Source organism: Mizuhopecten yessoensis, unplaced genomic scaffold (genome assembly GCF_002113885.1).
Source record: "Mizuhopecten yessoensis strain PY_sf001 unplaced genomic scaffold, ASM211388v2 scaffold4839, whole genome shotgun sequence".
In the NCBI taxonomy this organism is placed as follows: Eukaryota; Metazoa; Mollusca; class Bivalvia; order Pectinida; family Pectinidae; genus Mizuhopecten; species Mizuhopecten yessoensis.
Genome location: NW_018405747.1, coordinates 986,982 through 1,059,070, shown reverse-complemented (window position 1 = coordinate 1,059,070; position 72,089 = coordinate 986,982). Strand labels below are relative to the sequence as shown.

The following is a 72,089-nucleotide window of genomic DNA, read 5'->3' as shown; positions in this document are numbered from 1 at the left end:
TAATATTTGGCCAGTAGGTACCAGGGATAGAGTACTATAAAGTTGCTTTCAAGGTCACAGGGCTCAAATATGTTGAAAACTTCAAACAACAATATCAGGGCCAAAGATCTAGAGGAAAAATAGCTTTTAAATCCTTCTTCTTCTTTAGGAATGACAGGATTATGTCCATATTTGGTCTAAAGCATCCTTGGGCGAAGGGGACCTAATTTTGTATCAACGATAGGTCTAACCCCCCTGGGTACAGAGGCCCGGGCGGGGCCCGATAGGGGAAACATAGCAAATTCTTCAAAATCCTCCTTTTATTTTAGGAATGACAAGATTTTGTCCAATTGCATATAAATATAACCCCTGACTAACCATGTATTACATGTACACTTCCAGTAACATCACCCTATTCTAACTTAAATTTTGCTTACATTTCCAGGTGAGTGATACAGGCCCTCTGGGCCTCTTGTTATAAATCATTACAGTGTAATAGCTAGCGGGGGCTGACAAGGGACATGTACTGCTTTAGCAATACTCAGTATGCTTGTTGATATTATTAAAATTATATGTCGGGTCCATACCTTAGATATACCTTGTAACCAACCATATATACTCTATATTTCAGGTTTCACCAGGCCAGTCATCCTACAAAGAAAGCTGCAATGATTGGTATATTTGGTGCGGCAGGAGTTGCCATGTTGTCAAATGAGAAGAAAGACATAAAGGCAGAAATTCTTGAATTAATTGAAAGAGGAAAATCATTTAATATCATAGGAGATAATAGAAGTAATCGTATTTTTGAATCAGCAAAGGATGAGGCTAAAAAAGCTTTGAGAAGGGGTAAAATATCAGAGGAAGAGAGAGATATACTGGTTGTAATAGCAAGCAAGTTGCTTGGAGAGCATTTCCTAGCAAATGGATATATAGATAAAGCTGAAGAATGTTTCATGGAAGCACTTGAATCTTACAAAAAGCTAGGATTTGACAAATATGATGACCCATCCTTGGAGTTGATACTGAGATTGACAAACTGCTTTGCTCTGAATGGCAGGGAAGTTGAGGCAAAGGAGAGCTTTGACATGATCATCGACACACAGCTTCGGAAAATAAAGGACAGCGAAACCACGTGTCCACTAAGTACATACCAGATCCTGTGGGCCACCCTCCAACTATATGGACGATTCCTTATCTTAAACAAGGACTACGACGAAGCAGAACGTTTGTTCTATATTGCAGATGATGTCATGCAGAAAGCAAGTGGGGAGATGTTCAGTGGGAGACAAGATATTTTGACAGACTTGGCTGGTGTCAAGATTGTCAAACAAGACCTGGCTGGTGCCGAAGCAACATTTGAAAAGGCCATCAAAATTGGAGAGAAAGGAAATTCGCCAGAGTTATGTTTGACTTATTGTTACATGGCAGACCTTGCAACAAGAATGGGCAATTTAGACAAAGCAGAAAAGATGTGTACAAATGGACTCCGATTAGCCGAAAAACTTAAAGACTCGACCTGTCTTAACAAAGCAAATCTGTATATAGGAAAGCTTCAAGAAGCAAGAACAAATAAAACAAAAAGTATGACCCAAGAAGATAAAAGTGATTAAGATTTTCACAGAATACGTGGTATATATTTATACTGTATGTTTATGTGTATGTATTTAAGTGAAAAGACTTGCAAGATGTCTGTGTGGTGGTGGTGAATGAGTTAAAATAAAACAGGAGTTCAAAACATGCACTCCGGAGAGCTTTTCACCTGAATGTATTTAGGTTCTTTAGAAAGATATATTTAGGCCAGAAAGTTTGTAGATAACAATCCACTAGCACTATCGCATCTGCAACGGGAATAATTGTTCTTAATGTATTGTGATTATAGCATCCTAGACATGGACATTACAAAAGTCAACACTTGATAATTTATGAAACGAGTAAGTGGAAATATTGTTATATTTAAACTTTGCAAAAGGAAAAGCGAGGATAAGATGTTACATTGACTTTTCATTTCTAGAGTTTATCATTGAAAGTACAAATTTTAATGCTGGGGCTGTTACACTTGGTTCATAGTTACAAATTATCAATTCAAACCCTACATTAGATATTTTCTATGAGGAACCTTCACAGGTGCTTTTTGTTTTGGACATAACTTGGACAAGTTGAAATATTGGGATCAAAAGTCAAGGTCACAATTACAAAAAAAAGAATTTTGCGTTCGCACTTCCTGTTATCAATCTAGTGTCCAAATTTTCAAACATATGTTAATGAAACTTTACGGGTATGATTGCCATTGACAAGTTAATGTGAGCTTCATGGTGCAAAGGTCAAGGCCGCTGTTATTAAAAATAGGGTTTTACAGAAAACGGATATTGATCAATCTATACTAGTGGCCATATTTTTTTAAACAGATTTTCAGGTAGCTTCATGCAAGTATGCCTTCGACAGACCTTAAAATAAGTTAGAATATTAAGTTATATCAAGGTCAAAGATACTAAAATAGAATTTACTGAAAATAGCTTGTTATCACTACATCGGCCAAGCGAGGGACAATATTGGGATTATTGAGCCCTGCTCACTTTCTTCGGTTGTTATTTTATATATGTATGTGTGTTGTTTTATGTTGCCGTATATGACTATATACAATTCTGTGATGTTGTTATATGGATAGAAAGATTTAAATTGCATGGATGTTGTAGATGAGGATAGGTAAAATGCTGAATTTATGGTTCCAAAACAGATCTATTAAATGCAGGTTGTTTATATTTTTGTGTGTTAATTTGAAACCTGTCTATATGTACACCGATCAAGAGACATGGGCCACTGATCGGTTGAGCTAAGACATACTTCTCTACTTCCATTAGACTAATTTTGATCATATGGTTGACCTGATCAAGTTTTGGTACTTTTTGGGCCAATTCAAATTAAGAAATGGCCAACCTAGTCTTTGATTTACAAGGTCTTTCTTTTATTTTTTCTCAAATTCAACCAGTCAATTCTTAAGAAACTTGTATGTTATGAGCTCACCAGACACAAAGGCCAAGACATTATATGCCGCAATACATTTTCCTTTCCCCGCCAACATTTCCGTTAGCTTACCCAATACTAGAGTAGTTCAGAATGGCTTACAGTGATAAACAGATTTTACCTATTTGGTACAAGCACCTCTGATCCAAATTGCTACCATTCTACAATCCAATGGGAGAAAAAGAAGCAAATCTGTAAACCTAAAGTAATGAAGCATTCATTGTTCCCTTCAGATTGTGTTTATGAAATGAAGGTTTTGATATCACCCTGCAGACAGGAATAGGCCCAATAGGAAATATGCCATTTCTTACCATAGAACAGTCCTACGATTTTGTTGTAACAGGAATCTGCAATCAGTATTTTCAGACTTATCATGATTTACTGCATTTACAAAATATGATTTTGTGCTTAGATTATATTTATTATTTTGTCTACCTAATCAAATGTACATATTGTGATTTATTCCTGTGGATGTTGTTATGTTGACAAATAAAACGGAATACTTTTCAATACAGCTTAGTTATGTTGCCGGATCAACTAATGATGAGCTTTGTCATCTTAAGGTAAATTGTCCACATTCAAAATTTATTATAAATTATAGTCTTTGTATTTAGAGACCACCTTCCGAAAGTCTATTGAGAAGCCTCTTAATGTTGTGATACAGGTTTAGTTAACATAATAATTGTAATCAATTAAGTGGTACCTTTACATAGGTAACCTCTTAATACAGTGATGCATGATTAGTTAACATGATAATTGTAGTCAATTAAGTGGTACCTTTACATAGGTAACCTCTTAATGTAGTGATATAGGATTAGTCAACATGATCATTGTAATCAATTAAGTGGTACCTTTACATAGGTAACCTCTTAATGCAGTGATGCAGGATTAGTTAACATGATAATTGTAATCAATTACATGGTACCTTTACATAGGTACCCTCTTAATGCAGTGATACAGGATTAATTAACATGATACTTGTAATCAATTAAATGGTACCTTTACATAGGTATAAACCTCTTAATGCAGTGATACAGGATTAGTTAACATGATAATTGTAATCAATTAGGTGGTACCTTTACATAGGTAACCTCTTAATGCAGTGATACAGGATTAGTTGACATGATAATTGTAATCAATTAGGTGGTACCTTTACATAGCTAACCTCTTAATGTAGTGATACAGGATTTGTCAACATGATTATTGTTATCAATTAAATGGTACCTTTACATAGGTATAAGCCTCTTAATGCAGTGATACAGGATTAGTCAACATGATTATTGTAATCAATTAAGTGGTCCCTTTACATAGGTAACCTCTTAATACAGTGATACAGGATTAGTCAACATGATTATTGTAATCAATTAAGTGGTCCCTTTACATAGGTAACCTCTTAATACAGTGATACAGGATTAGTCAACATGATCATTGTAATCAATTAAGTGGTACGTTTACATAGGTAACCTCTTAATGTAGGGATACAGGATTAGTCAACATGATAATTGTAATCAATTAAGTGGTACCTTAACATAGGTAACCTCTTAATGTAGGGATACAGGATTAGTCAACATGATCATTGTAATCAATTAAGTGGTACGTTTACATAGGTAACCTCTTAATGTAGTGATACAGGATTAGTTAACATGATTATTGTAATCAATTAAGTGGTCCCTTTACATAGGTAACCTCTTAATACAGTGATACAGGATTAGTCAACATGATCATTGTAATCAATTAAGTGGTACGTTTACATAGGTAACCTCTTAATGTAGTGATACAGGATTAGTCAACATGATTATTGTTATCAATTAAGTGGTACCTTTACATAGGTTACCTCTTAATGTAGTGATACAGGATTAGTCAACATGATTATTGTTATCAATTAAATGGTACCTTTACATAGGTAACCTCTTATTGCAGTGATACAGGATTAGTCAACATGATCATTGTAATCAATTAGGTGGTACCTTTACATAGGTAACCTCTTAATGCAGTGATACAGGATTAATTAACATGATAAAATTAATTCCTGGGTCCGCCCCTGTACAGGATTAGTTAACATACTAATTGTAATATTGTACCTTTACAGAGGTGACCGCCAAATAGAAGTGGTCTTGGGCAGGTTTGACTGTACTTATCTCCAAAGAACAGCTGACAATGTAAATATCCACTTCTTAGTGAAAATATGAGATCAATAAGTCAAGTAAAGGGTAATGGAAAATGCTGGAAACCCCTCATTAGGTCATTCAATTTGATTCATAAAAATCTGGATGATATGTGATCTACTTATGTATATGCATATACATTTCAGAATATTTTACTTTTTCATATGGATTTGGCTTTTTGCTTATGGCTTTGAATGATTATGATCAAGTTTGGCACGATTTGACCTTTTAGTAAACTTAACTTTATCATTGGTAGGGCTAAGATCTAGATGACACCACAATAAAAATGTTTTTTACATTTGGTTTGTAGTTTTTTCTTTCATCTACCTATCATCTTTTTCATCTGATATCCTAAATTACACAACAGCTGGTTGGATTTTAACCAAATGTGGAGTAAAGCATCACACTGCCAAACTGGATTAATGTTTTATAAACAAAGGGTATCTTATTATAAACAAAAGGTATCTTATTTTCAAGGTTCAATAATTTTAGTGAATGCTAACAAAAAATAATGCAAATGTCTTCGATAAAATTCATCAGTTTGGAAATATAAAATATCAAAGTTTTACTTTCTACACAATGAATGTATTAAGTGTGACAGAATTAAATGCGACAGAATGTAAGGTATATGTTCTCCATCAAAGGCCTATTACTAGGCACTGTTGACAGAAAGTAAGGTATGTGTTCTCCATGAAAAGCCTATTACTAGGCACTGTTGACAGAATGTAAGATATATGTTTTCCATTAAAGGCTTATTGCTAGGCACTGTTGACAGAATGTGAAGGTAGGTGTTCTCCATGAAAGGTCTGTATTTCTTTTATCTGTCACATATTGCATTGTAATCTCAACTAAACCAAATAACCTTGTTTTGATGAAGTAGGCCTCACAGACTGTGATTTATAACATATGGTTATTTGACAGTTAAATATGTAAAATTTAGTGCTTTATACCAAATAAAAATTATACCATAGCTACCCTAGTTTACATCACTCCCACACATGACTGAATGAGCTTTGCCATGGAACAACCACAAATTTATTATTGTGGTCTGTGCATATTGAGATGAAGGCTATACAGTTTATTCTAATGGATGACCTTGATCCATAGTATAGAAATCTACATACAAATTAAATAACTCTATTGCATATAAATCTATCCATACCAATTGTATTAATTTTTAATTCGTTTAGACTTGAATGACCGAGTCCCATGATGAAGTATGGACACTTTTTAACCATTTTAATTTTAAGGACATCATTGCTGAAAATTATTGTTCCACAGAAACCATTTACAACAAAGCAAAAATCCTTAACCCCCTTTGGGGCAAAATATGAAAATTACAACCAAATGAGTACGATTTGTCCATCCTGTGCAAAGCTAGGTGATTTATTATCTTTCTGGTCTAGTTGTATGACAACAATAAGAGATAATATTCCCTGTAATACAATATGGGTGACAGCAAGGACAGAAGCCCCAGTATTCAGCAATATATAGAGTGATCCCTTTCCAGCGAAAGGGTAATGACCCCAGATCCTATTAAGGGGTTAGTGTCTGAGGATTCATGCTAGAAAATAGTGGTCCTTACAAAGGAAAATTGACTGCATAGGTCCCAGCATTGAGGATTTGTACTAGCAAGGGGATACTGACCCTAATTCCCACCATGGGTTAATGTGGCCAAGGTCCCAGCTGTAGGATAGTGACATCAATGTCCTAGCAAGGGATAAGTGACCACATGGAGTGCATGGTCATCGACCAAAGGTTCTTATAAGGAAAGTGGCCATATACAAAGGGCATAGTGGTTCCAAGTCTTAATAAGGAGAAATGTGACCCGATCAAGGGGTTATTTGTTACAAACAAGAGGAAAGAGACATGAACATCAAGCTTAATGTCTTGTTCTGGTTATAAACTCATAATAAATCTTATTTTGCCAAAGATTTGGAAACATTTTGAAGAGACTTGAACCTGAATACTGCTTTCAATGTTTACATTTGACATTTTGATCGTTTGAAATGATTTAAGTGAGTAACAAGAAAGTTGGTTTGAGCACAGAATTCATGCTTGAGCATGAGAACGGTTTCATGAATCCGGGCCCTGATGTTCCTGCGTAGGAGAAAGTGGTCTCTACAAGGAGCTAGTGACCATTTGGTACTAACTTGAGTCCAAAGTCCCTGCATTGAAATAGTGGACAAAGTTACCCTCCTGATATATTGTACTCACTCAAAGGAGATATCGGCCTCCAGATTCCAACAAGGGGATGGTGATCTTGGCCCGTAGTTCATGAAACTGTTCTCATGCTAAAAACATTGGGTTCTGTTCTCAAAACAACTTTCTTATAACTTGCTTAAAATATGTTGCAAGATCATGAAGTCGAACCTAGATATTGAAAAAGGTATGCAACTACAAATGTCTCAAACATTCTTTTAAATCAATAACAACATGTAAATTTTACTAATTTATCACAGGGAACAAGAAATTGTATTTGTCACAGATCTCAGTTTGTGTATGAAGATGGATTCGTTACAGCCCCATGTTTATCCCAAACATGCATGTTATTTATTCAAATTGAGGCTACTTGAGGTTTACTCAAGTAGCCATATTGCTTGTCACTGTGTTGGAGTTGTCTAGGTACCAGATGTAGCAATGGGCACTGGGATAATATTGTCTACAGGGACCAGAGGGAGGCTGGATATGGTCCAAGATTCAAGTGGTGTCTTCATTGTCCATATAGAGTGACAAACATGCCACTGGGATAGTGTTTTTGTGTACAGTGATTAGAGGAAACATCAGAGAGAACCTCGGCTCGATTGGCTAGTTTGGTTACTTTGTCGGCAACTCTTGGCCTCTATGCTGATGTCGCTTGCAGTGACGAGAGGGAACCCTTTGTGATGCACAAAACTCGCAATCCGAGTGCTGATTCTTTGGAAGATGAACGTGCCACTCACATGAGACGCACCTTTGAAATTGTCAATAGAAACAGTTTGCCAAAACATGAATTTCACTACCCCATAACAGCTGTTTCGTCCTTTTAGGACTCGTCGATATTACTAGGGGCCAAAAGGATAAAAAAAAAAAAACCACTCTAAATTGTCTAAACACATATTCCCACAGTTCTCGTTAACTCGGAAATCTGCGTTCCTGTCCCTAGAGAGTTTACCGGAAACGGATAGCTCCAATTCTAATCAAATTGATCTCTAATCTGGACAAATTATCTTGACGTCAACTTCATCGCGGATATTGAATGCAGATTTTCAGACTCGGTTCAAGTTTCGGAAGACGACGGTAAAGCCAGATACAAGGATCAGTTAACGGTGTATCAAGATAAGCGTCATTCACGAAGTCATGTTCTGTTTATCTACAAATTGGTAAATCCTTACATTTTTACTGGCTACCAAAATGTTCGGAATACATAGGTATCTTATTTTAAAAGAAACTAATGACCATACATAGGCTACATCGAAATAATGGGCTTGTTCTTTGTTGTATACCGGTCACTTGACATGAAGCTGCATTGGTCATTAACAATGGTGTACAGAATGCGCCTAAGTAGGACGGTCAATAACCCATACACTAAATGAGAGACACGTCGATATTGTATTAGAGTTGACAGTTAATCAATGTTGTGTGCGTCACACTGTCCACCTTGCTATAATATGTACATACATAGACCAGAATATCGCCATTCAATTTATCCTCAATTAACATACACGATGCAACAGACGCTTCCTGAAGATACGATATTCTTCTGAAATCAACAGAAGTTTGCGGTGCTGATCTTGGATACTTAGCTATAACACAATTCCATCACGGAGACATTTGGCAATGGCCAACACTAATTTGATTAACTATGTCGGTGTGATGATCGTTCACGTGCTGGTAGTGTCACTCAACATTAAATAGGCCATGATCTTGGCTGGCATTGTTGCTGTGTACGTGCTTTTTGTCAGTGTATATTCTACCACGTGTCAATCATTCCACACATGAAACAATCGTCTATTGTTGTTTAAGTGGACATACATTGTGCCTTGATGTGGCACATTGTTTGCTGTGTTGGGCTTTGTGCTTCTACAAACTATGGAACGCCAAATTAACATATATTTAATTAAGTGGACCTGTCTCCAAATAATTGAAGATAGGTACAATTCAATTGAAGATAGGTTCAATTCGTCATATTTGAAACTATCTATAATTGAATTGTACCTATCTTCAATTATTTGGAGATAGGTGCAATTATCTTAATATATATTTTAATTTTGGCGTTCCATTAAGCACAAATGTTTTCATATGTGTTCTTCCCTTATTCGTATCTCTAGTCACTATTCCCAGCACAGGTACTAGCCTCGTCTGTCAATATAGGTGTATCGACAGACGAGGCTAGTACCTGTGTTCCAAGTCTCGCATTACTGAAAGATAAAATGGAGGTTTATTTGAACGGCAACAATGATATATATTGTGTCATATATAAGGATTGACCTTCATTTTGACGGCGTATACGGTAGTATAAATGCAATTGTCAACAAATAAAGTCCATGGTGCGCGTTAGCGCTCCATACAGAATGTTCCTGACTGAAACCGTCATTGGGATTTTTAAATGTGCCTCACGGAGGAAGTTTGTTTCCCATTGTTGTATAAACCAAGCAATGGCTGTCATCGGACTGTTAATTGTTATCTCGCTGAACTGTGAACGGCGCCATATCTGAATCAAGTATCAATCCGCAGAGCCGATTTTACTGTATATACGCTAATATACATCAAATGTGTCATCAAGGGCCACTATCAGAAATGACATCGTGCCTATTTTTCTCAGCAGTGAACACGTACACGTTGAGATCTTCTCCGGAACGATCTGTTTTACTAACAACGATCTCTTTGGCAGTGTGCACATTGTCAAGTATTCTTAGCAATAATAAAGGCTCTAGACCAGGTCTGCAAGCAAGAAGACCAGACAAAGAAATGGTTGCCAGGTATCAATGAACTCCAGGTTACGTCTTTCCAATATCAAAGTTGTGTTCAGATCTTCCCAATCACGAACTCGTCGACAGGTTTTTTTAAGTAATAATAAGAGCATTGGAAAGGAACTATCTCTACGGCGGCAGCTCCAATAGTTTGGGGTGCAAGCAAAGATTGCCAACAGCATCAGTAACTTATTTAAATAAGTTGACCTTCAGACGAGAGAAGCTTATAGAGGCAGGCATTAAATATGAGAACAGGAGTCAGACGAGACTGTTACCTTTCGCGGTTTCTGTTAGTTTTTGGCGATTGATTGGATTATGAGATCATCCACAGCACAAGCAAGGCATGAAATGCAGTTGACATCTTAGATGCAGCTTGAGAACTCGACTTTGTAGAAGACCTGCCTCCACTATCTCCACATCCGCAGATACATTATAAGATCCCACCCCTGTTGTAATGGCCTTAACAAATCAACAAAGGGTAAGACGAAGATCATTGAGGTAGCGTGGTGGCGCATTCACCGATCAGAACAATGTAGTTGATAAACAAGCTGTACAGAATCGAATATCAAGGCAGGAAAAACAAGAGTTGTCCTTCCGTTGTAGAATAACTGCAGATGAGCTAAAGTTAGGATCTTCAACAGCAACCATGAGTGAGCCCTGTTGTGTGGATTTTAGATGTGGAGAACAACCTATCATGAGATCATTGGGTAGGACACACATTATGCAAGACTTCAGCAGCACCACGAGACCTGAAACCCAAAAGGCAAACGAAAAGAGGGGTGCGGACCTGCATGCAGACACCTGGAGCCTGGTACAAGTGGACAGAAAAGCTTAGGATGGAGACGTAATGAGAATACTTGTCGACGGTCCACACACCAGGAGTGGTATTATACACAGATTTTCTCAGTAACAAAATCGTGGTAAGATTTTCCTTGCGTAACAAACTCAGGGTCAAACAGATTTTTTCTCAACATAGTGAATGAGCAGGTCTTCCTTATTATGAAGTGATGCTTACATGCAAGGATCCAAGGTAGTGTTTGGTCTACAGAACACGAAAACAATGTGCGCGCTTTCAAATAACGCACCCGTTGTCATGTTTTTTTCTAACGAAGGAAACATTGCCTGGAATAACCAACAAAGAAATACTCTACTACTTCATTTATTCAACTTGAACAAGTCGTACCAAGATCTTCCATCTCAAGATATTTCGTCATTAAACGATAAACAAGTGACCATGTCTTCCTAAAATTATTCTCGTGAAGTGCTCTTTATCATGGCGAAGTAGTGGTTGCGAATTATGAACAAAGAAACTATTAAAAGTGTTTTCCCCAAACACTCGCAGCCAGGCCTTCCAACTCACGATCATCCTTGGTCAAGTTTTCTTAACAATGCACTCGTGGTCAAACCTTTGAAGTAATTAACTCTTGTTGGGGTGATTCAAACATTATCCACAGTCAGGTCCTCTCCACTTTACACCATTGGAGATTTCGTTGAATATGGTGTGCCCCTTGAATGACGATATTATAACCGGTCAGTGCGTGACAACCAGATGTCATGAGACGATATCGGCAGTGCTGCAGATAGGGAGATGAAGGGACCGCCTCACACATCTATACAGGATGGAGGAAAATGAAGGGACGGACCAACTCCATGTCTTTACAAGATGCAGGTATGAACCATCTCCATCGAGTAAACAAGACGGGGAAAGTTAAAAGACGAAATACCTTTCGTTTGTACAAACTAACTAAATCGCATACACGGGACGAAGTGTTATATGTACGAACTACTTCCGTCGTCTACACAAGATGCAAGAAAATGAAGGGAATAATATTCTCCGTCGTCTTCACAAGGCAGAGGTAAAAATCATTTTCATTGCCTTCACAGGACAAATGGGAGTGTAGGTTGATGAAGCGATCGACGAACTATCTAGCCTTTTCTAGACGAGACAGGGGGGAATGAAGGGACACATCAACTACATCATCTACACAAGCCGGAGGCATGAACCGATTTTACCACCTTCACAAGATGGATGGCAGCGAAAAGACAAACCAACTCCATCGGCTGCTAAAGACGGAGGGTAGATACAAGATACAAGATACAAGAAACTTTATTTAACGTCGCATACAGGTAAACAAGGAACATTAGCTCTTTAGAGCTATTATAAGGACAAATATATGTAAAATAACAATAACATATTATATAACAAGTAAAGGGAGATAATCACATATATTAATAAAAACAGTAATAATCATAGTATCCATATTCCAGGTTTCTAAGTGATTGGGAGTCCCCTACCTATAAAGACCCCCGGGATGTGACCCTTTTGGAACATTTTTTTTTTTTTTTAAATAGTGTTAATATATGAAAAGCATTAAATGTGATCACAGATATGTAGTATTCATAATAAGTAAATAAAAGACATAGTTAATAGTGAATGAATACTTGTATATCACACAAGAATTACTTAGGACTTAGGATTAAAACACAATGAAGTGGAATATACATACAATGCTAATATAGCAAAGAATGAAAATTGACAGAATATACACTATTATAGTGTGAATTAAAAATGATAGCAAAATCAATTAACAAAATTTATCAAGTTTTGTATAAAAAATTTTTTAGAATATATGGAATTCAAATATAAATAATATGCTGCAAAAATATAGAATAGAAGTAAAACATTAGAAATGAAATAAGACAATAAAATTATCACACAATCCAAAATGTCAGGTGGCAGAGGTAACCAGGGCACAGTATCAAGTATCACTCTTTGCAGATATTGCAAAGGCAGATGGGGCCATTCCAGGAATGGACCAGCCTCCTGAATTCTTTGAAGTTTTCAACTTTTCGGAAGTCATTTGGGAGACTGTTCCACACCCGGGCGGCCTCAAAAGCAAACGATTTAGGTCCATACAGGATACTTCATAGTGTTGACCCTGGGTACCTCTGCAGTATTTTCTTTCCTGTAGTCATATTGAAACATCTTAATATTTACAAGATTATGAATATAAACAGGAGAAATTTTGCTTATAATTTTAAAAACCTCACAACCCATTTCCTTCAGACGCCTTACATGAAGCCTGTCGCTGTTGGTAATACTGAGTAAGTGTTGGAAGGATGAGTTGTGATCATTATGTATAAACCTTAAAGCTCTTTCTTGTATCTTTTCTAGCTTTTTGACACTCTTCATGGAACAAGAGGGTCAGACTAAAGGACAGATATTTAAATTTGAAACAATAAAATAATTTAAAATTACAAGTCTACCTTGTTTGGTTAAAAAACTCCCCATTCGCTTTAAAATGGACAATTGCCTTGGGGCTTTCCTACAAATTTCAAAGATATGAGCTTCAAAGTTTAAAAATGAATCAAAGTTCACACCTAAAAGTTTGACAACACGGTCAGGAACAATATCTACAATACTAGAAGACTGTATAGCATATACCGAACGTTCCCCTATACGAATGGCCTCAGGGTTTGCTTTCATCTGGTTTAATTTAAACCAGTCTATTACATTTTGACATTCATTTTCAATATTATGTTTTAAAACATTTGTGTCTATTCGATTCACAGAGAGAAAGGAAGAACCACCTTTTAAGCTCGTAACGAAACAGATTCACAATAATCCGTATAAAGTCAGTACTTACCTGCAAGTATCCATGTCAGTGCATACTTATGACAGAACAATATGAGGAAATGTCCAAATTAAATAATCACATATTGTTATTTGAAACATATCAGAAACAGACATGGTATTGTCAAATTTGTGTAGGTAGACCGGATCGTTACCATTGGCTAGCGAAGATGCGTACTTGCGTATGGATGGAAGAAAGGTAAGGAAATGTAGAAGGACATGAGAGTTTAAGATAGCGATTAAATTATACGAATTACAAAGTTAACATGTGAAATCCTAGCATCCTTGTCACCTTCCGTACTTGTATACAGAGCTGTTGTTTATGGTCCAGTTAAATACTGCCTGTCCATGAACTGTTTGGAATGTTGTTATTTTCGTTATAGCCAATGTCACACAAGGACGTTCGAGAGGTCTAAATGCGAAAAAGCCGTAAGTGGAAATGTTGGCAAGTAGTTGAAAATGTGGAAGGGATGATATAGAAAAGATTTCCACCATGCGCGTACAGACAATTATATAGCTACGGGGAAGCTTTCCTTTTTTTTCGGACCTTTATCAACATTATTGCACAGCCTGACCGAATTCCCCTCAATACGTTCCTAGACGGGATAACGGACAGTAACATTACCGAAGACGTCTGTATGTATTCATTACTTAACAAGTACGGAAACCCACTACGGATAAAGATTACACCGGATTCTCTCTGACTTTGTATTATTTTCCTGGTAATGGTTTACAAGTAAGAATCCGGAACAACCTTCCTAGCAATGCGGCCAAATCCCCTGTCGTTAACTGCTTTAGAATCCGTCGAAAGATTAAATAGATACATGTATGTTCCAGTCACCAATCAAGTTTTCCCCCGCCTGTTACCAGTAACCGAAAGTGACATATTATTTGTAAATTCAGACCTCTGTAAAATGTCCATGTCTCTGTTACCGAACCTTATGAAAAGCTTTTTATTACTTGTGTTACGTTCCTTTTAGGTAAATTAACAACTACCTGTCTGTTGCGTCAACCTCGGGTACTTGTATGTTTTACGTCACTTTCGGGTAAATTATCTTATCTGTGTTACGTCATTACATGTAAATTGCTTGCATGTGTTACGACTCTATCAGGTAAATTGCTCGTCTGTGTATTATTATATCATCATATTTATTATACTGTTGTTAATTTTAAGCATAGGCAAACGTTAGCCAAGTTCCGTTGCGGTAATTGAAAATTGAAAAATGAGACTGGCCGGTATTCTCGCCCTCATTTAGCCTTAAATAAAAGGAAATGTATTTTAGCATATCAGTCAGAATCGGTGGAAGACGAGCGCCCTGTTTTAATAGATTGTGAGTTTTATTCTGATATAAGGAGAGTTTTTTTGAGTAGTGTCCAAAGTTTTTAGAATTAGACCCTACGAGCAATCTTATTTTTTTATGACAAGTTATGGTCTTCAACCTATTTTAGCTTCTTCCCTATATTTGATGTATCGCAGAATATCTTGTTTTACCTATGTTTAACAGAACTTTTTACTTTATTGTGTCTCATAAGTCAAACTGGCTTGATGTCAGTATATTTTAATACAGTTTTTAAAATGTTCATGACTTCTTATGTATTGTATATACCTGTGATATTGACATGTGACACGTTAATACAATATATTGTATTGTATTGTGTATTGTATGTACCTGTGATATTGACATGAGTCACGTTAATACAATATATTGTATTGTATTGTGTATTGTATGTACATGTGATATTGGCATGTGACACGTTAATACAATATATTGTATTGTATTGTGTATTGTATGTACCTGTGATATTGACATGTGACACGTTAATACAATATATTGTATTGTATTGTGTATTGTATGTACCTGTGATATTGACATGTGACACGTTAATACAATATATTGTATTGTATTGTGTATTGTATGTACCTGTGATATTGACATGTGACACGTTAATACAATATATTGTATTGTATTGTGTATTGTATGTACCTGTGATATTGACATGTGACACGTTAATACAATATATTGTATTGTATTGTGTATTGTATGTACCTGTGATATTGACATGTGACACGTTAATACAATATATTGTATTGTATTGTGTATTGTATGTACCTGTGATATTGACATGTGACACGTTAATACAATATATTGTATTGTATTGTGTATTGTATGTACCTGTGATATTGACATGTGACACGTTAATACAATATATTGTATTGTATTGTGTATTGTATGTACCTGTGATATTGACATGTGACACGTTAATACAATATATTGTATTGTATTGTGTATTGTATGTACCTGTGATATTGACATGTGACACGTTAATACAATATATTGTATTGTGTATTGTATGTACCTGTGATATTGACATGTGACACGTTAATACAATATATTGTATTGTATGTACCTGTGATATTGACATGTGACACGTTAATACAATATATTGTATTGTATTGTGTATTATATGTACCTGTGATATTGACATGTGACACGTTAATACAATATATTGTATTGTGTATTGTATTGTATTGTGTATTGTATTGTATTATACTTCAAGGTATCCCAGCCAGCATTTCCCGTATTTTATACTGAATGCGGTTAGGAGATAGACTGTATGTATTTCACGTTGACATTACGATGTCCTTCATGTGTATCATGGTGCATGTGCCCTACTTAACCATGAACCTAACAACATGCGCATATTACATACCATACATACAGGTTTGCATCATGTCATTATTGCTGCACTTTTGTATCACAATTATGTTGACTACAAAACAGCGTTATTGATATCACACCTTACGTATTCACAAAATCACTTTGTCTAAGACAACCATTTTTTCAGTAATTTTTTCCCGAAAAACGCTTTATTTAGAGTGCCTAAATCTGAAAACCTGTATAAACCAGACACCTGTATAAACCTCACAATGGAGATCTTTATATACCAGGCCTCTGTTAAAACCTCACAATGGAGACCTGTATATACCAGACCTCTGTAAAAACCTGACAATGGAGACCTGTATGGACCAGGCCTCTGTCAAACCCTTACAATAGAGACTGGTATAAACCAGACCCCTGTCAAACCCTCACAATAGAGACCTGTTTATACCAGGACTCTGTAAAAACATCACAATGGAGACCCGTATAAACCAGAACCCTGTCAAACCCTCACAATGGAGACCAGTATAAACCAAGACTCTGTAAAAAAAACCTCACAATAGACACCTGAATAAACCAGGCCTCTGTCAAAACCTCGCAATGGATACCTTTATATACTAGGACTCTTAAAAAAACTCACAATGGAGACCTTTATATACCAGGCTTCTGTCAAAACCTCACAATGGAGACCTGTATAAACCAGGCCTTTATCAAAATCACATTAGAAACCTGTATAAACCAGACTCCTGTAAAAACCTCACATTCGAAACCTGTATGAACTTGACCCCTGTGAAGACCTCACATTGGAAACCTGTATAATCCAGACCCCTGTAAAATTCTCACTCTGTGAACGTATCTCCGTAAATCCAGACATTTGTATTAATCAGACATTGGTATAACCTAACCCTTGAAACCTGTAAAATCCAGACTGCTGTACAAACCGGACATTATTTGTATAAAACTCACTCTATGATCCTATATCATCCAGATATGTGTATACGTAACAGGAGATATTATTTTGTCGGTTGCGTCGCGAGAGATAGAAACTGCTGATAGTGTTGATGTTAGAACTTAGTAGTAGATATATATTCTTTGCTCAACCCTCAACCGGCAGTGGTGACTGGTCCCAGGGTGTGGTAGCGTTGATATATCAGGTTACTGATCGTACGGTAATAATGCGTTAAAATGTCAATTAACACATGAAATAGCCTGCATATGTCAATGTGTGTTATCTGTTCGTTTTGATGCATCACTCAGGACTGTCATTGGACCATTTCGCTAATGAATGATGCCGTGCGGTGTTTCTGTACAATGTTTGTAAACATATACTGCAAATGATTTGGCATATACAATAAATCACCAGCATGAACAAAATAACAACAACGAGTTAATTTGTATCTGTATTGAAGCTGGAGACTGTTCGCTGTCGAGGTTTTATTGTTATGGAAGCTGTCTCAGAACACGGAAGGACCACTGGGACATGATAACCTAAACTAAGGTGTTCTGAGTCATTTTACACGTTTGAGGGGTTAAGATCGACTTTATGTAAAAATTCAACCCCCAATATTAATGATGGTTATGTATTTTATAACACTTTCGTTTAGGTCCAAATAAAGCTGTTAACATTCACCGGTCTCTGTGGTAAGGACTTGACGAATGTAGTGCCGACTGGGTCAATCGCAGGCGCCCTGGTTGAGATCGCCCAGGTCCCGGTTTGGATTCCGGTCTGGCCGAGCATTTTCCCTTTTCTTCTGTTACACTTCTAATGATATCTAAGACCAAGTCGAGGCTCCAATGCTAACCCTGATTAAGTGTAAGCCAAATATACTGTTTCAGATTCTAGATGAGCGTTATCTTATATGACAATTTCTTTGAGTATTAAGTTGCATGATGGTGAACCTTGTTTAAGCTGTGCAAACACATTAAAGTATTGTACGCTCGACAGCGAAATACAACCTGCAACTTTGTACATCTATAGAGCTAAATAAGCTGTTGAAGATTTTCAGTAATATCTTGTTTTACTGCGATAGCTTATACGCGACAAAACTCTATTCAAACTACAAAATGAACATCAGATATAAAAAACAAACAAACACCACTAGTCCATAACAATTTTTTTTCTTAAAAATGAAAGTTAACATCTGAAAACTGTTTTTTTAGTACTATTTAAACCCATCTTTAAAAAGAAGAACCCGATTGAAAAGATAGATAGATTAATACAATTTTAAGACGAACTGCTATCCAGCGTATTGCTAATAGTGCCTATTCTGAAGCTATACGAAAGTGAACAAGGGGAAATAACTGTGATATAATGTCCATGGGTGATTTTATAATATGATGGGAAGTTTCAGAGGGATATTTGTGCCCATCATTAAAGATATTCATTACCCCTGTGTAAGTTTAATATTTTCCCTTTCTGTCTTTTATGCTCGGTCTGGTTAAGCTACTGTCAGCACGGAATTACATTTTTATTAAGTCCGTGCTGTTAATCTTATCGACAGAAAATAATATATCAACTTTTTATCAAATGTTTTTTGCCACTGTCCTGTGTAAATGAAGTTCATGTATCTATTTCACTGTGTTTCAAAAAATTAGTTAGGCCAATGTGTCGCATGTATGTATTTGCACAGTTGTTGATCTATAAGAGACTTTTAAGCCAACCGATCCGGGTTGTTTGTGAGACGGATATTACTTTCGCAAAAGCTTCAGTCGAGGTTGTAACCACGCTTAGCTTAAAACGCTATCCATTGAAAACATTTAAAAGACTGATTGAATGGAGATGTTGCTGCTGTCGGCTGTCGATAGGCCTATGAGGCTGGGAAAACTTGATGCATAACGATGAACAGGTATCCTGGTGTTTACATTTGTTAAACAAGTTGGCAGTCAAACTTTCTGAATCAAAATAAGAGAGCATGTTGTATATTGCTAAAGAAAAAGATGCCAACTGACGGTTGGACATCATTGCTGTTGATGGCGGGTTTCTCTGCTTGCTTACATTCTGACTATAGTCTACCACTCTTCAAACCTCATCCCTTTATGATATACAATCCAATGTATACAATATGGGGGTTTGAGTAGCCAGTTGGTCATAACATTGTCTGTGCTTAGTACTCCTGACTGTAACTACAGGACTCTTGAAATTGCTTAACGATAATGATCGTGATGTTACGGTTACAGAAAATATTGTGCTTCCATCGGGGATCGAACCCGCAATCCCATAATTGCTAGTCGGATGCCCTTACTCTACCACTGAGCTTAAACGAATTTCCCTCTAGTGTTATACAGGTCCAGTACACCCTGCCGTTTGAGCTATATAGCTATAAAGACCTATATTATATAGCTATATTCACCTATAAATTATAGCTGTATTAAGCTATATTTTCTCAGATTTCAATTTTCATTAAATTAAAGGAAAGTCGCATAAAACAATAAGGTTTATAGTAATGTTGACTACAAAAAGCATACATTTAGATGTTTATTTTCATTTTTCATAAATGTTAAATTTTCGAGTTTTTTACATCATTATTTTTTAAAAAGAATGCTTATATTTAATGTCTTTTATTATCTACCTAATGATAAAATCTTCTTTTAAAAGCGACTTTGTTTCGTTTTCCTTAAAAAAGATAATCACATGAAAATAGCTCAAAAGACCTATATCAGATAGGTCAATAGAGCTATTATAGGTCTTTACAGCTATATAGCTCAATCGGCAGAGTGTACTGGACCTGTTATATACATGGTATATATTATATTATAACCATCAATAGAATATCCGTAATCAACCTTTTTTGTGTATTATTGTATTCCGTCTCCGTATCTTGTTTCTATGTTTTGTTATTTGACTTCCTGTTCCGGGAATAAAATGAAAAGTTGAAGAGTGAAGTTGTTTCGATTCATCTCTTAATAATTTTCTCACATCGCAATCCCAGTACACTAGCGCAAGGCTAGAAGGCGACCGTGTCCCTATATTCAATTAAAATGTGCCACACTTCTCCCCCTTTTTTTAAAATGTGTTAGCCCTCAAACACCATAACAACCCAGATTCTAACTACCTATCACCACAGGAACGGTTTCAGACTCCAAAGGACAGAGAGTAATGTGCTTCAACAGGGGTTTGAACCCGCGATCCCAAACTTCCTAGTTGGACGATCTACCACTGAGCTGAAGGGAAACTCCCTCTAGCACGAAGCTACATGTAGAAGGCGACGGTAATCCTATGTACAATTAAAACCTACATTACCATGACTTTTACCCACATTGTAAAGTAATTATTACAAATTAGCCTAAGTTCTAAAAACGTACATACTGTAGTACCATTATCTAGCTGGTTGTAGTATTTATATCTGATGCACAAACACTGCAGAGATGCTTGGACAGTTGGCTACATTGGAGGGGAAAGCCCTCCACCCACAAGGTTCTCTCCATCTCCATCTTATTGTAATGTACGGGCAGTCACCTATTTAACTACTTAGCACGCTCAACATTGCTGAACTAGTGAGCAGGTCCTCGGGTTCTACCACATCACTGAAAAAGCTAGCTAGCTTGCCAGTAAGGTAGTATTTCCCCTCAAATTCATTAGATGTTACACTATTCCGCCCTCCAAGAAGTCTCGTCCCAAGACTTTGCCTGGGGAATCGCATATTTCCTGCCTGTGTATCAATGCACCTTCCCTAACCACCAGAAACTGGTTTTACATGATTACACAGAATCCCACCGCTGCCACCAAATGTAACATATGGGTGGTCACCACCCATCCACCTACTAACCACGCTCAATGTTGCTGAACTGGTTAGCGGGTCCTTGGGCTATACAGCATCACTGGAAAAGCTAGCTTGCCAGTAAGAGAGTGATTTTCCCTCAAATTCATTGGATGTTACACTATCATATCCACAGTTATATACCTGGGCTCTCCAATAGGAAAAAATATTTCGGTATCTCAATAACATCATTTAACAATGTGATGCAATGTCACCAACATAACAAAGAGTCAAGCTTTATCTATGCTTGGCTTTTTCAGATAAAAACCTAAAACAAAGTGAGCTGTGTGCTTCCTTTGTGTACTGGTGAGATTTGAAAAAAAAATTGTTTTTCTTGTTATAGAAGTTTTATCTTGTATGGCTTTAAACATAAAAAAAAAAGCTTCTAAATAACAGTTGTCACATTTTATATTTCAGGAAAATCTCTACATAGTAAGGGTATAAATTGAGTGCAGTATGGAAGAGAGCATCTGTCCCCTGGAGATTGAGGTGCCAGGGTTCCAGTGTGGGTTAATGAGGACACTGTATGGCCTGTGGCGTGGGAGTCAGCTGTGTGATGCTGTCATACATACAGGCAATGGTAGTGTAGAGGCTCACAGAGCAGTGCTGTGTGCCGCTAGTCCATACATACACAACATGGAGGCCAGTGACACTCAGCAGTTCAGAGTCTCCCACTACCACCTACCAGTAGGGCGGCTAGAGGATGTCACGGTTATGCTCAGGTTGTTTTACACAGGAAAGTTTGCCATTTCATCAGAAAACGTCGAGAACATCTTGCAGCTCTGTATGTTTCTACAAGTAGGAAAGGCTGTTGAAGTATGTCAGAGATTCTTCAGTGGATGGCATTCTTATAAAGAACACACAGTGACTAACTTTCAGGAAAGTTTATTTTCACAAGAGAATAAACTTGGTCTAAGAGATGGATCATCAACAGGAAATGTACCAGTAGGTATTGGTATCCCGGACTACACCCGCCTTCCCAACACACATACAAGTCAAACTAATGGAACCGTTAGAGAAAATACAAGTCATGATCCACGAAATATACATCCAGAACAACACTGTATGCTAATGGATAGAAACCAAGGAGCGGCAATAGATATAGCTAATATACAACATGATGTTCAAATGTGTGGACCTCAGGAAAATAATATTTCAATTTTAAGTGATAGTGCTTTTCATGAAGGTCAAAGGTCAGTTGCTAATGTTTCTCACTCAGATCCAGGGTTAACAGATCTTCAGGAAATTCAGAGGCCAGAAACTGGTGCCTCTCTTGATGGTCAAGGATCAGCAAGAATTCCAAAAGATTGTGTTGGGGATGCTGAGCTATTGACTCCCACTTTGTTAACAGGTGATGTTGCCAACTTGCCAGGTTCATCAACTTTAGGTAGACACCAGTGTGTGGGTTCTGTTGTAAGTGAAGAAGTGACGAGGGAAGAAAGAGAAAATATTGGAAATTCTCAGACATCAGATAACTTAAACACAGCACCCACATCACCAACTTGTTTTAGCCCTGAAATATCTGATTCTGACAATGAATGTATTTCAGATGATCTCACATCACATCAAAACGGGTCTATTAGATGTAGAGACTGCAATGAGGAGGTTCAAAATAGAACCTGCTTAGCTCAACACAAAAAATATTGTCATCCAAAATCATCAGAGCTTGTCACACCCAATTCAACAAGTATAAATGAAGAGACAGGAAGTTCCTTAGAATATAATGCAGATAAAGCTAATGACCCTTGTTCTGATTCTAGAAGAAACATAAAAAATATGAAAGTGGAAGAGACAACTGAAAGTAAAACAATAGGTTCATGTTCACTTCGCTCTAATTCAAGGTCTAATCCTCAAGTAGAAATATTGAAAAACAGCAAATCTTCAAGAAAGAGAAAATTAAAATCATCTGCAGAGGAAAAGAACCAGAAAAAAAATGACACAAGCAAAAGTAAGACAAAGAATAAAAAAAATTGTGACTCGCTTCAAGTTGCAACCAGAACTAGGATGAAGAGGAGCAACAAGGACACCAAGCAGCTGGATCAGGCACTCTGGACATGTGCTTTCTGTAAGCTGGTGTTCAGTTCAAAGTTGGACCGTGCCAAACACAGACGACAGGTCCACAAACCCGACAGTTATAACTGTGCAGCCTGTAAGACCACCTTCTCCTTACCACGCCAACTCAAGGCCCACAAGGAGCAAGCCCACCCTGAGAGGATCAGGTGTTTTAAGTGTGAGAATCATCCCACCTTCTCCACAGTCAGTGAACTAGAAAACCATCGTAGGAATCAGCACGTCAGAGATCAGACCATTAGATGTAGAATCTGCAGGGAAATATTTGAAACGAAAGAGGCTAAAAACAATCATGTGAAAACTGTTCATCCTTGTGGAAAGAATTGTCCTGAGTGTAACACAAAGTTTGATAACTGGAAACATCTTGTTGACCACCGTAACCATAAACACGATGTTCCATTTGAGGTTAACAAGTATGAAATCTTTCGGTGTGATATTGAGGTAAGTTTTTATTGTTTAAGCTGTAGATCCTGCTTGAGCTTTAGGTTTTATTTTAGATATAGGTAATACTTTGAAAATCCTCATTGGAAATATAGATTTGATTTTAGATTTACTTCGGTAGTGTTAGAGCTGTAGCTATTTTTTGCGATGCAGATATTGTTTAAACTGAAGGTACAATGATTATCCTCTATGGAAAAGCAATTTCATTGATAATTATTTTATTATGAAGTTGAAACTCTATTCTTTGATGTGGTGAACTCCTCCTTAGTTTTTCTGATACTATAATTATGATATATTGTACAGGGTTGTGACTACCAGACAGTGGACAAGTACCGGTTCCTGTGCCACAAGAGGGACGTCCATTGTGGGGACCGCACTCATACTTGCCATACATGTAACTCGACGTTTAAGAGCCAGCGTGCCCTGAAATCCCACCAGGAGGTTCACCTTGACCGTGACCAGAGGAACGGATCTCAGTGCGACCAGTGTGGCAAGAAGTTTCTCTCTGTTGCCTACCTCAAGGTAAAGCTATGGGGTGACATTTGTCAGAGCAAAAACATCAATCATTATTATACCAGAATTGATTGTTTACTATGTAAGCTTGTGAATTAAAACTATCCAAAACCATTATATGACAGAGGAGCATTACTAAACTTATTGACTTGTATTTGGCGACCGTTAAAATTTGAATGCGTTTGAGTGTTTTATGATGGAGTAAGTGTTATATTTACAGACTCACATTGAAACCATGCACAGTGTAGAGAAGAAGCCGATAAAGAAGCAGTTCCTGTGCCACCTGTGTCCTAACAGCTTCAGGGACAAACACTTCTTCCACAGTCACATGCTGCGAGCACATGAGGTGGCGCCCCCTGCTGACCTCAAACTGTACGTTATTACTGTATCAATTAGTCTGTACCCAATTAGTGGTCAGTCTGTACCAGTTAGCATGTACCCATTAGTATGCATCGGTTAATTAATGATTAGTATTTATCTAGTCCCAGGATATTTTGGACCTGATCAAATTAGTCTGTGTAGATTATGTTCCTTTTTCTAGTCTGTATGCAGTAGTTTTTAGCTGAGTAGTACAACTCAAATAGTCTCTACCAAACTCTAGATTTATCAATGCCCTCTCTTTTTTCAGACACAGATGTACACACTGTGACTTCTTCACAGTTCAGAAATCACATTTAAGGAAACATATGAGGCACCATTCTACAGGTAATGATTGACATATGACTTAAAACATCCTCAATACTCTAGTGGATACGCTCACATTCGCTCTCTGCACTCCTGAAGTATGTCATAGCAAAATTTCAGGCTAAGTTTGCGCCACCTTGTGGATGAGACGAGAAGGCTAGTTGGGTCCTTTCATGTACATAAAAAAGAATCTCGCGGTCGTATAACAGTAAAAATTGACAGGCTTTGAAGTCGGGCGTCTCTCCTTCGTAATCTTCAAAGGACTGGTATCAGTCTAGCGATTGGTCAGGATTTATCACCTGAGACCAATCAAATAGATAACTGTGTGCCTTCAATTTTGCTATGACATATTCCAGGGGTGCAGAGAGCAAAAGTGAGCACAACACCAGTAGTATTGAGGATTGACTTAAAAGGGATATACATTTATGTACTATTGCAGAAATACTTTTTATCACATAATCGGCCAGTTATCCAGTGAATTCGCCTGTGTAATATTTTTACATATGTCACTAGTGTAATATACCCTGGAGCGTTTTTCATTGGCTGTGCCAATCGATTGTGACGTCATATGGACAATGACGTGACGTCATAAATTGTGAATGGCGCAACAAAATGGCTGTCTCCGTTTGATTAAGTCCTCTACATTTTGGCTTTAAAACCTGTCAAAATGTAAGTTTTCTGATTAATGTAAAAAAAGAAAGTATCTTAAATTTTTACAATATGAACTTTTATGAAACTCGTCTCGAAGTTTTTTTGTTTTTTCTAATTCTTAAGTTAAGGACTCTGTAGTGGTCCACAAATTAATTTGTGATCATGCTGTGTGATACAGCTTTTGTATTCTTTCCCTGATCCAGCACAGGTGTCAATGTTATGGAAATGTCGAGTTTCTTGATATTTTGCATAAAATGGTTGTTGGTTCAAAAACGATTTACTTGAAAATATAAAAAATAGTATGTTTCATTTGTAAATTTAACATGATACATATATTGATAATGAAATTCTGTTTGTTTTAGGAGCTAAAGAATATGAATGTAACTCATGTGGAAAGAAGTTTTTGACAGAGGACTGTTTAGGACGACACATGCAAAGACATCGTATGTATATTATCACATTCCAATTCCCTGTTACCTAGGGTACATTCGCGTATCCGGTTGAAACGGTTGAACCTGTAAAGAAAAGGACAGGTACATATCTGAACCAAGACTAACCTCAGGAAAATTTGAGACGTGTAGATTGAGGGGTCCAGACGCACCTGACCGAAACTAATATGCTGCCTATTGCTAGTTTGCATTATTTCTTTCTAAAACAATGTCAAGCCACATGTAGTTTTTAAGATACGTTATGTAATTCAGTGGACGCATGAAAGAAGGGCATAATATTCTTGATACATTATCTTTTATTCTCCGAAACTGTGCATTTTTAGCTTTGCTTATAGAACGGTCCAAGTGCGTTCGTTTATTGTGGAATATTTCTGCGCAACACATACCATTTCAACCGGGATACGCGAATGTAGCCCTAGCATCCCTGACCAAATCCAGCCATAATTTACCTGAGAGAATCCAGGATATTCTGGTTCTGACTTCTTAAAGCGTTATAATCTCATTGTTCACATGGAATGGAGGCTCATGTTTAAAGCTTACTAGACAATAAGTGTGTTGACCAAACACATCGTCAAAAGAAACTTTAAAAGGGCATTATCAAAGATATACTGGATGGTGTTCAATGAGTGTTGCTATGCTTTCTTCTTTTGTTTTCAGAAATGAAGGATGAGTTCTGTCCTATACCAGGATGTGGCTATTCCACCAAGTATAAGAGTAATCTGAAAAACCATGTAGCACGCATACACACACAGAAGGTACATCCACGCAATTTTATATACTTTCATAAAGAAGATACTATTTTCTGTCCATTTTTTATTAAATCCACAAACTTCTGTTTGACGTGGCAGAAATATTTATAAATATAGTTAAGCAGTATCAAAAGGTACACATGAGTGAATTCAACAGTCGACAAGGCCAATCGACAAAAAATTGGAGTAAATCTATTTGATGTCTATAATGTACATTGGTTTGTAACAATAAACACATCAGTTTTAATGCCCTAGTAGTTTTTCTTGATTCAACAACAAATTGTTTAGAACCTAAAATGATTTCCTGTCTGTTTGTGCTAATAATCTTGTATCTGTTTCCATCACAGGATCTGAAACCGTTCCTGTGTCCCTACTGTGACTACAGATGTAAGGAGAAGGGCAACCTCAACAAACACATCACAGGCAAGCACAAAATGGAGGTGGTGACAGTGGCCAAGCTAAGGAAGAACGCCATCAAAACAGGCACAGGCTATCCCAACTTTGTCACCATGTCCCAGTCTAACGCTGCGGCATCCTACTCCGACGAGGAAAACGCTGGAAGCCAAGTAAACCTAGGGACGAACGTGTCATCTTCCTGTGATCAGTATCAAGTTGACTACAGTAGGCAGGTCTACAGTGGGGCCATGTGACAAAGTGTCCAGTCCGGAGAGAAACCTTAGGGACAGGGCAGGGCTGTCTTTGGAACGTGAAAGTACACCGTGTACTTATATGACATTTATTGGGTGGGGGGTAAATTGAAAGCAGAATATGAGTTGTATAAAAGATGTATAACTAATGGATTAATAATGTATGATTTTATTAATTTTTATCGTTTTCTATTATAGTATTTAAAACATGGAGGAGGGCATGTTTACAAAACGTAATACAAATGTACAGTAAAACCTTATTATAATACAACTCATTTCAGTTACGACCTTAGTTAGTGCCAATGCATCTCAAGGACCCTGTTTCCTTTTTTCAAAACAATCAATTTTATGTATTTCTCGAAACTCCCCATGCCCTCTTTATAACGCGAAAATTTTGCTGCACAGATGGTGTCAATGTAATAAGGTTTTACTGTGAATTCATTTTTATATATACAGATGTATCTCAGGAATAATATGTGCCAAGCTTTACCAATCTAGTCAAACTGCTTTCCTTGTGTCAAAATGCTCCCTTTTATCGTCATTTGTATTGATGTTATGAAGTATATCTTAATTGTATTGATATTAAAAGTGATGTTTTACTTCGTGTACAGCTGTGCTTGTATACAGTTAAAATGTGGACGATTGAAATCATACGCAAATTACTTTGTGTACAGCTGTGCTTGTATACAGTTAAAATGTGGACGATTGAAATCATACGCAAATCACCCAACTCCTATAACATATAAGAGGCCGCTGGTCGGCCTTTTTTTCTATTGGATATGAATTTGCCGACTGTGACTGTTACACGGCGCCTGTCAAAGGTAAACCTCTAACACTGTTGCTTTGAAACTCACAGATACTTGCAGGATTCCTTCATTGTACGTTTGTTCAATATGAAATACATCGTAGCCATCATCAAGCTGAGTTTCTTCTGGCTCCAATACCAGACTTCTGATATTTTTACATGTAGGTCTATCAGAACTTAAAATGTCTGATGTTTTGGGTCGAGGAAACTTAGCTAGCTATCTTAAGCCTGTCAAAAAGCTGTTAATATCCTTATAAAAGTGTGTAAAGGTAGGTATTCTGTCAGACCTGATAAACAATTAAAATGTTATTATGGTGCTGATCAGAAATTGGTCATATAATGTTCAAACAGGACTATCCCTGTACCGACGTATGTTGTAATAAAATTGTAAGTGAATTATCACAGTACTGGACTTCAGGTTAGCAAGAAGTATAGGGTCACAGGCAGAGGCGTACAAATCATGTTTGAAATATTATAAAACAATCTTTATTCTCTTGACAGACAAATTTTTGCTTAATTGACATCATGAAAAAGTAAAGAGCTTTGTAGATTTTGCAAATCTGCACATTTTCAATCAAATAAATAGATTCTTTTTTTGCATATAATGTACACAGAAACTTTTGAGTCACATTGGCAAGAGTGCATGCCTTGTGTTATGGTTACACATATTTGGAATATAACTGAACAACATTTACTATGTTTGTGGCCAAATTTATTTGATATTTGTTTTTTGATTTTCCCCCCAAAAATTTACAGCCTTTAGAGAATAACATTTTGTTTGTGCCATTAGTTATCGTGAAGATCTGAATTAAAAAAAAGCCTTTTTACAGCTTGATTTGGACATTAAAGCTGTTTGTAAATGTTTATCTATGCAACTATTCAGCAATGTGATATTTTCTAGCCAGAGTTTCAACAGGTGTTGTGCACGTAACATTTCCAAAGATCAATCAGGCTTTGAATTTATTTATTTCTGGATTAAGTCATGCATTCATCATGTTTTATTTTAGAGTATGCCATTACCGATATATGTTGTACTATGCTGTAGATTCATTGTGACTTGAGAGAAAATGATAATACATCCTAACCAAAATTTGCCTTTACACAAATATGCTTCGAATTAAAAGTATAAAATAATAATAGATAATTGGCTTTGTTGTGCTATAAAGAATGCAAAACTGTCATGTTTTTTTATACCACTGGTAGAGATAGATATGGAAGTCAAGTGATACAATGTTGCTAGTTCAACATTGATTATTAATGTACTGAAAATAAAGGTTGTTGTGCTGATGTAAATAGTGACAATGTATATTTAGTAGCTTATCCCATAACTTACTCTACAGAATGAATATTGTTACTTTACATGATATGGATTTTTGTTGGATGATTTTCAAATAACGGTTGAATTTTAGTAAAAATAATTTAAACACACTTGATAATGTGATAACAGTGAGCTATACAGATCCAGTATTTTTATCACTCCCCTGCTTGGTTGGGCATGTCCAGATGATAGCTTGAATGATCACACAAAGTCCAAATTTTGTATGTTGTTTGCCGAAGTGGATGCAATGAACCCTATTGATTTTGGGTGGGGTGCCCCGGAGGTCAATGTCATTGTTACTAAAACTAGAGTTCTGCTTGGTTGGGTTTGCCTGGATGATAACTTGAGAACGAATGATTATACAAAGTTCAAATTTTATGAACATGATACCCCAGGGGGCTGTCATTACTCCAGGCCTACGGGACCTTAAAAAGTTGTTTCACACATTTACTCCTGTAACCAAGAAAGTGGGTAAGGTCATTTGCTTGGACGGACTTGATAGCGTCTCATTCCAGCAAGCTACCTGCTGAATGTCAAATATCTGTTAAATGAGTAGACTTCTGTGACCTTGAAAGTGAATAAAGTTCATTTATTTGAACTAACTCTTATTGCCCTTCACTCCAGTTTCCTAGTGTGCCTTTTAAACTCTGAAATTAGCAACATGGTAAAATGAAGGAATTGTTTTATAACTCGCAATACCTAGTAAATGTCGATGAGCATGACAAAGGGACATAATCCAAAGGTCTTGCAGTTCTGGTCAGTGTTGTAAAGATCCAGGGGATGTGTTAAGTGTTCAACGATATATCATCACAAGACTGGGAATGCCTTGGAACATTAAAACAAACGCCTCAATTCTCCATAATATTTTAATGGTGTAAACTGACATTCATACAAAACAGACATGTACAACAATGTATAAAATAAAATTGGTAGTCAGGGAAGGCTAATAACTCATCTTAACAGTCTCTTCAACAAGAAGTGAATACTTTAGTAGAATATTCAGATTTGTTATTGTCAATATGAGAGTTTACAATATATCTTCCATCTTTATGCAACATTTTTTTTTCCAAATTTTGTATTATATAAGAAATGTTTTAATTCTTGAATAAAGATGGAATGATAAATTAATCAGTTGTAACCCATTTAACATCAATATTTAAAGATACTAGTGAGTTTATCACAAGATTTACTTACGACAAAAAGAACGTTTATAGTAGGATTCTATATATACATTTATTATAGGGAAGAAATAGGTAAACAACTAGATAAAAGGAGTAAGTTGTAATATACTTAAATATACTTAAACCTTTTGTGAAACACACTATCGTAAATATACTTGTAACCCTTTCATCCCTATGTAACTTTAGTAGACTCTACCATGCATTGATCTGGAAGAGTCCATTATGGTCTACAGTGGTGAAAGGGTTAATAGTGCAAAGCACCACAGGAAAATTGCTTATTTCACAGATATAATATTTCACAAGGTTTTAATTGCAAGAATGATTTGTAGAGTAAACAGTTATGTGTTTTAAACCCATTGATTCGCTACTTTGATGCTTCTGCTAATTATTTTACAGTATGACGGTAAGATATAACAGTTTATACCTATATCACTGTAATACAGTTGTCACCATGGTTAAAGTTTCAGTAAAAGGTTTAAAAATAAACTTATTAAAATAGTTTTAACAAAACTGAATTCAAACTTAATATTCACTCAAGATTTCACCTTTCACATCCCACATATTTCTTTCGCACCATCAATATAAACAGTTATACAAACGTGTAAATTGTGTAGTCAACTACGGTAAAAATATGTATGCTATCTTTCCATTGATGTTACAAATAAAATGGAATATAAGCAAAAGGAAAATATATCTCTAAAAAATCTAACAATGAAACTAAATAAGGTAAAAAGCGGAATGATGAAAACAGCCAGGAGGTATCTAAACATGGTTAAAATGAGATGCTACATTTCACAAATCACAATATTAATTAAAAACTCATCATTTAAATATTTCTTAAGTGCATGATGTGAATGAAAATTCGTTGACACTGTATTTTACTGCTCGGTTGAAATCTTCAAAATGTTTGGAGACATTCTCTTTAGTTAGAACTATTTGTAGTAGATGTTATTTCACTTTAAAAACTGTTATATATACCATGTACCTTGTATTAAGGGTAAATAGGTGGGTAAGACGATTTCTTACCTTGTATTAAGGGTAAATAGGTGGGTAAGACGATTTCATACATTCTTCACTTTAGCCATATATCTGTTATTCTATTTTTACATATAATTATATTTATGTCATTGTTACAGTGTAAACAAGCAAATCAACCAATAAATAAAATAAAATAGAATTTGGTGCTTCTTAGAGAGTTTCAGTGTAGCACTTCAGAATTACACACTCTTTGTTTTCTATTTATAATACACTGTAACACACCGTTATTGTTAAAAGTCATCTTGAAACTCCTTCATAAATATATTGTCCCTTGTTGCAGAGTTAAACACTGGACTTGCCTAACAAAAGTCAGAAACACTTAATCATGCTTGTCTAGTCAAATCCTTTACTTTAAATGTATATAATGATGGCAAAAAATAAACCTAAGTACGAAGAACATAGCATAAGAGTTTAAGTGGTGGGTATTGAAAAGCCTCCTTGTAGAATTCAATAAATTTTCAACAAATATTTTGTGATACTATAAATGGGAAAATGATAAACATTTGTACAGCGACTTGATGAGAAGCCATTTCATGGCGGATCTGTGACTTTGAATAATACATTACTTGTAAATCATACCGTATAAACTAGGTATATTTTTCAATACACAAAAACTTTTCTAATACATCTCAATAATGATCGAACCTTAAGCAGTAATCAATATAACATACAACTAAGTAAAACACACATGTAGAACCACAAGCAGACACAAACATTCTTGCACAATTGCCCTCAGCCAAACTGCTAAATTTGCGTTCATTTATAATAAAATGTTGACATCTACTTTCTGTATTTCCTATCACGATGGATCTGCATTGATGGATACACCTTATCCAATACTATCCTATACCATATACCCTAGCAATAGGAGGAATCATTATATTTCAACTTTGTTTCATGGGAATGAATAAAAAAAATACGAAAAATATTTCTACCTATTTTGATACAGAAGTTATTATATTATAATGCAGAGAAGCATTAATCATACTCAAAACACTTTTTAAAAGTAATGAATAGTTCATGTTCTTTATAATAAGTTTCAATAACATACAGTTATCAAAAATTCCTACAAAATATGACATTTATAAAAAAAAAAAACTTTTCTGAGAAACAGGTAAAAAGGCATAAATACCTTTTAAAATGAACTGTATATAAAATTCAGGAGATTTTTATACTGGTGACTAGATACTCAGGCTCAAATATAATTTACCTTAACAATTGGGATTAGTATAAACAAGCAAATAGAAACTTCCCAATAAAATATAGTATTATAAAATATTGTGGGTGTTATACATGGTAATACACTGGAAAAAGTTTTATAGAAATTGATGAAAATTTGATAAATGCCTAGTGGTCAATTTATGTTATCTTTGACAGAAGCTAATGAGGATAAAACAGAGGAGATTGGCGATGATCGACGTTACTGCGATCTCGGGGGATGGACTATGGAAGGGGGCCTTGGCGCTGCAGGGGACAGCCAAATGACTGTTAGAACTGATCACATTGTAGGGCTGCTCCTCTGGCGGACAGGTGATACCCGACTTCTACAATGTATACCAAATCTTACATGAGTTTCCATTTCAAATGAAATTTATCACGCAGGTCCAGTTGGCCCTAAATGACTTATGTACTATAAAACAAAACAAGACGAACAGGTCTGCAAATTTTCAGTTAAGCGTCCCAGAAGTAATGATGATTAACATAAGTTTAGTAGTTTTCAACTTGATTGATCTTGTGGGGGACCTTACTTACCTGACACATTTCTGTACAGGAGGGACAGATGACCGACCCTGTATGTAGGTAATGGTTTGAAGTGTAGGTGACCGCTACCCTCTGACCTTCCTTGACACATCGGTGAGACTGACCACCAATGTTCAGTACCAGTCCAGCTTGTCTACTGCATTGGAACTGCAACAGCCATTGTATAGCTCTGTACTTCATGACAGATTCAGACATGTACATGTGTATCAGTGTCTCTTTAAATGACTTTTATTAGCCGTGTAACACAGCCTATTAACTCATTTAATATTGATCTAGTTGTTGCATAGTTAGTGGCTATTATCTTATTGTCCATACAGTTGATGTATATGAAATGTGCATTTATTTGTTAAGAGAAATGATTTGTATTTTCCCCAATTTAAGTGGCTAATACTCCATAGATTGGTGCCTATCTTACTCTTAAAGCTTTACCCTAGATTGTATTCAGGAGCCAGAGTTTTCCCTTCATAAACCGACAGAACCTTAGTTTCCCTAAGGTGAAGCATGGACTTCAATATAACACCTTTTGAATCTTCTACCCCACAGACAAAATATACTAAAATATTGACACATTTGTGGGTAGGAATGACTTATATTATAACCCAATAGGGTTTAAAACATTAAATCTTTTCGAACACTGTATAGTGTCCCCGGTTCTCACCTGGTAGCAGCCACTGCCCCAGTGTGGAAGACTCAGCAGGCTGGAGCACTGTTGCAGTTTCCAGAGTCTATCATGGTTGAAACATTTGCTTTCATAGCCATACTTCTCCCCAAAGAAGCTGATGGTTGGATCTGCGCAGGCCAAATATATACATATATGTATAACATATGCTTTAAGTGGAACATTGCACATTGTACAAGATTAATATGTAAAAATGGGAAACAAAAATTCTACATTAACTGTAAACCCGAAAACCACACACAAAACCAATTGTCTATTGAAACATTTTACCCAGAAATAGACTTGCCCTCTTATTGTTTTAAAATTGCATCTATTTTCACTCTGTGTTGAATTTTTCCATTTTGTATGAGGGTGAAATGTGTGGCAATACGACAGGCATGAACCCAACCCCCACGCCAAGCATGTTACAGTGAGTACATGCATTATACTTGTATAAACATTAGCGTGTAATAAATATTGTATAGGGTCTTGTCAGTTTATAGACTTTTGACTGTTCCCTAAACCGTCGTATCATATGGCCTTAAGGTATTATACAATAATTTAACAATGTATACTGAATGAATCTTTATCAACAAAAATAAATAATTGAGTTATAAAAATATGTTAACTGAATATATTAATTGCTTTAGCCGAGTGTGACAAGGGAGAAAACTCCCAATAAGTGGTTAAGTTTACCAAATGTTGGAGAACAGAATTTGGCATTCCTAGGTGTTTTAGTATAGAAATTATGTTTCTGATATTCCTTTTTGTGATAAGCTCTGATAGTACCAGTGTGCACTAAACTCTGGTTGTACTGAAAGGGGGTTATCTCCCCTAGTACTGGGGGACACCAATAAAGATATCTAAATGAACGGCTATCAATATGTTTTGTTCAGTATGTAGTCCCATTTTAAAATATGGGTACATTCGCGTATCCAGTTGAACCGGTTGAACCTGTAAAGAAAACGTCAGGTACAGATCTGGATCGAGGCTGACCTCAGGAAAATTTGGCACGCGTAGATTGAGGGATCCAGACATACCTGCAGAAACTAAAATGTTGACTTTTGCCATTTTGCGTTATTTCTTTCTAAAACAATGTCAAGCCACATGTAGTTTTTACTTATGTAATTCAGTGGACGTGTGAGAGAAGGGCATAATATTCTCGATACATTGTTTTTTATTCTTCGAAACTGTGCATTTTTAGCTCTGCTTATAGAACGGTCCAAGTGCGTTCTTTTATCGTGGAAAATTTCTGCGCCACACGTACCGTTTCAACCAGTATACGCGAATGTAGCCTATGTCTATATTAACTAACCTGGATTGTTTTCCTCCAGCGAACACCTGGAATCTCTCACTGTCACCTCACCACTCCGCCATGCAAACTCCTGAAAAACAAATAAGGTCTCTTAGGTAAAACAAGACATTAACTGTACACTGTACGCCATATAAACCAGATTCTCTGCTTAATATGGATAAGTCTTGAAGTTCAATTATGGCAGTAACTTATCATAATTTAACTGTTGCATATTAGTTCCATAGATATGAAATATCTTTAAGAGATTTCTTTTTTCCTTAAATATTTTGTATAAAAATCTAGTAATCCCACAGAAGGATAGACAGCAGATATTCAAAGTCTTACCTGTTGGTATAGAAATGTATACCTGTAGTTATAGAAGTGTTTACCTGTTGGTATAGAAATGTATACCTGTAGTTATAGAAATGTTTACCTGTTGGTATAGAAATGTATACCTGTAGTTATAGAAGTTTTTACCTGTTGGTATAGAAATGTATACCTGTAGTTATAAAAGTGTTTACCTGTAGGTATAGAAATGTATACCTGTAGTTATAGAAGTTTTTACCTGTTGGTATAGAAATGTATACCTGTAGTTAAAGAAGTTTTTACCTGTAGGTTAAGGTATAGAAATGTATACCTGTAGTTACAGAAGTGTTTACCTGTTGGTATAGAAATGTATACCTGTAGTTAAAGAAGTTTTTACCTGTAGGTATAGAAATGTATACCTGTAGTTATTGAAGTTTTTACCTGTAGGTATAGAAATGTATACCTGTAGTTATAGAAGTTTTTACCTGTAGTTATAGAAATGTTTACCTGTTGGTATAGAAATGTATACCTGTAGTTATAGAAATGTTTACCTGTTTGTATAGAAATGTATACCTGTAGTTATAGAAGTTTTTACCTGTTGGTATAGAAATGTATACCTGTAGTTAAAGAAGTTTTTACCTGTAGGTATATAAATGTATACCTGTAGTTATTGAAGTTTTTACCTGTAGTTATAGAAATGTTTACCTGTTTGTATAGAAATGTATCCCTGTAGTTACAGAAGTGTTTACCTGTAGGTATAGAAATGTATACCTGTAGTTATAGAAATGTTTACCTGTTTGTATAGAAATGTATACCTGTAGTTATAGAAGTGTTTACCTGTTGGTATAGAAATGTATACCTGTAGTTATAGAAGTTTTTACCTGTAGGTATAGAAATGTATACCTGTAGTTACAGAAGTGTTTACCTGTAGGTATAGACATGTATACCTGTACTTATAGAAATGTTTACCTGTAGGTATAGAAATGTATACCTGTAGTTATAGAAGTTTTTACCTGTTGGTATAGAAATGTATACCTGTAGTTACAGAAGTGTTTACCTGTTGGTATAGGAATGTATACCTGTAGTTACAGAAGTTTTTACCTGTAGGTATAGGAATGTATACCTGTAGTTATAGAAGTTTTTACCTGTTGGTATAGGAATGTATACCAGTAGTTACAGAAGTGTTTACCTGTTGGTATAGAAATGTATACCTGTAGTTATAGAAGTTTTTACCTGTAGTTATAGAAGTTTTTACATGTTGGTATATGAATGTATACCAGTAGTTACAGAGGTGTTTACCTGTTGGAATAGAAATGTATACCTGTAGTTACAGAAGTGTTTACCTGTAGGTATAGGAGTGTTTACCTGTAGTTACAGAAGTGTTTACCTGTAGGTAAGGACAGTAGTCAGCCAGTGCCACAGAACCTCCATAATTCCCTACAGCATAGGCTGGTATACCATCCAGAGCATTGAAGTACTACAAGACAAGTGTAACACATTTATTGTGCATCATGGAGCCATATACATGGACCCTTTTGTCCGGAATTTGAAATTAACGGTGCCTCGATAGAATTAGTAAGGTATCAAAATCAGAAACTCTCCCCCATCCTGAACCCATGATTTATGTCACGGAAACATCACTTTTCAAGTGATGATGTATAATCTTTCCATTAAGATTTTTGATTATTAGAAAATGAAACATCCAATAATTAAATGAGGGATACCGATATGATCAGTAAACTGAAATACCTGGTACTGCTGTGGAAGACTGGTGTTATATTCCACCAGGTTACAGAAAGCCACAGAGTCCCTGTTTCTGGTACAGTCTGTCCTCAGTACCCCTCGCCGTACCTCGTCACAAAATGGGTGGATGTCACCACGTCTGTTAAAAGCATTCATAACACATTAAACATTTCATTTAACAGTGAAGCACATAAGCCTGCCCTAATACCTATTATAGTACACACAAACACGACACTTGTCCAATACATCATATCTGTCCTGAACAATTTATAACATCATTAACTTTATTTTACGTGATCACACTTGTGTGTGCAGGAACATGACTGACTGAACAACCAAACAAGATAGAAATACATACTTGGCTCTATTGCGGACAATCCAGTCCAGACAACTCCTCTTGACAAAGTCACAGCCCAGGTTTTTACCCCACTCCAGCTCCTCTGCATTGTTGTAATCCACACTGTACCACCTGTTGTTGGGTAAATATATCAAAACATATCATCAACACATATAGGATCTTACATGAGTTTCCATTTTATATGAGATTTATGAAATGAGTCAAAGAATTTAGCGAGCCTCAGGTGAGCTAAAATGAAAAATTTGTGACGAGTTTCATAATTTTCATATGAAATGAAAACGAGTGTAAGATCATTTTTATCACATTATCAAGATTGTGGCATCTATTTTCGTATAAAACGCAAACTTGAAATGTAAAAAGCTGCCATTTTGACTCCAGTGTGTAAGTCTATGACGTCATGTACTTGTCCTAGGCGTGACATCAGTGGAAACTTTCAACCAATCACAGGGCTGATAGGTCATATTACATAGGTTGATAAGCAAAAAAATATGACATGGGTATATTCACTGGATAACACAGTACATTATGTGATAATGTAATATACTCCTGATTCTCTGTTTACAGAACAGAGGTGACATCCAGAGGACATCTCCTCCTCCTCCTTTTAAGTTATGTTTGTTTAACACACATTAAAGTTGTTGTTGTGGAACCTTCAAACTTTCAACAAGGGCTATTGTAATACAAATAATACATATGAAACTTCTTATTCCTATTAAAAAGTTGAATACATGTTGCAATTATTTGAAGTCAAGTCCACAATACTAGCAGAACACTAGGGTTATACTACTCTCAAACACTAACAGAACACTAGGGTTACACTACTCTCAAACACTAACAGAACACTAGGGTTATACTACTCTCAAACACTAGCAGAACACTAGGGTTATACTACTCTCAAACACTAGCAGAACACCAGGGTTATACTACTCTCAAACACTAGCAGAACACCAGGGTTATACTACTCTCAAACACTAGCAGAACACTAGGGTTATACTACTCTCAAACACTAACAGAACACTAGAGTTATACTACTCTCAAACACTAGCAGAACACTAGGGTTATACTACTCTCAAACACTAACAGAACACTAGGGTTATACTACTCTCAAACACTTTTGAGACCTCATGGCCAATGATACAAAACTCATTTTAACAGGACCGGTGTTTCAATGAGATCTGCTTTGTTAATAAAGAACTGACTGTTTTCAGTCATAACATTGTAGTAATATGTACATACCCAGTGTCCTCCATCAAAGCCAACGTCACACGAGAAATCACAGGATTCTGGGTGTATGTCCCTGTCATAGCCTCATTCTGAAATGGACAATAATATCTTGCAATTAATTTATCAAGTCTATAAAAAAAAACAAGATCACATTGACAAACCTTATTTTTTACAAATGAACAACTGGAGATCATATGACCACCTGAGGATCATGAACAACTGGAGATCACATGACTATCTGAGCATCATGAACAACTGGAGATCACATGACTATCTGAGGATCATGAACAACTGGAGATCACATAACTACCTGAGGATCATGAACAACTGGAGATCACATGACCACCTGAGGATCATGAACAACTGGAGATCACATGACCACCTAAGGATCATGACTTTCTGAAGATCACATGACCACCTGAGGATCATGACTATCTGAAGATCACACGACCTATGAACCGATTGTTACTGGTTAGTCACAGTGAAACAGTAGAATCCCATTTTAATTCTCGCTCAATTATTATCTACATGTAAAGTGTGTATAGTTTTATATTTGTGACAGTCCTGTTTCTGTTGTTAGGTGAATGAACAAATTCTACATATAAGTGAACCTTTCTTATCCAGAAACACTACAGACCAAACTGTCCTGGATCAACCATGTCCTTGTTGCATGATGGACATTTTAAACATGAAAATAACACTGTTTTTACAGTATACCCGAGCTATTTCACACTGTCTAGCCAGAAAGGACATCATACAGACCACATTGACAAACCTTATTTTTTACAAATGAACAACTGGAGATCATATGACCACCTGAGGATCATGAACAACTGGAGATCACATGACTATCTGAGGATCATGAACAACTGGAGATCACATGACTATCTGAGGATCATGAACAACTGGAGATCACATGACTATCTGAGGATCATGAACAACTGGAGATCACATGACTATCTGAGGATCATGAACAACTGGAGATCACATGACTATCTGAGGATCATGAACAACTGGAGATCACATGACTATCTGAGGATCATGAACAACTGGAGATCACATGACTATCTGAGGATCATGAACAACTGGAGATCACATGACTATCTGAGGATCATGAACAACTGGAGATCACATGACTATCTGAGGATCATGAACAACTGGAGATCACATGACTATCTGAGGATCATGAACAACTGGAGATCACATGACTATCTGAGGATCATGAACAACTGGAGATCACATAACTACCTGAGGATCATGAACAACTGGAGATCACATGACCATCTGAGGATCATGAACAACTGGAGATCACATGACCACCTGAGGATCATGACTTTCTGAAGATCACATGACCACCTGAGGATCATGACTATCTGAAGATCACACGACCTATGAACCGATTGTTACTGGTTAGTCACAGTGAAACAGTAGAATCCCATTTTAATTCTCGCTCAATTATTATCTACATGTAAAGTGTGTATAGTTTTATATTTGTGACAGTCCTGTTTCTGTTGTTAGGTGAATGAACAAATTCTACATATAAATGAACCTTTCTTATCCAGAAACACTACAGACCAAACTGTCCTGGATCAACCATGTCCTTCTTGCATGATGGACATTTTAAACATGAAAATAACACTGTTTTTACAGTATACCCGAGCTATTTCACACTGTCTAGCCAGAAAGGACATCATACAGACCATGGTCGATTGGTTAGATACTTACCTCAAAGATTCGTTTTTCCCAGTGAGTGAGAGCTGTACCAACAATCCCTTGGTCTTCCAGCTCAGCTCCCTCCAGGGTGGAACAATTAAAATGACGCCGTACCTCATCCTTAGGACCAACATAAACAGAAGGCAAACGGTAAACATTTCTAAACATAAAGAGTAAAAGAATGATAGACTTGTCCTAATAAAGTCAGCAGACAATACGAGACATGAATAAACAAACCTTACTTTTTCAAATTTCCAGTTATCATAAACACAATTTTTATTTTTTATTTTATTGTGTAATGCTTTTTATGTTAAAGACTAGATAAGTCTAGATTCTCAAACCACTGATATAAACGTGTATTAATTATCTACAGACATTTAAGCTTTCTAAGCTGTATCAGAGGTTGTATTTCAGGTTGTTGGGTGTTAAATATACTAGAAAATGTCTGTAAGACATAAATGCCCCCGCTCATGGACGGGACGGGACGGATATGGGCAACACTTTATGCCCCCCCCCCCCCCCCCCATTTTATGGCGGGGGCATAATAAGCACAAGTGGTGAAAGATAGAATTGGTAAAAGTGAAATATTTTATTTTCAACACTAAGATGTTACATGACATGATCAAAAGACTGTATACAAACCACCACGCGAGGAGTGACAATCATGTTGATGGACTTTGATGTGAAGCCGCTGCGATTTTTCCAGTTTGGTCGTTTTAATGTTTTCACTACTTTATCACTCCACTGGTACAAACTCAGTCTGAAACAGTGGAATATCATTAATCGTTAATCATGGCACTGCATATCATATCCCATTGCTCATTTTATATTATTGTCATGGAAATCAGAAATTTAATTTAAAATCTAGCCCTGTACTCTGTTATCCCCTAATAATCTGGCCAGTTACTACTGACACATAATCTGCTATAATCCCCTATTCTGTCCCCAACACAAGTCAGTTTAATACTTTTGACACAGAATTAATCTGTCTCTGTTCTCCCTAAATCTACCCAGTTACATACTGACACAGAATCCCATACCCCTCTCTCCTCTTCCAACCCAGTCGGTTAATACTTTGTATTAACCCAGTCTTCCGTACTCTGTTCTTTACCAATTTAGCCAGTGAATATTACATACAGATTTTCCTAACATCTTCATACAAAATGATTGAGTTCTAGTGATTGAGCTGTGCCATAATCCAGGCACTTTGGGTCTAGAACAGAAGTGGTCAGGTTGATAAATCCCCATATGTTTAGGAAAAAGAATACTAAAATTTGCTTAATTTTAAAATTTCTGAGGTCCAGTAAAAATGTTAGGATAATAGAATTATTTAGATTGTAGGAGAATATTAGGAGGAGTATTCCAAGCATTAATCACATTCTGGTGTAATTGTATATGAATGTTAGAATGTAAGTCAGTAGTCAATAGAAGGTTTGATAGAGTAACACCTACTGTGAGTTGTACCAAGGCTTGCCAGATATGGGATTTCGAGTGGTCAATGGGTTACCATTTCTGTCGTAGTAAAAGGCGTATAAACCAGCTGTGAAACCCTGAAATCAACAACAGGTTGTAACTGAATACACGATCTGAAGGCGAAGATAAACCTCAAATAATAAAAAAAATGTATATTAGTTACCTCCCCTTATCTGAATACTTGAAGTTGTGTGATTTTCCAGTTACATGCGATCTATCGATTATCAAAATATGTGACTGAATAACAACTGTTCCCGTAAGAATAAAATATTTTCATTCCACAATTGTTCTACTTGAAGGAAAATGTGTAATCAATAAGTATCTTTAAAACAAGAACTGATTACCCAGTATGTGTAAAATAACGAAGGCTATATATAGGCCATTGTGTATCTTTGTGACCACTTTGAAAAGATTTCATGGGATTAAATACGATAATTGACGAAGGCAGATATTAGATGCCTCTATGTCCACATCACATAAATTAATATATTGCTTCTAATGACACTTTCAGCGTTGTTTTTTTTTTATCTGTAGTGAGCTAGAAATATAAATAAAAAAATCAATGATTATCCAAACTGATTTCAAGGCCTATGGTATAACTGTCTCAAGACAGTTTTTTTTCCAGATAATGATACTGAAACTGAATGAATATTTTTGAATGTGTTCAAAACAAAATTCTTTTTCCTCATTTTTGTGTATGGCTTCTCGTTCTGGGCGACATACTTTATATTGGTAAACTTTTTCCAGTCAAAGAGTTGCCCTTCACTGGAAAATCTATATTCATCCATGATTGAGTTTGCCCATTACATGTTATTACTTTATATATATATGGTATGCTATGTACTAGATTCCCTGTCATGAAAATCAGTATACAGTATCTTGATCGAAGATGCCTGCAGTAACTTTGTCATCATGAATATTGTTCATATTTTTTAAGAATAAATATTGTCATCTGTCATTTACTATGCTAGATATTTTTAAGTAATAAGGAAAACCAAGAGAAGGTCACCTATTCCAGGATAACCCAGACTAAAGTCACCAATTGTATATTAAACTCTAGTAAAAGGTTATCAATTAAATATTTTTCAAAAGTTCAAGGTCGCCAATTACAGGATCTTCAATAAGATGCTTGAATTAAGACCAACTCACCAATGCGTGGAGAATTTCATGTTTCAGTGTTGAGAGAAGTTGAAGATGATCTTGTTTTTCAATGGAAATTGATTCTGGACATATACTGAAGTAGCCAGCTACTGGTCTAAAATTATAAAACACATATTGTGGGAATAAAATCTTATATACAAAAGTAACATTCTATTCTTATAACAATCATAATTCATGTTCAATATGAAAACAAATCCCTGTATATTTACCTATCAAGAGCTGCCTCCTGCTGACAGTGTGCGGCGTAGGCTATGGTGCGTGCCTTGCGACATCGTGGTGTAGAGAGAGCAGCGACATAGAGAATGAAGTCAGTGTTGTTGACTCCTGGACCAGCATCCGACGTGCTTCTCCAGATGTTAACCCTACTGTCCCACAGGTAACATCTCTGTAAACAACAATAGTAACAGGTGACTCAACCCTTTGGGCATATACTGATCTGACAAGTAGGAACCAGTACAGACAATGTTTAGTCAGATCTTAAAGCCGCAGTATCATATGACTTTACGATCTGACTAGGCATTGTCTAAATCACAATTAAATATGAATATTATGAGGTTATCAACAGTTTCAGACATTTTTCAGTGGTTGAACTAAATGCTCATATTGGCCCTCCCTCCTGGTGTACACGGTAGTCTAGTGGCAGGACGCCGGGCTCGTGACTGAAGGGTTGCGTGTTCGAGTCACGGCACGGCGTTGTATCTTTGAGCAAGATACTTTACTCCGTTTGTTCAAGTCTACTCAGCTGTAAATGAGTACGTGGTTGGGCAGTGCTAGAATTGTTGAATGCTAGCTGTTAGCGCCGAAATGGCAGCTCCGGCTGTATGCTCCCCAGGGAGTTGAGAGAGATATTGGCTGGTTGCAAAGGCCTTATAACCACGGATAATAATTTGTGAACTGGTTTGAGACGACCTACGAATTCAAACTAGGTTGTGATAAAGCAGTATATAAGAACCTCAAATTATTATTATTATTATTATTATTACTCTATGGAGATAGTGAAACTTCTCACCTCAAGGTGCTCCAGGGGTATAAAGATGTCACCACACTTGGTGAGGGCAGCACAACCATCCACACAAAATCGCCCTCCGTCCACGTCCCTGTATCGTACCTCATCTGACTGACACTGTCTGTACACGTAAAAAAAATACACATTCATACATGAAACCAGACTCCTAAGAATAATCATTCACAATCAAAAAAAAAATTTGTAATATTTATTGAGAAAGTATTTTTTTCCACAACTTGTGATTATATGACGCTTAGTTTTAACAGTACAGTCTTTTTCTATATATATTGGGAACAAAAATGAAAGGAATTAGGATGATGATCCTATATAGTTTACTAGTACATAGTCTTTATTTAAGGATCCCCGTCATACTGCACTATGGTTTTTCATATATACAGTAACCTCCCCTTAATTTTCATTTTGGATAAAAATCTTCAGCACTGTTAGACCAAGACACTTCCACTGACCAAGTAGCTGAATCGGAAAGAACAATGGTATAATAACCTGAAGTCCAGGGTTTCATTCCTGGTTTAGCTCCACTGATTTTTACATTCGGAACAATAATTAATGTTGATCATGTTTTTATTTTTTTTAATATTTATTATTTTTCATAAAAGTCCCATAAGGTATGGTTTTTATTTTCAGAAATAATTTATCAAAGCTATAGAGATGCCGGGAAAAAAACAGTTTCATATGCATAGTTACAGTATTTTAGCAGCGGTTTGGGGATCCTTTGTGAAGTGACAAGTGACATCTATAATGATAGAAGAGATATCTACCGACTGTACAACTGTGACATTACCTATTTCTTCCCATTGTGAAACCAAAATTGTAAGCTACGGTATTTTCTGAAAAACTTTCAAAATTTACTGTGACTACAATAGAAATTGTATGTACAATACTATAACAGTCTGTATCTACTGTACCTGTTGAGCCTGATAGACCCAACGGTGCGTCGTACAGACAAAGTCCGCTCCCAGTAGTCCACCGCTTCCCTTACCAATGTCTTAAAAATAGAATGGCATTGTACCTGTATTTAACTCGGAGTTGATAACACTCATCAACAACATGCCCAAATAACCAGGAATGTCTACAAATTACACAATGGCAAACATTTACATCATTCCAAATATCATTTAATACTTAAACTCTCAGTCATTCCAAATAAACTGTTTTAGTAACAAGGTATACGTATTGCACTGATGCAGTTGGTAAAACAATGTTAATACAGTTTAACACTGATATGAGGAAAAAATGGTTTATTTCACACCTTTGTTTTCTCAGTATAAATCAATATTATCATCATGTCCACTCAGAAAATTTTAATTTCCTTCACATCATATGTAATTTAGAATGAATTTGTTTTATAAACATACAAACTATGATGAATTTGTGTTTGCGAACCAACCTCAACGAGTGAGCGGTGGGAGGCTGGCAGGAAACTGATACTGTTGTCATAGTGAAGGTGGATCCTCAGCGGCTGGTCGGGACTCCGCTTCCGTACGACATGGTGTGACTCCGTATCCAGATTCACATCAAGAACAACCTACAGGGATCATTGACAGGTGTCGGTTAACATCACACGTGTAAAAACTTAAATAAAGGTTACAGCTTACATGTAACCTACGTACAGGGTAGCATTACATGTGTCAGAGAATACAATCGGGTGAAGAAATGGAAGTTACCAGTACATCATGTATGTGGCCTATTGGGAACATGCAGGTGTCATACAAGTGAAAACTTATATCTTGTAACACCTAGACCCAGACAATTCAACCCTTCCTCTCTCAAAGATCTTTTGTCCTTTCTTATCCTGATGTTCTTCTCCCCAGGTCTCTGTCTCCTTACTATCTCCAAATTCATCTGTTTGTTCTCTCCTCCAGGCCTCTGTCCCCTTCCTATCTCCAAACCATCTGTCTGTACTTCTCCCCAGGCCTTTGACCCCTTCCTATCTCCAACCCATCTGTCAGTTCCTCTCCCCAAGCCTTTGTCTCCTTCCTATCTCCAAACCATCTGTCTGTTCCTCTCTCCATTTCTATCTCCAAACCGATCTGCCAATTCCTCTCCCCAAACGTCTGTCCCCTTCCTATCTCCGAACCGTTCTGTCAGTTCCTCTCCCCAAGCCTTTGTCCCCTTGCTATCCCCAAACCGATCTGTCTGTTCTTCTCCTTAAACCTCTGTCCCCTCCCTATCTCCAAACCGATCTGTCTGGTCCTCTCCCCAAACCACTGTCCCCTTCCTATCTCTGAACCGATCTGTCAGTTCTTCTCCCCTAACCTCTGTCCCCTTCCTACCTCCAAACAATCTGTCTGTTCCTATCCCCAAGCCCTTGTCCCCTTCCTATCTCCGAACCGATCTGTCAGTTCCTCTCCTCAAACCTCTATCCCCTTTCTATCTCCAAACCGATCTGTCTGTTCTTCTCCTTAAACCTCTGTCCCCTTCCTATCTCCAAAATGATCTGTCTGTTCCTCTCCCCAGGCCTTTGTCCCCTTCCTATCTCCAAACCGATCCGTCTGTTCCTCTCCCCAAACCTCTGTTCCCTTCCTATCTCCAAAATGATCCATCTGTTCCTCTCCCCAACCCTCTGTCCCCTTCCTATCTCCAAACCGATCTGTCTGGTCCTCTCCCCAAACCTCTATCCCCTTCCTATCTCCAAACAATCTGTCTGTTCCTATCCCCAAGCCTTTGTCCCCTTCCTATCTCCAAACCATCTGTCAGTTCCTCTCCCCAAGCCTTTGTCCCCTTCCTATCTCCAAACCATCTGTCAGTTCATCTCCCCAAGCCTTTGTCTCCTTCCTATCTCCAAACCGATCTGTCAGTTTTTCTCCCCAAACCTCAGTCCCCTTCCTATCTCCAAACCATCTGTCAGTTCCTCTCCCCAAGCCTTTGTCTCCTTCCTATCTCCAAACCGATCTGTCAGTTCTTCTCCCCTAACCTCTGTCCTCTTCCAATCTCCAAACCGATATGTGGGTTCCTCTCCCCAAACCTCTATCCCCTTCCTATCTCCAAACAATCTGTCTGTTCCTATCCCCAAGCCCTTGTCCCCTTCCTATCTCCAAACCGATCTGTCTGGTCCTCTCCCCAAACCTCTATCCCCTTCCTATCTCCAAACAATCTGTCTGTTCCTATCCCCAAGCCTTTGTCCCCTTCCTATCTCCAAACCGATCCGTCTGTTCCTCTCCCCAAATCTCTGTCCCCTTCCTATCTCCAAAATGATCTGTCTGTTCCTCTCCCCAGGCCTTTGTCCCCTTCCCATCTCCAAACCAATCTGTCTGTTCTTCTCCCCAAACCTCTATCCCCTTCCTATCTCCAAACCGATCTGTCAGTTTTTCTCCCCAAACCTCTGTCCCCTTCCTATCTCCAAACCATCTGTCTGTTCCTCTCCCCAAGCCTTTGTCCCCTTGCTATCCCCAAACCATCTGTCTGTTCCTCTCCCCAAGCCTTTGTCCCGTTGCTATCTCCAAACCGATCTGTCAGTTCCTCTCCCCAAACCTCTGTTCCCTTTCCTATCTCCAAACCGATCTGTCAGTTCCTCTCCCCAAACCTCTGTGCCCTTCCATTCTCCAAACCAATCTGTCTGTTCCTCTCCCCAAACCTCTGTCCCCTTCCTATCTCGAAACTGATCTGTCTGTCTGTTCCCCTCCTGGATGCTTGCTTCTCGCTCATTTTATCTCCCCTCAGTATCAAAATCTCTTCCCAAGACTTTTAATCGATTCCTCTCACCATGGTATTTCACATCATTCTCCCTAAAGCATTTTGTCCTCTCCTCTTTCCAAGAATTTTTGTCCTTTTACCTATGGCTTTTATCCCCTCTTTCCCTCTAAGACATTTCATTCCTTTGCCTCCCCCCAAGCCTATAGCTATAGACTTATGTCCCTTCCTCTTCCCTGTCTAAAACCTTTCACCTTTCCTCTCCCCTTGGTGTTACAACCTTCTCCCTAAGGTCCCTTTGTTTCTTTGTCTTCCAAAGGATATTTTATTTCTTATTCTCCACAAGATCTGTCCCTTCTTACTCTCTCCAGGTTCAAGGACTTCAGTCCTATTCAATCCCCAGGACCTTCCTGTTCCGTGACCCAAGGACATTCATCTCTTTTTCTCTGAAAGGACTTTCAACCTTCCATTTTCCCATGACATTTCATCCATTCATTCCCTCTAGGTCTGTTGTCCCTTCCTCTCCCCATGGCATTTCATCCCTTGCTCTCCCAAAGGCTTTTCGCTCATTCCAAGGACCTTAAACATTTTCCTAAAGACTAAATAGAATTTTTATTTCATACATACCAGCTGTTAACCATAGAAAGGTGGAGCACTGGCACTCAAACTTCTTTAGTTACAAGCTTATTAGTATAATGTATTCTCCACATAATGTACTGATTGCTTGAAATCTGATTCTGTGAAGGGTCCTTCAGGACATAGTGGAAGTAGATTACGTGTAATTGTCTAGCAATCTACATATATATAGTCCCATAACACTTAGTACAAAGAACTGATTATACATTGTACATTCAGTAACATACAGCTCCACACTTCATCCTCTCCAGTTCTAAATGACATTTCAAGCACCATTTATACATTACAATGTAGATCTGAGCCTCTCTGGTTTTATATGTCTGTTTATGATTTAATTAGATATAGAGGATATGAATGTTACATAGGTTTCCAATTATTACAAATACTGTCGCTATGACTAGTAGGCCATTTATGTACTGTACACATATGTACTTTAATAATTACATTTTATTCAATTAAGGAAGTCCGGATCCATGTTCCACAACAGACAAAACACTAAAGAATTCTACTGTGCATACATATATATTACGTATATACACGGAATTAGTCTAAGTCTGTGGTATATACAATAACCTTCCCTTAGTTTTGTTTTGGATATAACTGCACCACAGTTAATTTGGCAAGGGTACTATAATATACTACATGTACCAGGCCTAGGTAGTCCTGTAGCTCATGATCAGATGGTTTAGAGCAACGGTATAATAATCTGAGGTCCGGGGTTTGAATCCTAGTCTAGCTGCACCGATTGTTACAGAACACTGCTGTTGATTCGATTTTGTTTATTTCATCTTTACTGTCTTGTCAAAAAAAAAGTCTCCCCATTTAGGCATAGTTTTCTTTTCAGAAATGATTTATCAAAGCTATAGTCATATGCTAAACAAAAACAGTTTCTAATACAGTTACAGCTTTTGGCAGTAGTATAGGATATCCTTAACCCTTTCACCCCTTGTAATTTTAGTAAACTCTACCACACATTTTCTGGGCAAGTCCATTATGGTCTAAAGTGGTGAAAGGGTTAAGTAACAAGACAACATGGACAGAGATATACCCTATACATCACAAAGTTGTACCTATCATGAACTAATGACATGGGGAATCATGTTCTTAGCTTAATTGCTATTTACTGATAACAAAAAATGTACTTTTTTAATAAGATGTTTCACTTTAGAGAATCCTAAAATAAGTTCAGACATGATCATGCATATATATATATATACATATACATGTACATGTACCTTCATATAAATACTACAACCTACACGAAATATCTCGATCAGACTTGCAAGGTATTACTGTAAAAATCAATGAACTGCTACAGTACCTGGCTAAATTTTGAACACTCCAGGTCTAAGTCAGGCAATCTGTAATTGTATATTACTAAACTTAGCTATGCTGTAGCTTGTAAAACTGTACATACCCGAATCGTTTATCACCTTCAACTTAACATTTATTTTTTAACATTTACCTATAACAATTAACATATACAGATTTGGTAAAAAAGATATATATGATATCACTTTCAATTATTTATAAATGCCTGGTAATGGCTAGGATCAATGGCTAAAATGAATTTACCATAGCTATAGCCATCTATAAACATAAAAAAAAATCATCAATAGCATCTAAAAGTTATATCATCAGCTGTTTAATCACTTGATATTAAACTTATAAATACAATGAATTACTTTTATATATAGATGCATGATCTTACATTTTATTTGAAAAATCTATGAAGAACAATGATATTGTTATATCTGTAATGTGCCTATACGTATATATCTCCATTATAAATTATACGGTGTTAGTTTTTTTCAATACCTTTTCCCTGGTACATTTCATATAAATTGTCTAGTACTGTTCATGACATTGATCCACTATCAGGTTTCTAACCCAACTCCCAAACGTACAATCAAACTCTGGTACAAATTCTATTTGGATAAGAAAATCAATAACAATTGACTTATCTAAAGTCTATAAGTGGAGCACCCGCCTACAATGTGCAGTGGTTTTATTTAACGGGCATTTTTTCAAGTCTACATTGAGAATACATACTGCATGATACAATGTTATCTTATGCAATAAAATGGGACTTATACAGTTGACAACGTTAACTTCTTGGGAATTAATACCCAGTATTCCTTAAAAGGCCTAGCTTCTAGTATAACTAAAGAAAGCATTGTCAGATTTAACATAAATATATATGGTTGCTTCTGTCCATTCTTCATAATCATAATCAGGCCAAACAAAAATAAAACTTCTACTGGTAAAAGTTTGTATATATATGGAACCGATAGGTTGGTATATATAAAACAGAAAGCAAATATTTTCATTTCTTACTCTTTACATAGATTTATAAGAAATAGATAACCGATATATATAACATATAACAGAATCGAAGTACTGTATAATTAAGTAGTAAATGATGTGTTACAGAACGTTTGTTTATTTCTCAACTAATTTATTTAGTACAAATGTACAGTAATTTTGAGACCAGGTTAGAATTTAGGTTAGGTACTGATACCATTGTTACATCTAATTATAATCTCATGTGTGGGGAAATAGTAATATCGGCTATTACCTAGGTATGTAAAGATTACTGTCTAAAGAGTTAAGATCTTTAGTCAGATATTAACATAAACGTGTATACCGACTCAGAAAGAAGACAACAAATAACAGAACCTACATATATCTAATGGTAACAATAATATGCAAGCACACCTCCCATCTGCCATACCAAATTCACATTTCCTACATTTACTTATTAAATCTAACACAAACATCAGATATAATATAAATGTTGCATACCTCATCCCGAGAAGCTGGATGATGATCACAGCTGAATCCTGCCAATGGAATCTCAGGGACAAGGTCTTCAAGCGATGAGTGTACCACTAAAGAAAAAACTAAATAAAATTTCAGCATGTCTTTTGGAATTGTAGGTCTTGTCACCATATTGGAAGCACTGGTGTTATCATGTTCAACATCACAGAATAAATCCTCTAATGTTTAGTGTCATCATCCGTTCAAGCTCATGTGAACTAGTCGATCATCTCCTGTTTGTAAAACTTTACACAGGAAGGTTTCAATTTCCTTGTAGTTTTAATTTCCTAAAATTGTCCACTGAATACGTTAACATTCTATACAGCTTATTGCTCTTAATTAAGCTTTGAACAATAAAATGTAATTATACAAGGCCTAAAGACATATAGAACAGTTCACAACAATTTATATTCACTGCAGTACCACTATGCACGCGCGTATAGCCTAGGTATGCTTATCTTTTGTGATTCTTATCATTGTACATGTACACAGTAACATCAACAGCATCCTCACTCAGCTTCAGGCAGAATCACATCAATGTCAACGTTGTTTCAGATGTTTAGCAATAACTCACTGTAGATGAATCACTCTTTGTCCCCGAACCCATGACCACATATATACTACACATGTACAGTACACTGTTATGTTTGGTCATCCCTGCTGCTACAGAGGTGCATACTACTACACAGAGAGTACAGTTGTATACATCATGGTACAGTATTGTACATGTTATATATACAGTAGTACAGGCCTCATAGATGTAACTCTGAAGAAGGTATAATTAATACATTTTTCTTACACCTCTTCAAATATATCTATAATGGCCAAGTGAGTCACTGATACATTGCCAAGAACAAGGCGAAAATGGTATTCTTAGAAAATAAAAAAAATAATAATAATAACAATCCCTACCAGATAATTGAAAGTTATTTATAAACCATGGACACGGTTAACTACTTCTTTGTTGTTTGTATTGATATCAAACGTAAAAAACACACTATTTGGGATTCGTACCAAATCTGACCTAGGACTGATTATGTGGTAAAATTACATAATCAAAACTTCTATTTTTACATAGCTTTTAACATGAAGGGCCTCGGGGATCATTGGACGAATAACAGTTTGATCAATCGTAAGTAACTGGAATGGTACTTTGTATTAAACGTATCGCATACAGTTATGCTTCACAACGAGAAATAAGCTTTGTTCATGACTGCACGATGGGACACTTGCACAAAATTCCTCATTTTCATCCTTCTTCCCCATACCCTCCATCGAACCTCATTTTAACTTTCGTACCATTTATACAGGAGAGTTGCTTTTCAAGGGGAATAAATAATGCTACATTATTTAAACAAATAGTTTTTCTTAGAATTATCCATATTTAAGAATATGACTCCAGACAAAATCTTTTTAACATACGACATGGTTTGAATTTAAAACGACTTTTTTGATTCGTCTGTCATTTTTGTTGGTTTAATATTTTATTTAATCCGGAATTGATTCATACCTTTTTTAGATTCTATATTCAACTTCCTGTGAAGAAATACCGCCAGATTTGATTTCCAAGGATGAGCGACTACATTTAAACTGTTTAAATTAAATGGTGACTGACACAGCATTCTTAAGAACATCAGTCGCATGGTATAATGGACGCAAGGAGGCTAAGATCAATTATTTGTAGCTGCAAGACCAACGACATCAAAACACTTTTGACGCAATGGGGACGTCAGATTCAACTCCAGAATGTCACATCTCTTAACTTTTCTGATCCAAAGAAAAGCATTGCCCAATCTCTGTTATCACTATGTGAAGTAAGAAGTTCTTCTTCTTCTTATGGTACATGGGACTCCATCAATGATGATGTTAATGCCCTCGGGGGTCCTTACACAGAGGCGTGAAAAAAGGGGGTTATTTACAGTGATTATTTGTGCAAGGTATAGATAAAAAGGAATTACAGACGTTTCGCCCCAAAACAGTTCGCCCCATTTTTTTTCACATAGCCTCAATTTTCAGTTCAATTCGCCCCAAGTATGACAACCATATCGCCCCAAAATTTCTGTTCGACCCAAAAATCTATATCACCCCAACCGCTACGGAACATATATTGAACTATAAAAGGCAGTTTATGGGAGGTAACTCTTTCAATTTCAGAGCTATTTCCTTGTCGATATTTATTATTCATAGATTAACATCTAGATATTAAATATAATACTATCTAATTATCTTATACATATATATCATCTAAAATATACGTGTCTTACATAGATATTAAATATAATACTATCTAATTATCTGATACATAAAAATCATCTAAAATATACATGCCTAACACAGATGTGGATTTATTGTTTATTTTAAAGCCATGCACATGCGTCGGTGTATGATGAAAGAATGTAAACAAATTAACACAATGCTACATTTTATGTACCGATAGCTACATCCATCAAAATTTGATGACAAGATGTACACATACATGAAAACATGGATTTTTTGTTTATTTAAAAGCCACACGAGTTGGTGCATGATTTAAAAACTAAAACAAAACAAAAATAGTAATTTAACTAAATTACAAATTAATTGTTAATTAACTTATTTTGTTTTCAACAAATAATTAATTACTATTCTGGCTTTGCAAACTTTTCCGTAGTATACATGAAACAAGAGTTATTCCCCTTAGCACGGTAAAACACAATCACAATTTAACTAAGAATTTTCCAAGAAAATAGGAAAATGAACCTTTTTTTTATTTTTTTGGGATCAAATTAGTTGGTACGTTATGTTTTTTTGGGACATTATGGATTTTTTGGGGCGAAACCGGTTGGGGCGATATGAATCAAATTTGGGGCGTACCAGCTTGGGGCGTTACGATTTTGGGGTGAAACGTCTGACTAAAAGATAAAAGTTGGCCGGTGTTTTAGTGTGCGATGAGGGCTGCATAGCGCATGTGTGCCTTGAAGTCCTCTAGTGTTGTGCAATGTGCATTGTACTGCTGCTATGGGAAGGAGATTCCATCGTGTTATTGTGTGTGGAAAGAATGAATATTTGTAGGTGTCCTTTGTTGCAGATATGTGTTTGTATGCGTAAGGGTGTGCATGTCTGGTTCGAGGGTCTACAGGTGTGGGTTATTCTTTTAACGAACTGATAATTTTATATAAATAATATCTTTAAAATTTGACATCAGGTGACCAGTTTCTGAGCCTTAGAGGCAAATTGCGAAACAAAAGAATCGGAGCAAAAATTAATATTAAACATCATAATTGAACAACAGAATCAGATATTGCACACTACTTACCAGGCTCTAAATATGTGTTTATCTATATTCATCCACATGTTAAAGTGTGCTGGAAGAGTAATAGTGTTCTGTTTGTGTTAGGGGCAGTACTTCTTACAGCAACTTTTCTGGTGCCACTTTTAAATATTACAGCACAGACACTGACTAGTATATATCCACCCATCATGAGACCAACTGATACTCCATCAAGATCATTGGATCTAAAAATTCTGTGTGGAAGGTGTTAATACCTGTGCTGTGCCTAACATGTGGTCTTGTATACAAACTAACTATTTCATGGATATATGAGATGGTTTAGTGATATTAACACAGTATTTATTGATTTTCAGACAAGAAAACATTTCAAGACTGAAGTTGATGAATTGGATCTAATGTGTAAGTCAAGCAATACAACATATATATACAGCCTAAAAAATATATGTAAAGCTGTATTCATGTGTCCATTGTGCACAATTATATATGTACAGAAATTTAAATCGTTTTTCTGTTGTCGTCATTTGCCACCATCTTGATTCGGTAGTCTGCTCCACGTGCAGCACCTCGCGAGAAAGTACAGACAGAACAGTGTTCGGAGCAGTGACCTCACCACTTGATTTAAGATTTCACTGATCTGAGTGAACCGAGTACTAAATCAATTGTAGTCTCTTCAATCCGGGTAGGCCCGACACATGACACGTATATATTTACCAAATGCGGTAATGAACTCTCCAATCGTTTATCATAATATGGAATAAATAATGACGCCAGACTGACAGCCTTACCTTCAATTATGTCGCCCTTAACTTTACCGGTAACCAGGTCCAGGTGGCCCAAATCCTGTGGAGATACTCCGAACATTCTTATCCTGTTGTTTGTCACTGTGTGGCAAAAACCCAATAAAATTTCTAGTAGAATTTTTCTGTTAGTGTAACATATTAATTGATGAGATAAGTTTATGTTGAAACTGTTACTTGAGAGATGAGAAATTTCTTCAGTAATTCAAAGTGTATGGTTCCACAGTCGTGAAACATAATGACTCCAGAACAGTAAATATTTATAATCAGAAATCTTGGAACAGACCATTTTTGACAGTCTATAACTTTGTATTTCCAGGTACACAGATGTATCCAAAGAAGCGACTATGGAGAGTTTTCCATCTTAAAGACAATAAAGGTATACAATAAAGCTGGTTCAAATATAGTGGGGAAAGAAATGATCTTGTATTCAAGAAACCTCTTCATTAATAACACCTCTAAATTTTAAAGAGGACTATATGCTAGGTTTGGATTTGTCTCTGCATCACGTTTTCCAGAGTATACTCCAGATCTGTTACAAGCAATTACCAAATTTTGTATGCGAGTACAGTATCTATGGGGATAATAAGCTGTGTATCACAACTTGGCTGAAATCAGATTTTGTGCCCCACTATATACAGAGTTATAGCCCTTTGCTCAATTTGAATCTGATATTTGTCCGGATGTGGGGCTACCAATTACTGGTTGCTAATTTAATGCTAGCAATATACTTAACCTTTTTTCGGCAAATAAAGACATGACAACACAGGGCTTTCAGTTTACCCTTGACATTTAGCAGTTTCAGAAGCCAAATCCCCTTTGCCCTGAAATCTGAAGGGTCAAAACTCATAACACATGTCAGATAGACGTATCCTTTTCAAACCCAAGCGTCAAAGCTCATTTTGAAGAGTCCAAAACACACTTCAAGTCCTGACCACAAACAAACATTAAAGGTAGATGGCAAAAAAAGAGCCTGCTGAAACAAGATGTGGATCATAATGCCGTATTGTAGTTTCACTGTCCATCTGTCCGCAATGTCCTTTCCAGAGATAATGTTATTAGAATACATAAGTCTAAAATTTCTGAAAGTTTACATGCTATTGCTGTTACTTGTATATATGTAGATGGGCAGTATCTATATGCTTGAGAAGTTCATAAGGTCAAGAAACAAAATCAGTGGTGGCTGAAATAACGAAGCTTGGCTTTATAAAATAATAGTAAGGCAAGTAGTAGCACCACCACTGGAACTGACATGATGACTAATACATGTACTTTTATCTTATGAATTTTAACTCATTCACCCCTAAAATTTCATAATGAACTATTCCAACCTTTGAATTGGAAGAGCTCAAATGTGTCTTCAGGGGTGAATGAGTTAAAATAACTTCAAGGATTTTCATATTTTTTGTATACAGATAACACTGGCAATAGATGGCTGGATCTGTGCAACCCTCAGAAGTTTAAGAAGAAATTCAAAAGCCAGGCTGATTTATATTTTGACAGTGTAAGCTTTTGATTGATTCCATGTTTGTTCAATTCATTATGTTGTTGATATATTATAATTAATATTAAAAAAATGTTTAACAGTTCAATAAAATGTTTTGATACCCAAGATTAAGGATGGATTGGTTATGCATTTCAAAGTTTATTACATGAGAAGAAATCATTTTGAAATATTGTTTGTTACACAGAATAGTATCCCATTACCATCACAGTAACAGAATATCCTTTAATACACAGTACACAGTAGACTAGTACACAGAACAGTAAAAATTGCTTGAACTCCACAGAATAGTTTCAATTTTAAAAGCAGTATGCTGCCAGCCCTTATGTATTTAAGTTTGCATTTCTGGACATGCATATTTATGCAGGGATAATCCTGGAGGGAGCCATGGGGCCATTGACCCCTCAAAACTGAAATTGACCCCTCCATGTTCCAATTTTCTTTTAATTCTACATAGAGTGGCTCCTCTTTATTATGATATTGTCTAAAAATTGTTGAAAATGGCCCACTGCTCCAAATTCCAGGATTTTCTCTGTTTATGCATATCGATCACCATTCCAATATACAAAGGTCTAGAGTATTTTCACTCTTTTTTTCCGCTGGTAACTTTAAAAGTCCATGTAAAAAAACTAGGCATTTTTTGTCTATATTCTGTTGACCTTGGAACAGACTTCCTTGTAAAGATAAAACCGTAGTTACAAAAACTATTGATTATTGGTCCCGGAGTGTATATCTGGAGTCATCCAAGGGATCGCTGTACCAGTTGTAGGTGTATGGTGTTTAGCGGGTGACATCTTTATGAGTGGGGGTCAATGTTGTTGAAGTGGACATTTTTCGTGTGTGAAAATGTTCACGTTATGACCGTTTAAACTGATCGGGACGTGGAAAATTTCACGTTAGGAATAGCTCTGAAATCTATTTTATTGATCTATAATCTGTTTTATCTATAGATAAATATTTGCATGTGGATATTTTTGCGCTAATTTACTCAATGCAAAAAAAATGAAAACTTTACAACACTTAAAATGTCCACTTTGACTGTAGCTGTATCAGTTGAAAATTGAATGTTTTGTAGGAGACATCGGTATATGTTGAGGTAAATACAGGCTGTATCCATTGACGACCTGTTTGTAGGTGACAGCGGTATGTGTTGGGGTTAAAACTAGCTGTATCCATTGACAGTCTGTTGTTTTGTAGGTGACGTAGGTATGTGTTGGGGTTAAAACTAGCTGTATCCATTGATGATCTGTTGTTTTGTAGGTGACATCGGTATGTGTTGGGGTAAACACTAGCTGTAACCATTGACAGTCTGTTGTTTTGTAGTTGACGTAGGTATGTGTAGGGGTAAATACTAGCTGTATCCATTGACAGTCTGTTGTTTTGTAGGTGACGTAGGTATGTGTTGGGGTAAATACTAGCTGTATCCATTGATGATCTGTTGTTTTGTAGGTGACATCGGTGTGTGTTGGGGTAAATACTAGCTGTATCCATTGACGATCTGTTGTTTTGTAGGAGACATCGGTATGTGTTGGGGTAAATACTAGCTGTATCCATTGATGATCTGTTGTTTTGTAGGTGACATCGGTGTGTGTTGGGGTAAACACTAGCTGTATCCTTTGACGATCTGTTGTTTTGTAGGTGACGTAGGTATGTGTTGGGGTAAACACTAGCTGTATTCATTGCCGATCTGTTGTTTTGTAGGTCACATCGGTATGTGTTGGGGTAAGCACTAGCTGTATCCATTGACGGTCTGTTGTTTTGTAGGTGACATCGGTGTGCGTTGGGGTAAACACTAGCTGCATCCATTGACGATCTGTTGCCTTGTAGGTGACGTATGTGTGTTGGGGTAAACACTAGCTGTAACCATTGACAGTCTGTTGTTTTGTAGGTGACATCGGAATGTGTTGGGTTAAACACTAGCTGTATCCATTGACGATCTGTTTTTTTGTCGGTGACATCGGTATGTGTTGGGTTAAACACTAGCTGTATCCATTGGTGATCTGTTGTTTTGTAGGGGACATCGGTATGTGTTGGGTTAAACACTAGCTGTAACCATTGACGATCTGTTGTTTTGTAGGTGACATCGGTATGTGTTGGGTTAAACACTAGCTGTATCCATTGATGATCTGTTGTTTTGTAGGTGACGTACAATGTAGGTATGTGTTGGGGTATATGTAAACACCAGCTGTATACATTGACGATCTGTTGTTTTGTAGGTGACATCGGTATGTGTTGGGGTAAGCACTAGCTGTATCCATTGACGATCTGTTGTTTTGAAGGTGACGTAGGTATGTGTTGGGGTATATGTAAACACCAGCTGTATCCATTGACGATCTGTTGTATTGAGGTGACATCGGTATGTGTTGGGGTAAACACTAGCTGTATCCTTTGACGATCTGTTGATCTGTTGTTTTGTAGGTGACATCGGTGTGTGTTGGGGTAAACACTAGCTGTATTCATTGACGATCTGTTGTTTTGTAGGTGACGTAGGTATGTGTTGGGGTATATGTAAACACCAGCTGTATCCATTGACGATCTGTTGTTTTGTAGGTGATGTAGGTGTGTGTTCGGGTAAACACTAGCTGTATCCATTGACGATCTGTTGTTTTGTAGGTGACGTAGGTGTGTTGGGGGAAACACTAGCTGTATCCGTTGACGATATGTTGTTTTGTAGGTGACCTAGGTATGTGTTGGGGTAACCACTAGCTGTATGCATTGACGATTTGTTGTCTTGTAGGTGACGTTTGTGTGTTGGGGTAAACACTAGCTGTATCCATTGACGATCTGTTGTCTTGTAGGTGACGTTTGTGTGTTGGGGTAAACACTAGCTGTATCCATTGACGATATGTTGTTTTGTAGGTGACGTAGGTATGTGTTGGGGTAAACACTAGCTGTATTCATTGATGATCTGTTGTCTTGTAGGTGACGTATGTGTGTTGGGGTAAACACTAGCTGTATCCATTGACGATATGTTGTTTTGTAGGTGACGTAGGTATGTGTTGGGGTAAACACTAGCTGTATCCATTGACGGTCTGTTGTTTTGTAGGTGACGTAGGTATGTGTTGGGGTAAACACTAGCTGTATGCATTGACGATCTGTTGTTTTGTAGGTGACATCGGTATGTGTTGGGGTAAACACTAGCTGTATCCATTGACGGTCTGTTGTTTTGTAGGTGACATCGGTGTGTGTAGGGGTAAACACTAGCTGTATCCATTGACGATCTGTTGTTTTGTAGGCGACGTCGGTATGTGTTGGGGTAAATAAAGGAGCTCTGTGGACTAGACTGTACATCAGTAGCATGGTAAACAGGGGACAGGAGGAGACATATCGTCCCAGTAACAATGTCTACATTGTGTATTTTCCCAAGACACAGTATGTCATCATTAGCCGGTACAAACAGTCGACAGAGGAATTTCTACATCAGGTACGATAAAAGTTCACTGTAATAATGAAAATATTAGTCACAGTTTAATTTTAGCCTGTTTCACCTTCCTTAATGAATTTATCATGGCAGCAATTGATTATTAGTACACGGAATACAATGTAGTAAATAACGTGAAAGGTGAAATAAACACAGGGTTGATACACACATTCAAAGTGAAGCGTAGATATTTATAAACTAAGTGAAAGTTTCCTGGTACATGTATATAGAGTTATTCCTGACATCACAGCCCCCAACAAGGCATTAAGCTGTCTCAGGTAAATTTTTAGTTTATGTATTCCTGACATCACAGCCCCAAACAAGGTATTAAGCTGTCTCAGGTAAATTTTTAGTTAATGTATTCCTGACATCACAGCCCCAAACAAGGTCAAACTCTGTCAGGTAGTATCAGAGGATATGGATTCCTGGAGTTCACAAATATGCCTTGGGTTGGTTTGCTGCTATATAGAAAGGCACTTGTGTTTCAGGCCATTATGACGACTCTAGGGGTGACCGATATGACCAACATGCAGCTGACCGGTTATGACCTGCACTCCCTCATACATCTGGCCATGAACAGGAAATGTCAGGTATTTCATAATGGACACATCTCATCTAATAAATGATCTTATATCAAGAATCCTGCAACTTGATGTAGATACATTGTTTCACAAGATGAAATATCTTTATGAAGGAAACACAAATAATGATTTTCCCTTCCCCAAATCTGATTCTAATTAATTCTTTCATTGCGTCCATTTTGTTCAAGTGGAGTTTTTCCTATCATACTCAATTCATTTTGACAACTTGCAGAATGAACCCTTGTCAGTATTGTTGTTGTCGTCAAAAAGGATGACTTATAGGACCTGTCATTGAGGTTTCTCATTTACCCATTTATTCTCACACTGTCTTTTGCTAATATTTGATAAAAACAGGCAAGTACATAAAGTGATGGCTATTTATGTGAAACTTTCCACTGTTGTATTGATATCATTCAGGTATCTTGATGTGAATTTCAGGGTTCCTTCAGCAAATTTAACTCCGTCCAAGGACAGAAACACCCATTTGCTGGATTTCAACCAAAGAAAAGAAAAGGTGACGTCTTGGTTTTCTACATGTTCATAAGGAATGTGAAGATTCTGTAACCTGTTTATGTATTGATGATAGTATTAAATAAAAAGCATTGTTCCATATTTGTAGGATTTTGTTTGTGGGACATGTCAGTAACCTGTTGTGTTTGCCTTTTGTTGATTGTCATCTGTCTTGCATCTTCTGTATGTAAAACTTAACAGTCTCTTAAACATCAAAAACTGCTAAACAATTAAAATTTTCCAGAAAGCTTTTGTGGCCAAAGACAAAAAAAAATGAATTATATGGTTCCTTGGAACCTGAAGAGTGGAGCCCAAAGGGGTCAAATTGTCTAAAATGTTTACACTTTTTTTACCCAGAAATCCTGCATTCCAATACACTTCACAAATGGTATGGTCCTAAGGGGCTTTATCAAAAACGTGAAATTCACATTATTCCAGGGTCACCTTTGGGAAATATATAGGTTTTGTTTGTTTTCTGACTGTTAATTGGTATGTATAAATATTGTGGTCACATTTGACAATATTTTGTTGGGGAATCCACAGATGCCATATTTTCTTTGCAATGTACTTTTCTGCTTTTCATACATGATTGTTTTCACACGACTTGCCGAAGTTGTCTTAGTATGTAACCTCACATTCTCACACGACTTGGCGAAGTTGTCTTAGTATGTAACCTCACATTCTCACACGACTTGCCGAAGTTATCCTAGTATGTAACCACACATTCTCACACGACTTGCCGAAGTTATCCTAGTATGTAACCTCACATTCTCACACGACTTGCCGAAGTTATCCTAGTATGTAACCTCACATTCTCACACGACTTGCCGAAGTTATCCTAGTATGTAACCTCACATTCTCACACGACTTGCCGAAGTTATCCTAGTATGTAACCTCACATTCTCACACGACTTGCCGAAGTTATCCTAGTATGTAACCTCACATTCTCACACGACTTGCCGAAGTTATCCTAGTATGTAACCTCACATTCTCACACGACTTGCCGAAGTTATCCTAGTATGTAACCTCACATTCTCACACGACTTGCCGAAGTTATCCTAGTATGTAACCTCACATTCTCACACGACTTGCCGAAGTTATCCTAGTATGTAACCTCACATTCTCACACGACTTGCCGAAGTTATCCTAGTATGTAACCTCACATTCTCACACGACTTGCCGAAGTTATCCTAGTATGTAACCTCACATTCTCACACGACTTGCCGAAGTTATCCTAGTATGTAACCTCACATTCTCACACGACTTGCCGAAGTTATCCTAGTATGTAACCTCACATTCTCACACGACTTGCCGAAGTTATCCTAGTATGTAACCTCACATTCTCACACGACTTGCCGAAGTTATCCTAGTATGTAACCTCACATTCTCACACGACTTGCCGAAGTTATCCTAGTATGTAACCTCACATTCTCACACGACTTGCCGAAGTTATCCTAGTATGTAACCTCACATTCTCACACGACTTGCCGAAGTTATCCTAGTATGTAACCTCACATTCTCACACGACTTGCCGAAGTTATCCTAGTATGTAACCTCACATTCTCACACGACTTGCCGAAGTTATCCTAGTATGTAACCTCACATTCTCACACGACTTGCCGAAGTTATCCTAGTATGTAACCTCACATTCTCACACGACTTGCCGAAGTTATCCTAGTATGTAACCTCACATTCTCACACGACTTGCCGAAGTTATCCTAGTATGTAACCTCACATTCTCACACGACTTGCCGAAGTTATCCTAGTATGTAACCTCACATTCTCACACGACTTGCCGAAGTTATCCTAGTATGTAACCTCACATTCTCACACGACTTGCCGAAGTTATCCTAGTATGTAACCTCACATTCTCACACGACTTGCCGAAGTTATCCTAGTATGTAACCTCACATTCTCACACGACTTGCCGAAGTTATCCTAGTATGTAACCTCACATTCTCACACGACTTGCCGAAGTTGTCTTAGTTTGTAACCTCACATTCTCACACTACTTGCCGAAGTTATCCTAGTATGTAACCTCACATTCTCACAAGACTTGGCGAAGTTATCCTAGTATGTAACCTCACATTCTCACACGACTTGCCGAAGTTATCCTAGTATGTAACCTCACATTCTCACACTACTTGCCGAAGTTGTCTTAGTATGTAACCTCACATTCTCACACGACTTAACGAAGTTGTCTTAGTATGTAACCTAACATTCTGTTATTTTACTTTCTTTGCCTTTGCAGCCATTGAGATTGAGAGAGATGAGAACATTTTCTGTGAAGATGAAGAAACAATGAAGAAGCGAGCTAAGATTCTGGAGAAAAGCTTTGGACTCGAGGAACAACCATGCTTGGAGAAAGTGGAATACAGGGTAGGGATATTTACACAAAAAAAAGGTGAAATACTGAGTCAAGATGTTTGGGTAGAGAAAATGAATTGCAGAGTATATATGGATATTCACACAAGAAATGGAATACTGGGTAGAGATATTTTCACTGAAAAAGAAAAAAAATGAAGTGTAGGGTTATTGCAACAATACAGGGTTGGTATACCAAGATATATTGCAGTACAGGATTATCTGTGATATGTATCAAATATACTAGTGTACCAGTCTGTTGTAACATTGACATTCCCAATAAATGTTGTGAACTTTAGTCAAGAGGGTTGAAAACATGAGAAAGTGGAATCAGGATAGGGATATGTACATTGTTGAAAATGCATTGAGTAATCAATAGAGAGCTATAGTCAACAACAGCAATGAACTAGATCTGTAGGGATATGTACATGTTGACTACTACACACAGATCTAGTTCATTGGTGTTGTTGACAGCTCTGTTGATTTTATATGTTATAACTCATATCATTATGCTAATGTGTCATCCCATGAACACAGTAAATTGAAGGTACCTTGTGAGTGAGGAAAACAAAAATACTGCATCAGTAAAATATTACAAAGGAAGAAGTTTTGTTTGCAGAAGTCTCTACAATTACTTTTTTTTTCTTTTCTTTTTTCTTTTTATTTTACAGAAACAATGTTTTTTTTAATTTTCAGGTGAAGACAAAGTTCCGTGGTACAGACTATGTGCCTAGTATGGCAAAAAGACAGGATACATTCAAGTGCACCGTCAAGTTTGAAGGCACCAGTGTGTTAGAGGGTATCAGGAACTTAGGGGCTACAGGACTGGCCAATGTCCCCCTCCCCGGTCATCTTGCTAGTGTTCACTCTCTTGCGAAAAACCACTTTGTGATACAGGACCAAGAAACAACTCCTAGGAAACGCAGGAAATAGATGCCTGCTCCAGACGAATATGAAGCAAGCTAGTGTATTTTATGGCTTCTTGAGGACTCCCTGAGATATCTGTGGATTGTTTTAACCCACATCAGAATCTGTCAGTATATGGTGTGTGTAAGGACTCCCTGAGATATCTGGATTGTTTTAACCCACATCAGAATCTGTCAGCATATGGTGTGTGTAAGGACTCCCTGAGATATCTGTGGATCGTTTTAACCCACATCAGAATCTGTCGGTATATGGTGTGTGTAAGGACTCCCTGAGATATCTGTGGATTGTTTTAACCCACATCAGAATCTGTCGGTATATGGTGTGTAAGGACTCTCTGAGATATCTGTGGATTGTTTTAACCATCATCAGAATCTGTCAGTATATGGTGTGTGTAAGGACTCTCTGAGATATCTGTGGATTGTTTTAACCATCATCAGAATCTGTCAGTATATGGTGTGTGTAAGGAATCTATGAGATATCTGTGGATTGTTTTAACCCACATCAGAATCTGTCGGTATATGGTGTGTGTAAGGACTCCCTGAGATATCTGGATTGTTTTAACCCACATCAGAATCTGTCAGTATATGGTGTGTGTAAGGACTCTATGAGATATCTGTGGATTGTTTTAACCCACATCACAATCTGTCAGTATATATATGGTGTGTAAGGACTCCCTGAGATATCTGTGGATTGTTTTAACCCACATCACAATCTGTCAGTATATATATGGTGTGTAAGGACTCCCTGAGATATCTGTGGATTGTTTTGACCCACATCAGAATCTGTCGGTATATGGCGGGTAAGGACTCCCTGAGCTATCTGTGGATTGTTTTAACCCAGATCAGAATCTGTCGGTATATGGTGTGTAAGGACTCCCTGAGCTATCTGTGGATTGTTCTAACCCACATCACAATCTGTCGGTATATGGTGTGTGTAAGGACTCCCTGAGATATCTGGATTGTTTTAACCCACATCAGAATCTGTCAGTATATGGTCCAGTTTTTGGTGTGTGTAAGGACTCCCTGAGATATCTGTGGATTGTTTAACCCACATCAGAATCTGTCGGTATATATATATAGTGTGTAAATACTCTCTGCATTTACTTCTTGATTGACTACCATGTACATCAGAATTTTCTGTATAAGTATGCAGATAGACTGTAACTTTGATGAGAACTGCATAAGTATCGTGGACACTTTTGACAGAGATAGAGTTTGGTACAAATCAGTCTTTCATTTCTGACTTAGACGTTTGTTAGGAATTTTTAATTGCCATTAATTAAAATAAATGGAACTTTTTACGATGATGGTCCTTGTATCTATCAGCATCCTGTGATATTGTTTGCCACTTTTAATTGTATTTTAATTTGATGATAGATGAAAAGGCCCCGACTTTCTCTGTATGTATTTTATGATAAATTTTCAATGTGAAAGGATCTACTGGACATTTGTTTTAATTATGAAAAACACATGTTATCTGTCTTGAAAGTAAGTCACTCGGTATATAAGAAATTGATAACCAATAAAAGTCGTAGTGATAAAAAAAAATCAACTGTTTTTGTTATATTGCACTATGCAAGTACATAAGTCAACTGGGTTCTAGAATTGTGTGTGTGTGTGTGTGTGATCCATGTGGATGGTTTCAACCCACATCCAATATTTGAAATATATTTCAAATATTGAAAGTGATTTAGCATAATGAATAGTAGTGTCACCCTGGTAAAATACTAGCTGCTTCCTACCGTCTCGGCTAGGGAGAATTTCTCTTTAGCTCATTCGGTAGAGCGTAAGACTAGTAAGCCAGAGGTCCCGGGTTCGACTCCTAGCGGAGGCATTGAAAAAATAATGACCTCTGTAGACATAACCCTGTCATTCATGATATTTTAATACAGATTCCTCTCATATCCCCATACAATTAATTATAGAAGAAACTGTACTACAAACACACTTAGTGTGAATTCTCGTCTATAACAAGTCATCTTTATGTCGATCATGTCAAATGCAACCTATTTTTTTGCCTATGTATGATTGTAACTAATTTCTTTCATTGCTGGTAAGGTCGGATTCTGCCAAAATCAAAGCTTACTCAAACAATAGCTGTCTTTTCTTAAATTTTAGTCACAGCAGGCCTGTAACTCCCCTTATGTAAGCCCCAGGTACATCCCGTCTATTTCATTGTTAGTGACAAGGAAGGGAATTTTAAATATTGAGGTATCATTGATACTTGAACTACACTTGTAACTAGAACTGTCATCCGGAGGATAACTAATACCCCCCGCAGATGCTGGTTCAGCAATGCAAACTTTCAATGAAATCCACCTGTTGATTTAGCACAAAGGGGCATAACTTTATCACGAAGTGTTGAAATCAAAAATTAAAATGCCAGTGCACAACTACATAGTTTCAATAAAATCTTCCTGTTTGTTAAGATGGAGTTTTTCGGACAAGTTGTTTTGCATAAAGGGTCAAAACTTCCTTAAAAAATGTTGAAATCTTAAAATTAGAATGGCAGTGCACAACTACATTATATACTTCCCATTCTAGTGAAGTTTCAATAAAATCTGCCTGTTAGTTAAGATGGAGTTTTCTGGACAAGTTACTGTGGACGACATACAGACAGGGTGATTCCAGTATAACACACACACACACACACACACAGACACACACACACACACCTCCTAACTTCGCTGCAGGGGGTATAATAATGACAAACAGTGAAAGTACAAGTACATTGGTGTATAAACACATGTCAGACTAAATACTCTCCTGTTCCAACTCAGGAAAAAACGGTGTTTTCACTACAAGGCAATTCACAATGATATGATTTTGATATGCAAGTAATCTTTCAAGATGTCAATACATGTATTAATAAACTAAAACAGAGTTTGCAACAACAACAAAATATAGCAGCTCTTATTTCTTTTAATGGGAGAGCAATGTTGATATTTAGCAATGTGGTTATTATTGAAGCAGCAAAAATGTGAATAGCTTACCGGTATTCTAATGATGGCTATCGCACAAAAGACAGCTATTTCAAGTTTATACGAAGGACTAAATATCTAAGGAGGAACTGTTTGGAGAAAAGTTAAATAAAGATTTATGATAAGAAATATATGATATACATCATAATACATGTACTGTGTAACTCATCAGTCTGGATTCTCAGTTCCTCATTGAAGGATTTAAACTACCAGAAATTCTATTTGACAAGATCCTCATTGAAGGATTTAAACTCCAGGAATTAGATTTAACTCTGTCCTCAGTTAAGGAGTGAAGCTCAAGAAATTCTATTATGACTACATCCTCAGTGAAGGAGTGAAGCTCTAGGGATTCTATTTGACTTTGTCCTCAGTGAAGGAGTGAAGCTCCACGGATTATATTTGACTGTCCTCAGTGAAGGATTTAAACTCCAGGGATTCTATTTGACTCCATCCTTTGTGAAGGAGTGAAGCTCCAGGGATTCTATTTGACAAGATCCTCATTGAAGGATTTAAACTCCAGGAATCATATTTAACTCTGTCCTCAGTTAAGGAGTGAAGCTCCAGAAATTCTATTTTTGACTCCATCCTCAGTGAAGGAGTGAAGCTCTAGGGATTCTATTTGACTCTGTCCTTAGTGAAGGAGTGAAGCTCCAGAAATTCTATTTGACTCCATCCTCAATGAAGGAGTGAAGCTGTAGGGATTCTATTTGACTCTGTCTTCAGTGAAGGAGTGAAGCTCCAGAAATTCTATTTGACTCCATCTTCAGTGAAGGAGTGAAGCTCTAGGGATTCTATTTGACTCAGTCCTCAGTGAAGGATTGAAACTACAGGGATTCTTTTTGACTCTATCCTCAGTGAAGGAGTGAAGCTCTAGGGCTTCTATTTGACTCGGTCCTCAGTGAAGGAGTGAAGCTCCAGGGATTCTATTTGACTCTCCTGTACCTCAGATTTCCATATTTTCTCCATAAAAAAAATATGGAAAAATATGAATGGGATTATTTGGACATTAATTTCCGCATTTATTCTGTATTTCTTTTCAAAATATGGAAAAATTTGGAGAATATATGGAAAAAGGATGAACAAAATACGGAGAAACGAAATACGGAGAAATATGGAAAAAAAATGGAAAATGAATGCTGACACTAGATAATGCAGATAAAGAAGGAATTATGGGTAAATGAGAATTCAAAATACATGTACAGCAAAAATCATGCACTGTTTACATTCAGTATTTGAATCATTGGATGAGATTTACAGCTATATCTACAAATTATCCCTAATTTAAGTTATTATGGTTAAACCATAACAAAAAGTCAACTATTTCAACGACTTAATGCCCAAGCCTCAGCCACCATAAAATGACAATTTTGGGAATGTTTAAAATTGACAATTGTTCAAAATTTCACTTTTCAATAATTTACCATGAAGGTTGGCAACATTATAATTTGTGCACATTTTTAATGTTTTGTTAACAATATTGCTAATCAGTAAGACATTTCCATGTATTTTTCCAGCATATATATAGGTGTTCTGATTGTCCCTGATATTTAAGATAAAAAAGAAAACCTACCCTGGTTAAATTCAAGACCTAGCTAACTTTCAAAACAGTTCAAACCTTAAAATTAGATCATTGTTGGAATATAATGCATCTCATGACTTTTACATTCAAAGCAAGAATCTATAAATCATAAGCACCAGGGATTCTATTTGGCTTGATCCTCGTTGAAGGATTTAAACTCCAGGGATTCTATTTGACTCCATCCTCAGTGAAGGATTTAAACTCCAGGGATTCTATTTGACTTGGTCCTCAGTGAAGGAATGAAGCTCCAGGGATTCTATTTGACTCAATCCTCAGTGAAGGATTGAAGCTCCGGGGATTCTATTTGACTCAGTCCTCAGTGAAGGACTCTGTCCTCAGTGAAGGAGTGAAGCTGTAGGGATTATATTTGACTCCGTCTTCGGTGAAGGAGTGAAGCTGTAGGGATTATATTTGACTCTGTCCTCAATGAAGGAGTGAAGCTCTAGGGATTCTATTTGACTCCCTCCTCAGTGAAGGATTTAAACTCCAGGGTTTCTATTTGCCTCAGTCCTCAGTGAAGGATTCAAACTCTAGCAATTCTACTTGACTCTGTCCTCAGTGAAGGATTCAAACTCTAGCAATTCTACTTGACTCAGCCCTCAGTGAAGGATTTAAACTACAGGGATTCTATTTGACTGAGCCTTCAGTGAAGGATTTAAACTCCAGGGATTCTATTTGACTCGATCCTTGGTGAAGGAGTGACACTCCAGGGATTCTATATTTGACTTCTTCCTGAAAGAAGGATTGAAACTCCAGGGATTCTATTTGACTTTGTCCTCAGTGAAGGATTTAAACTCCAGGGATTCTTTTTGACTGAGCCCTCAGTGAAGGATTTAAACTCCAGGGATTCTATTTTACTCAGCCCTCAGGGTAGGAGTGAAGCTCTAGCGATTCTACTTGACTCTGTCCTCAGTGAAGGACTTAAACTCCAGGAATTCTATTTGACTTTATCCTCAGTGAAGGATTTAAACTCCAGGGATTCTTTTTGACTGAGCCTTCAGTGAAGGATTTAAACTCCAGGGATTCTATTTTACTCAGCCCTCAGGGTAGGAGTGAAGCTCTAGCGATTCTACTTGACTCTGTCCTCAGTGAAGGACTTAAACTCCAGGGATTCTATTTGACTTTGTCCTCAGTGACGGATTTAAACCTCAGGAATTCTTTTTGACGCCATACTCAGTGAAGGATTGAAACTCCAGGGATTCTACTTGACTCTGTCCTCAGTGAAGGATTGAAACTCCAGGGATTCTATTTGACTTTGTCCTCAGTGAAGGATTTAAACCCCAGGGATTCTATTTTACTCAGCCCTCAGGGTAGGAGTGAAGCTCCAGCGATTCTACTTGACTCTGTCCTCAGTGAAGGATTTAAACTCCAGGGATTCTATTTGACTCGGTCTTCAGTGTAGGAGTGAAGCTCCAGGGATTCTATTTGACTCCATCCTCAGTGGAGGATTTAAACTCCAGGGATTCTATTTGACTCGGTCCTCAGTGAAGGAGTGAAGCTCCAGGGATTCTATTTGACTCGGTCCTCAGTGAAGGAGTGAAACTACAGGGATTCTATTTGACTCTGTTCTCAGTGGAGGATTTAAACTCCAGGGATTCTATTTGACTCAGTCTTCAGTGTAGGAGTGAAGCTCCAGGGATTCTATTTGACTCCATCCTCAGTGAAGGATTGAAACGCCAGGGATTCTATTTGACTCGGTCCTCAGTGAAGGAGTGAAGCTCCAGGGATTATATTTGACTCGGTCCTCAGTGAAGGAGTGAAGCTCCAGGGATCTATTTGACTCGGTCCTCAGTGAAGGAGTGAAACTACAGGGATTCTTTTTGACTCTGTCCTCAGTGAAGGAGTGAAGCTCCAGGGATTACATTTGACTCGGTCCTCAGTGAAGGAGTGAAGCTCCAGGGATCTATTTGACTCGGTCCTCAGTGAAGGAGTGAAACTACAGGGGTTCTATTTGACTCTGTTCTCAGTGGAGGATTTAAACTCCAGGGATTCTATTTGACTCAGTCTTCAGTGTAGGAGTGAAGCTCCAGGGATTCTATTTGACTCCATCCTCAGTGAAGGATTGAAACTCCAGGGATTCTATTTGACTCGGTCCTCAGTGAAGGAGTGAAACTACAGGGATTCTATTTGTCTCTGTTCTCAGTGGAGGATTTAAGCTCCAGGGATTCTATTTGACTCAGTCTTCAGTGTAGGAGTGAAGCTCCAGGGATTCTATTTGACTCCATCCTCAGTGAAGGATTGAAACGCCAGGGATTCTATTTGACTCGGTCCTCAGTGAAGGAGTGAAACTACAGGGATTCTTTTTGACTCTGTCCTCAGTGAAGGAGTGAAGCTCCAGGGATTACATTTGACTCGGTCCTCAGTGAAGGAGTGAAGCTCCAGGGTTTATATTTGACTCGGTCCTCAGTGAAGGATTGAAGCTCCAGGGATTCTATTTGACTCTGTCCTCAGTGAAGGAGTGAAGCTCCAGGGATTATATTTGACTCGGTCCTCAGTGAAGGATTGAAGCTCCAGGGATTCTATTTGACTCTGTCCTCAGTGAAGGAGTGAAGCTCCAGGGATTATATTTGACTCGGTCCTCAGTGAAGGATTGAAGCTCCAGGGATTCTATTTGACTCTGTCCTCAGTGAAGGAGTG

The 72,089-nt window shown here is 37.1% G+C and overlaps 4 protein-coding genes across 5 annotated transcripts in view; 3 read left to right on the top strand and 1 right to left on the bottom strand.

Annotated features, from left to right (window-relative positions):
- LOC110449924 (tetratricopeptide repeat protein 19, mitochondrial-like) overlaps nt 1-4,188 on the top strand; it is a 7,997-nt gene extending 3,809 nt beyond the window's left edge. Inside the window, exon 2 of the mRNA XM_021497094.1 lies at nt 611-4,188. Within this exon, the coding sequence (XP_021352769.1) occupies nt 611-1,589 (979 nt within the window). The 3' untranslated portion in view covers nt 1,590-4,188. The remainder of the gene's footprint in view (nt 1-610) is intronic.
- A 14,930-nt stretch (nt 4,189-19,118) lies between these two features.
- On the top strand, nt 19,119-29,312 carry LOC110449922 (zinc finger protein 813-like). Its single transcript, XM_021497093.1, has 8 exons — nt 19,119-19,257; nt 21,586-23,679; nt 23,983-24,201; nt 24,413-24,564; nt 24,821-24,897; nt 25,890-25,970; nt 26,634-26,731; nt 27,073-29,312. The coding sequence occupies exons 2-8, from the start codon at nt 21,625-21,627 to the stop codon at nt 27,373-27,375; spliced, it is 2,985 nt and encodes a 994-aa protein (XP_021352768.1). The 5' UTR covers nt 19,119-19,257; nt 21,586-21,624; the 3' UTR covers nt 27,376-29,312.
- A 1,042-nt stretch (nt 29,313-30,354) lies between these two features.
- On the bottom strand, nt 30,355-51,658 carry LOC110449920 (leishmanolysin-like peptidase). Its single transcript, XM_021497090.1, has 17 exons — nt 51,504-51,658; nt 45,820-45,957; nt 45,338-45,417; nt 44,415-44,532; nt 43,615-43,790; nt 43,394-43,499; nt 42,224-42,321; nt 41,414-41,531; nt 40,784-40,891; nt 39,071-39,147; nt 37,835-37,945; nt 37,483-37,615; nt 37,121-37,210; nt 35,449-35,518; nt 34,134-34,264; nt 33,467-33,622; nt 30,355-33,258 (listed from the first exon to the last, which is right to left on the bottom strand). The coding sequence occupies exons 1-17, from the start codon at nt 51,648-51,650 to the stop codon at nt 33,079-33,081; spliced, it is 2,037 nt and encodes a 678-aa protein (XP_021352765.1). The 5' UTR covers nt 51,651-51,658; the 3' UTR covers nt 30,355-33,078.
- A 936-nt stretch (nt 51,659-52,594) lies between these two features.
- On the top strand, nt 52,595-66,432 carry LOC110449921 (centromere protein N-like). Of its 2 annotated transcripts, none has more exons than XM_021497092.1 (9): nt 52,595-52,650; nt 55,143-55,188; nt 55,906-55,965; nt 57,002-57,090; nt 60,326-60,514; nt 61,000-61,101; nt 61,531-61,606; nt 63,854-63,981; nt 64,663-66,432. In XM_021497092.1, the coding sequence occupies exons 2-9, from the start codon at nt 55,185-55,187 to the stop codon at nt 64,897-64,899; spliced, it is 885 nt and encodes a 294-aa protein (XP_021352767.1). In that variant the 5' UTR covers nt 52,595-52,650; nt 55,143-55,184; the 3' UTR covers nt 64,900-66,432. The 2 variants fall into 2 exon arrangements, with proteins under 2 accessions (XP_021352767.1, XP_021352766.1); XM_021497091.1 differs by lacking the exon at nt 52,595-52,650 and adding an exon at nt 53,038-53,332.
- The last annotated feature ends 5,657 nt before the right edge of the window (nt 66,433-72,089 follow it).

Coding starts and splice junctions, on each gene's coding strand:
- LOC110449921 (XM_021497091.1), top strand. CDS start 53,168: ATGGACGCAAGGAGGCTAAGATCAATTATTTGTAGCTGCAAGACCAAC. Junction 55,966..57,001: donor CCATCTTAAAGACAATAAAG/GTATACAATAAA, acceptor TTTTGTATACAG/ATAACACTGGCAATAGATGG. Junction 61,102..61,530: donor CCATGAACAGGAAATGTCAG/GTATTTCATAAT, acceptor TGTGAATTTCAG/GGTTCCTTCAGCAAATTTAA.
- LOC110449920 (XM_021497090.1), bottom strand. CDS start 51,650: ATGGTGACAAGACCTACAATTCCAAAAGACATGCTGAAATTTTATTTA. Junction 44,533..45,337: donor GGGTCTATCAGGCTCAACAG/GTACAGTAGATA, acceptor TTACGTGTACAG/ACAGTGTCAGTCAGATGAGG. Junction 33,259..33,466: donor CCTGTACAGAAATGTGTCAG/GTAAGTAAGGTC, acceptor TATACATTGTAG/AAGTCGGGTATCACCTGTCC.
- LOC110449922 (XM_021497093.1), top strand. CDS start 21,625: ATGGAAGAGAGCATCTGTCCCCTGGAGATTGAGGTGCCAGGGTTCCAG. Junction 24,202..24,412: donor TCTCTGTTGCCTACCTCAAG/GTAAAGCTATGG, acceptor TTATATTTACAG/ACTCACATTGAAACCATGCA. Junction 25,971..26,633: donor ACGACACATGCAAAGACATC/GTATGTATATTA, acceptor TTTTGTTTTCAG/AAATGAAGGATGAGTTCTGT.